A 72089-nucleotide genomic window follows, 5' to 3' on the forward strand; every position below is an offset into this window, starting at 1 on the left:
TACAGTCATAAAATCACTACTAGTAATATTTTTGCTGTCGTATTTGAAGTTTTAGTGACTCTACCACCTATTTCATAGGATGGGGACATGCAAGTGTACACTTTTGTGTAACTTTACACTAGTAAATGGTGAATAACCAAAGACAGTAAAGATGCTAAAATATAAGAGTACATTTATTTTTACTAAATCTACACATTAGGAATTAACTTTGTGAATAGGCCCTGACATATCTATTATTTTTGAGCAGTTCTTGTCATTGTGCTTTGCTTCTCAATCTTTTTTTGTGTGGTTTTTTTAATTATGTTTTGTAGTTTCTTGCCATGATTTGTAGAGAAGTGATGTAGTTATTTAAAAGGGATTATTTCGTTCTTATCACAATTGACCCTACATTAGCGCTCCTTTGACACTTTAATGTAAGATCTGCCTGACATTCTAGATTACTCTGTGATGGATTTATTTCATTGTAGTTGTTAAATGTCACTTTATTAGGTTTAACCAGAGGAAACAGCACTATTCTTGGCAAAATATTGCCTACAGTATACAACAAGAAGGGACTAGGCAGATGGTTTAAAGAATGAATGTTCCATTGCTTAAGATAGAAAAGGGTGCAAGCATCATGGTTCAGGTATGGAGCAACATTTTATATGTAAAAAAAAACCAGAATGTTTGTAAAGCAAGTACTTGTGGTAAGTGATCCTTGTGGTAACTACCTGTCCCACACCCTTGCTGGGCTGGCTGTGGGTAGCATCATGCAGACCATACACAAGTCTCTACCTCCTGTAGGAATTGAACCCTACTTCCAGGTGCCCCAGTAGTGAGACCCCCAACAAGTTGCTCTTCAGTTGTTATTCACCTCGCCCTGAACCCCTGAAGCGATACCTTTATCAGCTGAGACCGGGGGCAGCTGATTCCATTGCTCAGGTCATAATGCTGGAGCATTGGGATGATGTGTCCGATGATCCCTGAGTTATTGTTCCTATAACATGCATATAGTGTGTATAGATTGGCACTCTCAAGAGCTATGTTCACACCCATTGTCTCTTCCTGGAATCACATTAAAGTTACCTCTGACTTGAAGTTGAGGAGTACTCATAGCCCTTTGGTGGCCACATTTAATATGGATTGCGCTGAACAATTTCCTCAGATCTTGGGAGAGCCATGAATGGATTTTTGATGTGCAAACGTAAGGCTGGAGAGGGGCTAGCTAGCAGGGGTCAATCTAAAAACAGTAAGCTGGCTCCATCGTCGGTTTTGCCCAAGAAAACAACTCCACCAAAATTTCATGAAATTATTTCCTTAAAAGATGAGGTGGAGGCTCTATTGGGGGGCAAGGAAGGTGGCTCAACCCGGTGACTTAGCTAGACCTTTGGCCATTGCGGTCCCTGCGTTTGCTGCACCGAGACAGCGGCAGGTAAGAGGGGGATGCTGGGGATCCCTGTTTTTACCGCCCCCAAAACCCATGCCGCCAGGGTGGACCACCCCCCATGCTACGCCGCTGGCTCATCCTTGAAAAACTGACCCAAAGTTGCACGATGTTTGTCAAACGGAGATCTAAACAAACAATAGCTGTACCAGGCTAGCCAATAGGAAAGATGCAAACGGGCCCAGTGACTCCTACAATCCAGCTTGGTGGCCCGAATCTGACTGAAGCGCCCGATGGAGATATGCTGCTTAAAACATTTGAGTGTGAAAACAGACATGATAGTCTATCGACTGTGACCTCATTGCTGGATGATGAAGGGGGCAAGGGGCCCCAACTCGGGGATCAGAGTTCATTAACACTGTAGTGTCCCTTGGCGAGAAGCTGGGTAGCGACCCTACTGACACGAGCCCTCCACCTAATCCATTCTATTTTGGTGGGGCTGATTTAGCCTGCAGTGGGATAAAACGAGGGGTGATGGAGCCCAGGGTGATGGGTGCTCTGCTTAAGGAAATGATGAAGAAATAATGAGCGTAAAAGAGCAGATAGCCTCCCTCACAATGTTGAGCTCCTTGAACAGGAAAGACTGACTACCATAGCGGGAGCTAGCAGCCCCAGAGGTACCCCTACAACTTATGTGCAGCTTATCTCGGAGTACAACAGGCACAAGGACATGAGCATGGGAGGTAATAGGAGGTGGAGTAGCATTTTAAGTATAGAATATAAACAGGAAGGGTTAGCCATAATGGATGTCTTCCTGCCCCCTATTTCCACCCCTTAATCACCGGCAAGGTCTGCTCCGGCAGGAGAACCAAGGGTCCCAACTCCCAAGAGCAGTAGCTGGGGCGAAGGAGTCTAGGTCGAGAGCCTTTATTGCCAAAATAAGCCTGGTAAATCAATAAATGAGAGGATGAGGGGAAGGGAGGAAAATTATGGGTCAATTTATTTGGCAGGATTCCCGAAACTGCCCCAAGGCACGAAAGAAGATGAACAATCCCTAATTAATAAAACCATTCATTATATTGGGTTTGTCAGGCACTACTACTCCGTCAAGAGATTAGATATTGTAAATGCAGAATGTCTGAGTGCCGCAAGTAGTGTGGATGGGGATACAGACATAATAAAACTCACACTGGTATCACATTTCCTACTCGAGGGCCTTTACAGCTTAGGGTGAAGAAAGGACCCCACGCTGAACACCTCCATTAGATTAAAAAATAAATCACTTTGAGAATTGTGCCAGCCAGTCTAGCTTAAATGTAGTAACCTCTGCGCCCCTTTAGAAACCTCCATGATTAATTGACTTGTTGGGGAATCTCCCGTATTTACGAAATAGAGATAACATTAGCCCATCCAGAGTTTTTGCCCCAATGGATGTGGCACAACTAGAAGAAGAATGCTCTATGGTTCAGTTAGATCCACTTAAAAAGGCCCAGTACTTCTTCCTGAGGGAAAATTGAGTGACTCTAAAAACGAATCTTTCTTTCCTGGAATGTGGCAGGAGTTTGAATGAAGTTAGATGGCCCAGATTGGGGTAATTTTATAGACTCTCTCAACATGTGTTTGTTGCAGGAGACACAGGCGGTAAATCCAGAGTGTAGACTTTTTATAAGCCAGCACATCTCGTTGCTAGTGGGACAGGTAGGCCCTCAGGTGGCCTCCTTATCTGGACATGTACCTCTCTAAATTTGAAAATGAACCCAGTTGACATTGACTTTCATGACATCTTGAGGATTAAACTTTTTTGGGCAGATTTAATTCCATATTATAAATATAATTGAGGACCAAGGGGTGGTTTGCGAATCAATGACGATTGACTAATTTATTGACCATTGGAACAGATTCGCAACTCACAATAGGCTGATTGTTGCTGGGGACGTCAGTGTAACTTTTGAGTCTTTGAATGTAGGCTGGACTTTGGCCTTTGACAAAGAGGATGAGTTGTGAGAAATTCCACAAATTGAGATGAGCCCAGTAAAAGGAGGGACAATCCTTGCTCACCAAGTTTTGTTTCTTACTGCCACGTTTGGTCGGAGAGCCTGTAATTGACGTAGCTTATCTGACCGAAAAGGAGCCAACACCTTTTACCGAGCAGAATTGTTTATATTATGGTAGCTTTGATTACTTGGTCTGATCTTAAGGTCATAAGAGTGGTAGATAGATCCAGTAGCAATCAAAATGCCCTCCATGGCTCTTTAAATATTTTTATGGAGCCTTCTAAAAATATCCCCACCTCGAGAACCCAAGAGTTAACACACACTTAACGATGGGAGGAGACTAAAGCGGCCTAAAGTAGTATTACAACAGGGACCACATGATTACAGAGTTGATGAAGTCTATTCAGGTCTTAAAAAATTTGCTGTCCAGCGCCTATGACCTAAAGGCTGTTGCTGAGGCATACCACGCCCTTTTTGAAATATTGGGTGGGTGCCTTGTGTCAAGACCCAGTACCAGAGCGAAGTCCCTTAAATCATCTTGCACCTGGTATAATAAAGAGTGTGGCAGGGTCAATGAAGAAGGGAAGGCCTTGAAAAAAGGTGATATTCCATCTATTAGAAAATGTAGGAATTCCAATAAATCTACTCTGGAAAAGGCATAGAGGGAGGGGGAATATAGCTTTGGGGAGGATTTATATGAGACTTGGAGAATAGGGATTGTAAGAGGCTCTGGAAACTAAAAGCAAATAAAGGGTCAAAGCCTAGTGGTAGACTCATTGTTTGCATTAAAGTGAAACATGGCATAATCTTCAGGCAAGCTTCAGACAGCAAATTAGCGCTATCAACCAGGTTTTTAGGCTGTAAGTGGTTTATTGGAAAACAGTGGTACTGGAAAAGGCCCACCTATACCTGGTCTTTATTGATCTGAAAACTGCTTTTCATCTGTACTCCGTCCTAAAATGTGTGATGTGTTGCGAGATATGGGTTTACCACTTGATCTTTTAGATGTTATTATCCGCCTCCACTATGAAACTTGTGCACAGGTTCGATGGAGTCCAAAGGGAGAAGTCATAGACAAAAAATTATATTTCATTATACCTGAATGGGATTGTATTACTGATGCATCTAAAATGGCAGGCAGGAGTATTTCTGTTTGCCGACGATACACTCCTAATTTCTAAGACGTCTCAAGGGCTGCAGACAGATAGATTTGCTGAGTCCTGCAAACAAAGAGGACTAATGATCAATATTGCGAAATCTAAGTTTATGACGATCAACCTGCCCAAATCAATTACAGGAATGGAATGGAATTGAATATACACTTATATTGCGCATGGTTACCCGTAGGCATCCCAGCGCATTAGAATAACTAGAACGCCAAACCACTCAAGGGAAAAGGAAGGTCTTCAGCTGTTTCCTGAATTGTAAATAGTTGGATTCAAAACAAATCGATTCAGGGAGTTGATTCCAGAGTCTTGCTGCGTGAAGTGCAAATCTGCGTCCGCCAGAGCGGGCCCGGCAAAACCTCGGAACTCTCAGCAACATTTTGTGATTGGATCTAAGAGTCCGTAATACCGGAAGGCGTTGAAACATCGGGAGAAGAAGCGATGGATCTGTTTGATTAGAAGGTGTACCCTTAGAAACGGTCTGCGTTTTTAATTATTTGGGTATTATGCTGATGAAAAATATGTCTTGCATGAACCAGATCAGAAAGGGTACTCGTAGCTTGTCTCACCATGCAGCAGCCATTCTTATACCCTTAAGATCCACCAGAACTAAATGGGTCTCACCGGTCCTAAAGGTCCTAAAGGTTTAACAGACTAACACCTGTTTGCTCCAGTGCTCATGAGTCCCTTGCTCATGTTATGTTCTTTTGTCCTGGGTATATCCAGCCAAGGAAAAAATGGATACTTCCACTATATAGGCTGTTGGGGTGCAGACAGTATAGAGTGTCTCTTAGGTTGTTGAGCACTGGAACCAATTAAGTTATGTTGTGTGCAGTGGCAAAAAATATGTAGGATGGAGTTGGGCTAAACAGGCAAGAGCTACAGGCCACTGTTGGGTATAATATGAATGAGCAAGGGTGAGCGAGGCCAAATTGTAGCGGACTCTGAGGTTTTCTTGCCCAATAACAATGGAGATTTATGAAATATTGTGCAATACGGGTGAGGGTTTTGGCAACCATTTCAGAAAGATGAAGTTTTGTGCGATAGTGATGATGGCTTCATGACAAATTGCTAAGGACCAGTTAGTTGTGGCAAAACCTTGGAGGAGTCTTACTGTCTTGGTTTTATTCTATAGATTTTACTTAGGCTGGAAATAATGATGCTCTGATAAATTTTAAATTGTTTAGAAAAATATATATTTTACTTATTTAAAGATGTATGTGTACTTTTACAGTCATTTTATGTGTACCGAATGAAGGAAGTGAAATGGAAATGAAATGTATTTTTGATATTTTCTCCTTTGAAAGTTTGAGTCTTCACCACCATTCTTTTGCCTCTTTTTCCCTCTGTTTGAGCCCATATACAAATGAGAATAATTTCACCAAACTCCGGTGTGTATATGAGATGGAGCTACAAATTACTTTGATTGTGGAATCAGAGTCACACACTGCCTCGATACAAGTATGCTTAAAAGGGTTTCTCTGTCAGGATGGACTTCTCCATTGCAGTCGCGCTCAACGCCAGCACATTGCAGTTGCTCCGTCTCACCTCTTCTGAGCATCTGAGTCCCACCTACAATGTGAACACCAGCTTTCTACAATATTGTTCTACAGCACTATTGCTCCAGTCAATCGCGGCCCTTCTTAATAGGCTCCTATGGTCTCCCCAAAGCTCAATGGATCCCCTGTGTACCTTACTCCTCTTGCAAGGTATAACTATCCTCACCAGAGACCATGATCGCGTTCAGGGTCTTGACGGGACTTTGCTGCTACCTTGGCTACATTGTATTCCTGTGGTGCAGTCAGAGGACGGAGGCTTCCCAGAAGACCAAAGAATTTTCTTGGACAAGTTCTCCAAAGTGAACACCACAGCTCACACTTTAATACTTCAACTTCTCTGACACCCTGAGGACCCATGTTGTGTTCAGAGCTTCTAAACAAGGATGTTGTGTGCAGTGGCGGTCAGACTTGCGGGTGACGAATCATGCCGGCCACATCTCTAGGGTGGGCAATCTGGACTGTACAGCCGAAGATGGATAGTGCCATCTTGAAAAGTCCCAAAAGTGGTGGATTCTGGGTAGAAAAGTATTTTACACCCACCAGATGTAGTCACTTCAGGTGCATATTAGCCGCAGGGCTAGTAGAACCTTGGCTACTAGCATTCACACCTTTAAACACCCCTAAATCCCTGATTTAAGGGGCACCCCTGACACCAGGACTCCAGATCTGCTCTGTAGTAGAAAAGGACAAAGAAGAGACCCGTGTCAGCACAAGGCAGGACTCTACAAAGAAGAGGCACGAAGTACTGCACCCATGGCAGCCCCCTGCACCTATTAGACTATGACTTGTCTTGGACCAGAGACCAGTTCCGAAAGGAAGGGAAATCCCTCCGCGACCCAAAGACTTCAACAGCACTCCCTAGGAGAAGAGGTAAAGTCACCTGCTGTTGGCAGACACAAACAGCACTTCCAAGATCCAAAGAAAGTCTGTCCAGCGACCTCTGTCAAGAACCAGCTCAAAGTAACTGGCCAGTGCCTTCTGGGAAGCGTAGTCCTGATCCCCAGTGAGTCTCAGCCCTCTACAGCCTTCCCAAGACTTGTGGATGAAAATTTCCTACATCAGTGCAATTGAATGGCCAAGGTTTGTTAATGGTCTTGCTGACTACTGACTACTTCACGCACCACTCCAAGAAGCTCTGTCAACCTTCTCCTTCTGTGTTGTAGTTCCCAAGTACTTGCATTCCAAACTTGTCTGCGTTGGCACGCCTGGTAAAGTTAGCTCCTGCAGACCCATTCAGCAACAAGATGCTTAAGCTAGGCCGAGCTGCTCCGCCTGGTGATTCCTGGTCCAGGGGCCCCTCCAAGCTTCACCTCCAAGGGGCCCCCATGAATTCGGCCTGCAAGTATAGTTTTTCTAAGCACTCCTTTTTCAGCAACTGCAGCTCCCATTCAGCTAAATACCTTCTTCACCCGGACTCCCTGGGCAAGGTCAAATTGTACTGATTGTCGAAGCTTGGTCTGGGACCCGCAAGACCTTTACTCCAAGTGGGCTCCATGGAACTCATCCCGCAAGTGGCCAAGTGTCATCTTGTGTTTATCCCTTTGAACATAATAATAAAGTTTAACAGCTTTGCAAAGTTTTGATTCTATTATCGCTGTAAATTCCATAACTCTGGTTATACGAACTGTACATACTTCATTCTGGTGTCTAAAAGTATGTTAATAAAAGTCTACATTTTTTTAAATTGGTGTTGGATTGTCTTTGAGTTGTGTCAATTACTTATTGTCAATATTGGTACTGTAATATTCTTTACATGTGCTTCTCTAAGTAAGCCTGTCTGCTCTTTGCCACTCTACCAGGAGTGAGAGAAGAATTACTAGTGTGAATCCAAGGTCCACTTTTGAGTATTGTGTTAATATTACATGGTAAGGCCCCCCAGTCATATCACATAATTTACAGCCTGATTCATGAAGTAAAATTGCGCCCGCAATCGCTGCGAAAATGCAAATGCGGGCGCAATTTCCGTAATCGGCATTCAACATCAAAATAGCGAATTCGCAAAGACATATTTGCGAATTCGCTAATATATTCGCAGAATCCCGGCAGGTGAGCATTAGCGAATCGGAAATAGCGACACACCACGGATTCTGTGAAAATAATAGCGAATTCGCAATATAATCGCAATCGGTATTCAAGAAAAATCGCTATTAGCGAAAAAACCCAAAATCGCTATTTGCACCGCGCAAAATAAGGACAACTCAAAGCAGGTGGTAACCATGAAAGCCATGCAAAAAAAACATTCAAAAAACCGTTGTCCTATCACCAACAGGTACTGGCCTGACCAATCACACATAAGGACCATCATCATCAGCAGCATTAGCAGTCCCACAATGCCAGGAATGTACATGGTGGTGAGGCGTCGAAGGCTAGAGCGATTAGCACGGAGGAGACGCAGAATCCAGGACAGGATATTCCGCCAGCGGGTCACCTTGCTGGGCCAAACCAGAGAGCAGATATATGCTAAATACAGGCTGAATGGGGAAATGATAATGCAGCTAATACAGGACCTTGACCCCCTGATGCAGCACCCAACAAGCCGTACCAATGCTGTGCCTACACATGTGCAGGTATTGTGCAGCCTGCACCTCCTGGCCTCCGGGAGTTTCCAGGGGATAGTAGCGGCTGCTGGGGGGATATCCCAGCCCACCATGTCACGCTGCCTCCACACTTTTGTTGACGCCATGCTCACCCAGCTACACCGTCACATCAAATTCCCCGCCAGCCAACATGAATTGGACATGACCAAGCTACAATTCTACAATGTAGCCCATTTTCCACATGTGCTCGGATGCATAGACTGTACCCACGTCGCCATCTGCCCACCAGCTGGCATGGAGTATATGTTCCGCAATAGAAAGTCCTAACACTCCCTCAACATCCAGATGGTCTGCAATGCTAAGACATACATCACTGACATTGTTGCACAGTACCCAGGGAGTACCCATGACTCCTTCATTTTCCCGCACAGCGGCCTCCACACACGACTGGTCAGGGGAGAGTTTGGGGAAGGACACCTACTTGGTAAGTACACTTTGTTGGAAATGTCACATTGCTAAGATGTAACAGCGCAGCACAGGCAATCACCATCTGCTCCTCTCATTCAGGTGACAGTGGCTACGCCCTCCGTGAATACCTCCTGAACCCATACCTCAACCCTGCTACACCCCAGCAACGGCGCTACAATATTGCACACATACGGACAAGGAATTGCATAGAAAGGCCATTTGGCCTGCTCAAGAGCAGGTTCCGCATACTGCACAAGACAGGTGGGGCCATGTATTACAGTCCTGAAAAGTGCTGCCGCATTGTGGCTGTCTGCGCAATACTACATAACATTGCAACCAAGCGCCGGATACCTGTTGACATCTCTGGCAGTGAATCTGAGGGGGACAACCGGCCACCTGCACATGCGCGCCATGCACATGGGGAGAACCCAGCAGAAGGGCACAGACGTCGCAACCACATCACAGTGAACAGTTTCTAGTACAACCACTTCCATCACCCCACAAATCAACAATGCATGCAAAATGTAATGATGACACAACGCTAATGTGTGTAGCAAAATAAATGTATTTGTTCAATTCACAAAAATAAAAATAAGGTTCCAGTCCAAATAACTACAACAAACAGTATTACGCCATACTGCTGTGCATCACTACATGGCAGGCTTAACCTCAGCCTGTGCCATTGATATTCTGAAGTTCTCAGGAGCGCCTAGTGCGCGTTGCGCCATAGCGCCTCTGAGGGGCATCCTCCTCCGGGGCTTCAGGCAATGGCGTGGGCCTGGTGCTGTGGGTGTGTGGTGGGACCTGGGAGGCAGATTGAGAGCTGACGCTGGACGCCCCCTCACTCGCATCATCACCCCCCACAACAGATGGAATAGCTGGAGGGTGAAGTGCAATGACGGCCGTGGTGAGGTGCTCCAGCACCCTAGTCATGTCCTCGCTGCACTGTATTATTTGGTGCTGCTGGGTCAGGGAGCGCCGCGCCAACAGAGAAGTAGCATTTGCTGCTACATAACTTGCCCTGCTGTAAGTGGCCAGCCGGGTCATAAGTCTGCGGTGGCGCCGGCGTGCTCCACTGCGCTGTCTCGACATGGCAGCGGTGTTGGCCTCCATGGCTGCAGCCATGCGGGCCATTCCCTCACCCACACCGGCCATGGCTGCAGTCATGTTGTCCAATCGTTCTCCCACACCTGCCATGGCTGCCCTCATGCCGTCCATGTGGCCTGCAACAGTGGCCACATTGCGCCCTATCATGTGCAGCTGCAGCTGTATAGCTCCTTGCTGCTGTGCCTGGCGCTGGTGAATCCGAAGCATGCGTCTCTCGACGCTGAGCCGCGCCAGTCCCTGATCATTTGCCCGCCTGCTAGCTGGAGTGGAATGCTGGCATGACCTGCCACGCCTGCCCTGCTGGCCTGAGTGTGTGGCTGGCCGCTGTGTGGAAACTGGCGCAGCCCCGGATGTAGAGGCGACAGCTGCTGGGGGTATGACCGCAGGTGTTGCAGGTGCGCCAGATGCAGGGGGTGTGACTGCTGGTGTGGCTGGTGTAGAAGATGCAGGGGGCACAGTGGTGACTGCCCTGGCTGCGGCTCTAGGAGGAGCAGCGGTAGCAGGAGGCACAATGGTGGCTGGCCTGCCAGCGGCTGTGGGTGCTGCACCAGTCGCAGGGGGGACACTGCAGGTGGTTCTTGCTGCTGGTGTTGATGCAGCGGCAGGGGCTGGTGCCTGGGTTGGTGGTGGCACCTCCTCCTCCTGGACCCCCTCATCGATTTGCAGCCTTTCGCTGTCGCTGCTATCGCCACCTGTGGGGGTAAGTGGTGGATCATTAGTTGCATGTATCTGGCAGATGTGCAGTTGCTACATGCATGCTGGGTGACATTCCCTGAATGGCAGTGGCTTTGTGTGCTTTGGGACCTGTCTGGCTGCATTGTGGTACTACAACATTGTGGCCAGACTACATCTCCCACAATGCTTCAGGACATTCCTTGATGTGCAACTATGGCATGCCTATGGGACATTGGGGGAGCCTATTTGGTCATGGACATCCATAGGGGGCAGGGTCGCAGTCGCATGCCACTTACCTTGGGTGTCTTGGGTGGTGCGGGATGAGTCCAGTCTTGTAAATCGACACAGGCCTCCTTCTCCAGGGTGTCCTCCACCTGGTCCTCCATGGCAGTATTGGGTGGTACAGTTGGTCCTCCTCCTCCAGTGCCCGAGGACTCCCCAAGGCGCGCCGCCACCTTCTCCTTGGCACGCCTCGGAGGTCGTACCAGCGCTTCTTTAATTCCTCGAGGGACCTGTCCGCCACTCCCACGGAGTTCACAGTCGAGGCTATCCCCTGCCAAATCCTGCGCTTCTCCTGTTCAGGGACCCTCCTAGAATCTGTGCCAAACAGTCTGTCATGGTTTGCCACCACCCCCTCTATGAGGTGTTCAAGCTCCTGCTCCGAGAATTTTATTTTTCTTTTGCGCCCAGACGAGCTGCTGGTGCCAGGTGCAGGTTCCTCAGCCATTGTACCAGGGTTGTGGTTCTGTGGTTTTCTCCTCAATAGCTGCAGCTCTCCAAATTGCTCCCTCTCTGTCAGCCTCACTGTAGAGAATGGTGGTGGGAACCGGCAGCTTCCTGGTTGTGATGTCATCAATGGGCTCGAAATGCGACTTCCCGTTTTCCCGATCTCGCGAGTTTGCGATCTCGCAAAAAGCGATATCGCAAATAGCGATATCGCTATTTGCGAGCTCGCAGTCCAGGCGCGGGTAGCCGGAAATAGCGATTATTCTGCGATTATCGGTCATCGCTAACGGAATTTGCGATCGCGTGCTAATCGCTTTTTTTAATCGCAATTCTTCATGAATTCGGATTTGCGATTTCTGAATAGCGATTCGCTTTTTTCGCTATTACAGAATCGCAAATGCCGATTTTCATGAATATGGCGGCTAGCCACCGTGCTACAAAGAGCGACACAAAACCTTGAGAAATCTAGCCCTCGGTTTTGTGTCACACTCGGGTTACCTTGCGAGGCACAAGGGTGTAGGAAAACTTTGGTAAATATGCCCCTTAAATTTAGAAGTATAACTGGGAAAAAAAATTCTGTTGTTTGGTAACACCCAGGTGCTTCCAGCATTTGGAAAGGCAGCTTCTGTGTTTTGTTTAAGCCAAATTATAATTTTGCCAGATGGGCAACATACAGATTGTGCGCTTTCTATATAACATTTCTGAAATGTTGCAAGATGTTTAAAAATGGCAAATATACATTTTTTGCTAGCAGCTCCAAATCACTGTAAGGTGGAGGGTCCGATTTATAGATCCACTTGTGCTCAATCTTTAAGTTCTGAATCTTTGGCTGCCTGTTTGGTCACTCTCTGACCACCAGTGTCTTCTTACTTCTCAGTCACAAGGTGGGCTTTCTCATTCTCATGACAGATGCATCATATTTATTCACATCAAACCACTGTTATAGTGCAGTTATGGTTACAAAACAAAACCTAACATCTATTGACATGTCCTAGACATTGTTAGCCTTGCAGTCCATAACTAGCCCAACAGCTATCCAAACCATATCTTGGACACCCTGTACACTTATGGCTCCTTCAATTTTATATTTAGGAAGTGGGGACCAAGCCCTGTGTCATTAACGGCAGCTACAACAGAATTTTCTGTGTTGCAGCCAGCCAATCAGAGGCTTCGGGCCGGTGAACTCAGTTTTATCAGTGGCATAATAGCACCTCGGGTGCGGGGGGCCCCCAGGACTGTGCACGGTTGGTGGGGTCCCTGGCTTGAAAGCTCCTGAATGGGTCCGGAGTGTGGGACGCCCTCTTCATGAACTTTGCAGGGGTCCCCTTCAAGTTTCATTATGCCACTGAGTTTTATACTGGTGGATCTGATTTAACAACAGACAAAAAAGGACCTGTGTCCAATGAAAATCCAATTATCTTTTGAATTTGGGTCTGCAAATGGTACAGATTGCTCTAACTTCATAATACTTTGGGGCATATGTACAAGGAAATGATGGAGCATGGGGCTGCGATAAATTTGGTAGCGCTGCACTCCAAAATGTCCAAAATGCAGGGATGTGCCTTATTTACAAGTGGTGCACCCCTGTGTTTTCCCAAGCACTGATGCTAAAATTAGCTGCCTAGCGCCAACGCAGGCACCCTTGCACCATAGATCAAGGGTGCCTGCATTGCAGAGAATGATTGTTTATGTGCAGGAAGGGACACATTGCTGCGCATAAACAAACAATCAATTGCAATGTGTTACTTCTATTTGTGCTGCAGAATGCAGCAAACATAGAAAAAGCAAAAACGAGGTGAAATAAAAGTTTTTCTGCCTCAGATTTACACATCCTTGTAAATTTGGGGCAGCGCCAAAAAGTAATGGGTGTTGTAGTGAAACGCCCACAACAACACCCAATGCACGTCCCTTTCACGCAGATATCTGAATTAAAGGGTACCATATTTACAAAGTTTAACACCACTTTATGAATATGGGGCAGGGCATTGCCCCACAGGAACGTTTTTCAAAGTGATGTTCCTGTGGCACAATTCCCTTGTAAATACGCCCCTTTAAGCCCACCTCATGCATTTTTGTAATGCTAATTTCTCAAAAACTACTGAATGGATTTAGACCAAACCAAGCAAAGGCATTTCCATGAGTACATTTTATTGACAAATTTGGTGTAATTCCAGTCAGCCAATTGAATGTAGCGAAATTTCCTATGGGAGAACAATGAGAAATGTGACTTTTATGACCTCCTTCCCCTTTTAATCTCTACCCCTCCCACTTGACGGATGTGCACGAAATTTACAGTGCTGAACCAAATTGGATTCACTTTTTAAAAGAAAGTTTCATGCAGATTTGTTGAATGGCACCAAAGTTATTAAGAAATCATAAACAGGTTTCCAATAGAATCTCTGACCTAACCGTAGCCACATCCTACCATCGTCTGTGTAACTAATGTTTCCTAACATTGCTGTTAAACATTTTCCTGGAAATGCACGTTCTTTAAACAAGCTCTTGCTATCTGCCCAAGGTTTCCCGATAAGAGACTGCAGGCCCCCTTCTCACACCTTTTCCACAACCTTGATCTGTTAAGACAGCTAAAAATGGAGCTCTTCGTGGATTGGCCAATTGAAGGTATAAAAGGAGCTGAGGATCCTTGATCAATGCTCAATTGATACTGACCCCAAAGAAACATGGCATTTCTGTGGCTCCTGTCCTGTGTCGCCCTCTTTGGGGCTGCATATGGTAAGTTCCACTGACTTTCCTTGAAAGGGAAAGCTCCACCTAGAAGGTATGGGTATTCTTGTAGTGGCAGTGCTTTCACCAGCAGGCACATTGCCTGTGAGATTCTGATCAGACAGTGCTTGTTACCATGAGATGCTCTTCGCCATCAGGCTAGTATGAGGTGGGAAACATCCTTTACAACGCAACTTTTACCACGCAGTGCTGTTACAACGCAGGTTTTACTACGCATACCACTACAACGCATTACACAGAGGGGCGCTCTAGGATAAGGAATACGTTTAATTTACTATCCAACACCTTCCCTAGTGTCCACGGGGACTGGAGTTGGAATAGTAAATTAAACTTTTCACTATCCAGCCCCCCAAAGTGTAATGCGTTGTAATGGTATGCGTGGTAAAACCTGCGTTGTAACAGCATGCGTGGTAAAAGCATGTGTTGTAACGTCATACAACCGTATGAGGTATCTGTAGGGAGGATCACAGACAGACATTCTGCTTTCAGACCTTGTAGTGATTCCCTTCTTGACACTAGCACTGTCTGGCTGGTGAGCTCATCCAATCAATGTGCTGCTTCCTGCTCATATTTTCAGTCAAGCGCTAGCTGCTGAATGAATGCCTTGCCTTTTGTGAATCGACGTGTATTGATGATGGGAGCCCTCAAAGAATCATGAAGGCAAATTATATTGCGTGGTGGAGGAGCATTAAAACTAGATTTCATTCATTCGCTTCATCGTTGCGTGGTTATGAACGGTGTGTGAGATTTGCGTAATTACTTTTTGTCTGATTCCACAAAATATCTGACACATGATGTAACATTATGCAAAATGCAAGTCTGGCATTTGTGTGCTTTTTTTTAACAAGGAGTGCATCCTCCTGTCCAAAACTGACGTGAGGGCCACTTTGCGCTACAAAAAAAGCGAAAAAACAAAAGGATAGTGAACAACTGTTCTGTCAATTCGTGTAGTTCCCGAGGTCCCTCAATAGGATATTTTTGATCCAAGTAAATCTCAATTATGCCGTGTGGTATAATGGCAGAATTTCATGCAAAAAGTGTAACTTTGGAATGGTGAAAATTACATACATAATGGTAGCGTAATTGAAATATCGCCCAGGCATGTGGTTATCATGACAAGTGGTGCAGCGAATAGTGACTACGTAGTCATCCTGGGGCATAGTTATCAAAACCTCGCACAAAGCAGTGCAGCATGAAACCTTTATGCGTGCATTGCGCGACAGGGAGAGGGCAGGAAGGTGCCATATTTAATGTTAATTTTAAGGCTACTTTTAAAGCGCACGATTACCTAGAGGTGTCTTGGCGCTGGCTCTGCTGAACAGGATAGGAAAAATTACTGATTACAGAAAAGCCAGGGGCCTTATTTATGAAGGCCTTGCATCAGTTTTGCGCCGCCGGTGCGTCACTTTTTGTGACGCACCAGCGGTGTAAAAAATGTGCCTCGTTGCGCCATATTTAAAAAGTGACGCCTCTAGGTAGATGCGTCACTTTTTAAACCCCTGCGCCACATTATACCTTCGTCAGGTATAATGTATGCAGAGGGGGCGTTCCCTCGCAAAAAGCCTCGTAATAGTGACGCAGTGAAATCTAGGAGATTTCACTGCGTCACTTTTAGGACGCTGTTGCGTCAAAATCTTGCGCCTGCCTCACAGCAGGCGTAAGACTGACGCAAGCCCTTTCACATGGAGCTTTCCCCATGTGAAAGGACGCATTGCTGGAGTTGCGCCACTTTTGTGACACACTCCAGCAATGCGTCACTTTTGCGCTTACAGATACGTCAGAAATACTGACGTATCTGTAAGTCCTTGCGACATGATGCGTCATACATTAAATATGACGCATCATTGGTGTCGCAAGGAGTGCGCAGTGAAAAGTGACGCATCGCTGTTTTCACGCAGCGATGCGTCACTTTTCATAAATGAGGCCCCAGGTTTTTAACGCTTTCCTGAAAGATAACAGTCTGGGCAGGGATTTATTGTGAATTGCTTGGAGGTTCCAAGCATTGGCTGTACATGTGACAAAGCTTCTTCTGTCCCAAGTACAAGTTCGAACCTTGGGACTGTAGGATTTGTAGCCCCCAATTCTTTATTCACATAAATCGACACACAGCCAGAGCCATGGCCGCCTGCCTGTGAAGCTGGTGCTGGAGCTTTGTAAACTATGGAGTCTGATTAGGGAGACGAGTGGAGAGCCCAGGTTTCCTGCAGGGCAATGACGTCTGTTTTCTTTAGCTCGTTGATGGGAGCCTTCTTGGCTTCAGAGTTGATTAAACCTCTTATGGGGTGAATACCTTGGTACCAGTGTGACGCGCTGCACTCTTCCAGTAACAATGCTTAAGGGTGGTCCATTACCAGTGGTACGGGTGGTTACCTGAGCAGTGGGCTTGAAAGTGTCAGTATCTGTCACTGTGTGCAAGCCTGCTCGAAGACCAGAGTGTAGATCAGGCGCGGCCCATGCAGGTAAGAGCGGTAGGTTGGCGGGTGCTGTGGGAGGAGAAGTTTCTCACCATTGTCAGTTTTTCTAATGCATGCGTATTGGTTCTAGTATCTGGCTATGACTGGGCATAACGTTTTCTTTTTCCTTTCCACTGCGGAGAAAGACTATTTATGAGGTGCGCAATACAACACTGTGTGCCTAGAGAGATATCATTTGGGGGAGAGCTTGCTCACTGGCAAAGTGTTTATTTTGCCAAGTCACACTTTGCTTCTGCATGATTGTCTTTCATGATGAACAAAGTTTATTTTTTCCTTTGGATGGTTTCTGCTGCAACTTATGGAGTGCTTTTATAGTGTCCGCAAGTTTATTTCTGCTCAAAAGTGTCGCTACTGTGGTGATGCAGCGACTTAGATGTGGTTGGTCTGGTAAAATTCTTCATTGTTGGTCTAGATAAACTTCAAGATTTTTACAGGAGAAACTATTTTTGGTGGTTTGGCTATGTTTGTATGGCTGCATGTTCTCTTTTACGCATGGTTGTACATTTCATGGTACGCTGCTTCATTTGACCATACATATCCCTTACTCTTGGGATTGTGTTATGGGCCGGAGTGGCCCATTTTCTTTGGTTAGTCTAGGTACTCTTACATGAGAGTGGTCTTAATGTTTTAGTGGGTGGCGGTCACCCATCCCTAGGTTTGTAGTTATACACCTTTCCTGGAGGGATTGTCATATGGGTGAAATTGGCCTGAATTTGCATTGCACGTTACATTCCCTTACATGAGGGATGGGAATGGGTTTTAGTCCTATTTTTAGGCACCACATGACAAACCCTGACATGAGGGAATTCAATGAGTTGTAGTCCATTTCTATTATTTTCTGACCCTTAGAAGAGTGGTGGCTAAATGGGTGTCAGTCCCATTTACACAAGTTACAATAAAACCCCTTAAACAAGGGATGCCTTTATGGGTAATTGTCCCATTTCTGCAATGAATTGACCCTTGCATGAGGGGTGTCAAGATAGGTTTTAGTCCCATTTTCACATATACTTTTCAATTCCTTACATGAGGGATCTCTGTATGGGGTGCAGTACACCCATGTCTATTTTTTACCCTTTTGTGTCCCTAACATTAGGGATAGGGTTCTGGGGGTGCGTGTCACCCATGGCTACTCGTTACATGTCTTTGCCCTGTATTGAGATGTAAGGCGGGTGCTTCACACCCATGTCTGCTGTGTTTTCATGAGCCTGGATGTGTATCAGTTTATCATTTAGTGCTTTTCAGTACTTCCTGGTCAACTGGCTAGTTTCCTGTGACATTTTATATGACATTGTTTCTTCTTTTTAATATGTTTTATAATGGGGGAATGGGTGACAATTCTTGTGTATCTATTTAATCATCCTCGCTGCGATCTTTACTGTTCAGTTTCTCCAGAGATGTTTGGTTTTACCTTACATCCTAGGGTTCTGAACTATTTCTTCATGTGTACATTTTGGTGAACAGTTGTCCCCACTTAGTAACTTCCTTTTAGTTTCTGTTTCAAAGGGGGAGGATATGTTATATACTTCTTAGGCTCTCATGCATCTCCCCTGTTACTTTGGCTCCTAGCTGCTCAGCCAGTGTGAGTGTTCTGAGTGGAATGTTGGTGTGATGGAGAGGATTGGAATGTTTGGGTGCCTGTGTGGCGAGGTGTGACCGTTGAAGATGGGCTGAGCAGCAGGCAGGCTGCTCCTGGTGGGGCTGAAGCACATGATTACCATCCTGTATCTTAGACCAATAAAGAAACGACAAAGATACTCTTTGGCTACTAGTTGTTCATCACAACAAAATAGTAGCATCATAAGAAGCTGGCCGACTTGTGTTAGATTTAATAAATAGGGAACATGTGATGAAGCTAAATCTTGTTGTCGTAGTAAAGGCTGTTTGGAAGGGCTCGTCTAGTAGGGTCTGGGTCAGGTACAGACTGGAAGGTCCCTAACCTTAGGTCCTGAGAACGGCGAGGTGATGTCTGAAGCTAAGCAACCTTATCCCCTGTCATGGAACCTCATGAGAGCATATCCGTAACCATTAATGCTACAAGGAACAAATTCGCCCTAGCGCGGCCGTGTTCAGAAAGGCAGTCAATAGGCAAGCGCTCCAGCGCGGCCAACTGCCAAGGTTCACTGAAGCCGTTTGAATACAGTTTGACAAGCACCTGATCATGTGAAGATGGAGCGTATGTAGTCTCGTGATTGGTGCTGAAAGTGTTAGCTTCTCCCCAGATCTTCTGGGAGATGTTGTCCCTAAGACTCATAACCTCACCTATTCATTCATAACCCGTGCTGTGTCTATGTATAACCTGTATTCTACGTATGGTCATGAAAGTTTCCTACTGCTAGCCATTAGGCCAGTCCTATCACCAGGAAGTAGGGATGGTTTACATGGCGGATTACCAGCACCTAAGCTTTTCCAGCCCAAGTGGTTAGAGGCGCCCCTTTAGGAGTGAGTATCGAGGGGTGGGTCGGACAGCACCTCTGCCAATTGGAATGGTAGGGGGCAGATTTACAAGCCCCTTGCGCCACGTTTACGCCGCTGTTGCGTCACGCAAGGCGGCGTAAACGTGGCGCATCCCTATGAGGCATTTACAACATGACGCATCTATGGAGATGCGTCACGGTGTAAGGCCCTGCGCCACATGAAACCTGCGTCAGGTTTGATGTAGGCGTTCCGGTGCAGGGGGGGCATTCCGTCGCAGGAACACCCCTGAAAAGTGACTCTGTGAAATCTACAAGATTTCACTGAGTCACTTTCCCAACTCTGATGCGTCAAAACCCTGCGCCTGCTTGAAGCAGGTGTAAGGCTTGACGCACCACTTTAAAGATAGGGCAAGTTGGAAAAGTGCTGGAGTTGCGTGCCGCACGCAACACAACTTCAGCACTGCGCCGACTTTACGCCCAAGATGCGACACGCATCTGTTCATTCCTGCGCCTTGGTGCGCCGCATTGTAAATGCGGCGCATCATGGGTGGCGCAAGGATGAACTTGCATGCCGTATCTTTCCTGGCGCATCTCTGCCGATTTGCAGAGATGCGTCAGGCAACGTAAATCTCTTCACAGTGGGCATGTCTGCACCAGCACCAGTCCAGAGGGCTGATCCAGGAGGCATGATGGGGTTGTTTAGCATCATTGAACAAGGCTGCCCCAGGGCAAAATGCACCTTTGTCCAGTGTCACTGGGCAGGCCTTTCAGTATGGTAAGCAGTGTCCATTAAATGCATTGTGGAGTTAGGGCAGACGCTGCATCCCTTCTGAGCCCACAGAGGGTTTCTTTTCTCCTGCATGTACCGCTGCAAGTGTTTGTCATGCATGAAGGCTGCAGCGGATGTCACAGATGTCTTACTTGCTTTTCTCAGGCTGCGGTGTTCCCGCCATCAAGCCTGTGCTCTCCGGCTATGCCAGGATTGTGAACGGTGAGGAGGCCGTGCCCGGATCCTGGCCCTGGCAGGTGTCACTGCAGGTGAGAAGCCGACTTTTTGTCTTGTCTGTGAATCACTAAAGTTTGGCGATGGACCCCTTAGTTACCAGGGCGTAGCTTGGTCAATAAGAGCTTCAGATTTTAGAACAATCATATAATGTGAAAATGCATTTTACGACAAGCAGGGAGCATGGGAGGGGCTGAAAGGACAGTGGAAAGAAAGAGGATTGCAGATTGGAATGAGTCCTAAGTAAGAGAAACCAGAATATTTTGTAAAATAAACATTTTTGAAGACTTCCAAAACAGAGAGAGGGATAGAGTGTGTGCATTTTTCTCTGTGTATATTCCTGGTGAAATCCAACAGACATCTCACCATACCTGACTGAAAGCACCCATACCCGAATATTTACCAGAAAATACATTTATTAGAGGGTGGAACACCCCAACCGCACCCCAAGCCACACCCCTGCTTGGGACAGCCCTCTGATAGGCGTACATAGGCATTTGTTGAATTGCCCCATCTGAGGGTGCAAAAATTACCTTCTGAGAGGAGCGAGACAAAAACTCATTCAGTGTGCTTCAACTGGTAAAAGCAAATGGAAACTGACATTTGACTAATTATTATTACATTGTTCACACGTGTTGCTAGCAGAGGGGTCGCATTGCACGGAGCCCATTGTTAGCAGCCTTGGGGCAAATTTAGCATAGTGGTGTGATGCCCTTGCGCCACACAATGGGGTGCAAGAGTGACGTAACTACTAAGTAAGATTTATCAAGCCAAACAAGGCCACCTTGCCCGGCCCGGAGTGGCCTGATGATTCCAGAGTAATGTAATGTAGCGCAACTCAGTGTGTGTTATTCGTCCCCAGGGAGGCGTTCCATGGGTGGAGCGTGGGGCTTCCTACACATCTGCTCATGGATTCTGAAGCATTTTCAGATTTGCCATTAATGCTAGACCTGGGAAAGTGTCAAAATGCTGTGCCTCCCCAAGTGAGGCGTAACAATGAGAAATATCTTTACTTCTACTAATTCTTTCCTCTTTCTATGACATAGAAAGAGGAAAATGCCTCAGAGGATTGTTTTGTGCAGAAAGGTGTCCCTTCCTGCACAAAAACAATGCTGTCTGCAACGAAGGAACCCTTGCACCATAGGGTCCCTGTGTTGGCACAAGGCAGCACATTGTGCACCAGCACAAGGAAAGGACAGGAATGCATAGTATGATGTTAAATATGGCGCATTCCTGCCCTTTCCCTTTCACACATCGCCGCAAGGTGACTTGCTGGGCTGCATGAAATATTGATAAAGGTGCCCCGAAGTGTTGTGTTGGAGAAATCAGGGAAAACTTGATGAAATAGTCTAAAACAGATGAGACAAGAAGAATGTCCTGAAATGTCCCCCATGAGGAAACTCCCAGAGGGATGATTATTTCAGGTTTTGTGTCGCCCTGAGCCACAAAGGGCAGTGAAAAACCTACAATGAGGTTTATTAGGCCATGCAAGGCCACCCTGCGTGGCTTGGTAAATCTAGTGTAACGCAAGGCAGCGCAAGTCACTGCCTTGCGGTACAATGCGTGGTGAGGGCATTACATGGGTAGAGCATGGGTGTTCCCAAGCATCTAACAATGTATTCTGGCGAATTCCCAGATTTACTAAGAGTGATAGAACTGGGAATGCGTCAGAACTGTAGACTTTCCCCCAAACGGCCCAATGGGGGGGGGGGGATATCCTTATTTCTCCTTGTTGTTTCCTCTTCGTATTCTGCAGCACACATAGCAAGAGGAAAAGGCCTCTGAGGATTGTTTATGTTCAGGAAGAGGTGCCTTCCTGCACAAAAGCAATCCTGCGTCCAACGGAGGTACCCTTGCACCATGGTGCAAGGGTGTCTGTGTTGGCACTAGGCAGCACATAGTGCAACAACGTAGGGAAAAGGCAGGAATGTTCCATACAGTGTTAAGTACGGCACATTCCTGCTCTTTCCCTATCCTGCAGTGAAGCAAGGAGAGTTGCTGCCCTGCATGATTTGTTAAGAAATATGACCCCCCCTCAGTGTGTGGATGATATTAGACATGTTACTTCCGAAGATGAAACCCTGCTTTGATGTCTGTCTTTAGAAGTAACATATGAGCCGACCGCAGAACTCACATCTCAGTTTTCCCTGAAAACCTTTAAATGGGGTAACACTGCTCTAAGTGGTAATGGAGCGATGTGGTGGAGGCGTATCTTCGGACACTCAGGGGCAGACTTACCAAATTTTTACGCAACGCAGCTCAGTAGGTAAAAAAGTTGTGCTGGTTTGCGCGAGAAGAAGAGAGCAGGAGAGTACCATATTTACAGAAATATGGCACCCTCCTACCCTCTCCCTAGCTCTGGTGTTGAAATTAGCTGCCGTGCACCACAATCACCCCTTTGCACCATAGTGCAAGGGTACCTGCGTGAATACTGTGCTCAGACTAACTTTAAACTATTTCCCACGTTGTATGTGTGCTTTACAGTGCAGCACACATGCGGAGTCAGAAAGGGAAGGAGAAGTGAAAGCATTGCTCCTTCTACTTTTTTAAGAAAATAGGGCTTAGCGTCATAACGCTTGGGTGGTTGCATGGGGATGCCCATGCACCACCCATGGAATGCCCCCTTGGTGCTAAGTAATGCAAAGCAGCGCATAGTGCTGCTTTGCGTCACTTTCAAGTGATTTTCCAGCGATAAACAGGTTTAACCGTGGAAGGTAATAGGTAAAAAAGATTTTTCTCCAATTTGCATCACTTTTGTGATGCAAACATTGCTTTAAATCTTATTAGAACATTGGAATGTTGGGAGCTCCATTGAAAACAATGGAGTGCTCTGGGTTATAATGGCTGGTATAAGCCTGGAGCTTCAACATTCCAATGTTTCTTTGTTCACAGCTCCCATAAGGCTGTGTTCTTTTTTGTTAGAATATTCTGTCCTCTAGTGGCAGAATGTTCTAATAGCCTTATAGCCCTTCATAGCTGGGCTATACCAGCTATTAAAGTTCCTCTCCCTTGTTAAAGGCCCTCGCCTTCGGCTCGGGCCTTTAACGCTGGAGAGGGCCTTTAATAGTTGGTATAGCCCTCTGCGGCGGGCTATAAGGCTATAGTAAATAGACCCCTCAGACTCTAAGAATGCTAAAACACCTTTCACTCAATGACTTCTTATGTGCGCACAGAAAAAAGAAAAGTGTTGAGAGTTGATACAGAGCTTAACATAGGAGAGTGGAGAGTACAGAAAACTGAAAACTTCTGGTCTCTCTCTTCACCATAACTAACAAAGTCCCACTAACAGTCAGATTTATAAGAGGGCAGTCTGCGTGTTGTAGGCGAGTCTGTTCTAATATTCTGCTATGACCCTCAGAAGGTGTAATATTCAGTGTAGAAATTTGGGGGTTTGCAGTGCTATACGAGAAAATGCATGCACTGTACAAGTTCTCTAAGGCACCCTACACTGTGGTAACAACACCACTGAGTCAAGGTGAGCAACTGGCATCGTCAATCATTGAGATCTGTAGCTAACAATCCCTTCTATTTTTCAGGACAGCACTGGATTCCACTTCTGCGGTGGCTCTCTTGTTAACGAGAATTGGGTGGTGACTGCAGCCCACTGCAACGTCAGGTATTATATGATGTGATTGTAAGGTTTCACCTGTAAGGCACTTGTGCCATTCATCGAGCACGTACTGCATTCTATGCTTACTTTAAGGGGCTTCGTCAGCCACCTTCAACCAGTGGGTATTTTTTGCCTTGAGACCGTGGACACTTGCTATGCAACATAGTCAATCACATCTTGGCTCAGCCACCAGAGTATATTGATGGGGTCATTTTAATATTGGCTGGTCAGTCCTTCAGCTGCACTGGAAATTATGAAAGACTAGTTTAAGTCTGTTAGCAGCCCAGTAGAATGGGGGAGTAAAAGGTGATAAAGGAGTCTGAAAAATAGATGCTGCAGAAAAGAAGCATGGCAATGCCAATGGGTCTAGCTTAAGAAAAAAGGTGCTTTTTATGTCACTGATAGGTTTAAGCGCTCAATAAGTCATCATAGATGGATAATGTCAGTCACCTTGTCCATCATGCATCCATTCATCTGTCGGCTGGCTCATTAATGTATTCAACCTCTGAAGCAATCATTATAAATCACACACAAACTTAACATTACAATATAATCATGCTGTTATTAAAAGAGGTGGGCATATGCTTGGAATACCTCATCTAAAACAGCAGTAGGTGCCCAGCTTGCAGTGGTACTGTACACAGCCTATTTTTGGTATTAAAGTACCAGCATGGCCGCCACATTCAAAACCAACATGCTGGCCATCTTGGAATGATAAACGAATGATACCCTATGGACAGCAGTATTCCATAACGGCTGCCTGGTTTAGAGGAAGTAGCAACATGGATGAAATGAATGACAAAAAACGGTTCATTAACACTGCCCGGGGAGCTGTAGCATCCACTTAAGAAAATGTTACATGAAAAGAGAGATGAAAACAAATTCGAGGGGAACAATAGAAGGAACAAAATAAAAAATAGAGAACTGGCGAACCAGCCCTGACATAAAAAACGCTGATTTTCAAGAAAATTTGCACACGTGATCAGAAAATGCCGTCATTCACAGGGTAAGATAGCAAATGACTAATATGGACTGAAACATTACCACATGTGTGTTAAAAAATTGCCCTTTCTGAAGAGTCACCCCAAACTTTTTGCCTTCCTCCTCCACTTTTTGCTGAATTTGCTTTTGCTGGTCTTAAGGCTCTGAGCACTTTACCACTGCTAACTAGTGCTAATATGCATGTGCTCTCTCTAAACGTAGTAATTTTGGCTTATACCTAATTGGCATATTTAATTTACTTATAAGTCCATAGTATTGGGGCAATACATGTGCCAGGGGCCTGTAATGCTACTAGTGGACCTGTGGCACTGATTGTGTCACACACTTAAGTAGCCCTTTAAACATACCTCAGGCCTGCCATTGCAGAGCCTGTGTGTGCAGTTTAAACTTCCATTTTGACCTGGCAAAATAAACCTTTTGCCAGGTCAAAATCTTCCTTTTAAATACATATAAGTCACCCCTAGGGTATTTCTGAACAATCCAGAGGGCATGGTGCAATGTATTTAAAAAGCAGGACATGTACTTTTAAGTTTTACATGTCCTGGTAGTGAAAAACTCTTGAATTCATTTTTCATTATTGCAAGACCTCTCTCTATCATAAGATAACATTGGGATTAACGTATTATATTTTAAAAGTGTAATTCCCAATTTGAAAGAGATAAACCCTTCCAGTCTGTTGTCTTTGATATCATAATTTAAAATTCAAAATAATGTTGAAGTCAGATTTTAAACTGCAATTCTGAAAATGCCACATTTAGAATTTTTTATAAGAGAAAGGGGTTGGACACTTAATGACAACTATAGTAGGCCTCTTAACAATATAATGTAAGCAAAAGATCTAGCTCCCTGATGTGTGTACTGGCTCAACAAAAAAACACCAATACGTTCATGGTCATTAGCCCTTGTGATTTATTCACATATTCTTCATAAATCACTTAAGTGAATAGCAATATTTTCTAGACAAGTCTTCAGAAGGGCAAACTTTTTTTGAACGTAAAAACTTGCACACAAATACTGTTAGACACATTTCATGAACAGAACATGACTTTCTTTTTTCTGTGGGAAATTCCTCAAGTTTATGTGCATTGCAGATTCAAAATTAACAAAGAAAGTGTTAAAAAAGGAGTATGCTGTATTAAGTTCCTGGTTGCTTTGTCTTTTGACAAATAGATATCTTCTTTTTCGTCCCCATGATGGAGGACCCAATTTCAAAGCAGTAAGAACTTTCTCCCAGAAGTATCACATAAGGACAGCCATTACGCTTTAGTCTTAGCAGTTTTTATCTTTAGTGTTTTAGTTTGATGCCTTGCTAACCAATGTATGCACTAAGCACCTTTCCTTCAGCATTTGGCCCACAATGATTTTTTAAACTAATGATAAAGAAGAATTGCATCAGGACAGCTATGTTTTACACTTTGTAGTTTTTACTCCTTGTGTTCTTGATGATTTGCTAACCAATTCAAGCACTAAGCAGCTTTCCTTGAGTATTTGACCTATTATGATTTTTCATTTGTAAGCCTATTATGTGATTCCTGCCCTCTGTATGACGACAGGGTACTCATGTTAAGCACTACGCAATTTTTTGGCATTAACAAAGCTATTATGTAGCATGTCTGCTGATTCTTCTGATTCTCCGATTTAGTCTTGCACTTGTTGTGTGAAGAATCTTGCTTGTTTTATATTGTAAATTCATTATTAATCCTTTTAATCTGGTACTTGTTTAGGGGATTAGGAGTGTTACATTTGTATAACAAATGAAGGCTAACTGTACAAATATATGTAAAGATGGATTTTATGGCACAATGTTTTAACTTTTGATCTCTTGAGTAAATTGTGAGCTTTAATAAACTGAACAATAATGTTTTTTATGGTTATGTATTGCTCCAAGACAGCCACCCACAATGGAAGCATAAGTGTGTCTCAGTGGGCCGTCTCTGACAGGATGGGAGGAAGGAGCTAGGTACAGCCTCAGTTACACTCAAATAGTCTGTGTCCAGTCCACACACAAAGGGCTTCATACCTTCTTTAGTGAGTCTGTTGCCAGGGCAGATAGGGAAGCCTATGTGCACTTCAAAGGCATGTCTTTGGAGTCTCCCCCACTTCAAAGGCACCACTTGGTATAAGTACTGGACCTCAGACATCACCAATTCAGTACACTTCTGGCCCTGTGGATACTCTGCCTGGAAGAAGGACTACTGCACTGCTGAAGGACTGCCACTCTGCTGGACTACTACTCTGCTGGACTCCTGCTTTGCTGTGCCGGCCAGCTGGTCTGCTGCCCTCCTGCCTGGGTGAAAAGGATTGGAACTGCATCACTCGACCCCAGAATCCAGAGTGACTCCAAGCGCTAGAGGCTGGCCTTCTGATCTGAAGCCTCAGGAACATACAAGGCTTCCAACCCCTGTACCTGGACTCTGACATCTGTGAGTCTACCCTGCCTAGTGGTGCCTCCCCAGACCTAGACCCTTGGAAGCAGGCCTATGGTGCTTGCCAGTGGAACTGATGCATCTTATCTGCTGAGTGATACATCCACGAGCAGAACCAACGCAACTTCTCGGCTGAGTGGCGCATTCCCGAGCAGAACTGATGCATTGTAGCTGCTGCGTGGATTGAACCCATCGCAAAAGACTTGCATCACCGCTGCAACCCACATCTTGAGACCATCACATCATCTTTGGAAGGGCTGCTGCACAACGTTGTTCCCAGGGCAAGCTTCTTGAATCCATCGTCGGCAGCAGCTTTGATGAAGATGATGAAACTTTGCATCCCAGATTCACCGCTCATCAGAACGGACGCAGCCCCTCAGCTGCGCCTTTCATCCTTGACACCAGACTTCACATCACAAGCCCCATCAACAGGATCCTTGACTTTGACACATCAAGACCTCGCACCACAGCCTCATCGCATCTCAGAACCAACTCATCGCCTCGGCAACGCATGGCCTACGTGGATCCACACAACCCTCCGAGATCAAGATTTAAGTTACTTTGTTCAGCAGGCCTAACTGCAACAAAGGTAAGTAGGAAATCTCAGCTGGTGATTATTCTCTCATCTACGTTCTAACTACCAGCGGTGGTGCCGGGTCTGTCCGGTCAGGTCCCTTGTGGCAGTTGTGCTCACTCATGGTGTTGTGATGGCTGCAGCTGTTATACCGTGCCTCCCTCTGTACCTTCGCCACATGAGGTTCTTGGTCCACTTTTCGGAGTACTGATATATACTTATATTTTGTGATGCCATATCCATACTACGACGATATGCACCCCATAAACATCGGTTGAGACATGCAATTTGGGTAATCCTAGTCTTGCTTCGTCCTGAAGAGGCCGCAATTTTGATGCCGAAACGCATCGCCCTTACAATCTAGGACCAGAACCATTGATTACTTTATTAGTCATGAGACAAAGACAATTACCCAGACTGGGCGAAGACCACATAATTTTTGTTTCAACAAATTATCTGTAGAAATGCACTAGACTGTCTTACAAGGAATATATACTGGTACCTAGAGACGGTGTTTTCTTTTGTGCCCTCAAATAAGGGCTGGCTCACCGTCTTTTGTGGATACCTTTTTCACCTTGTACATTCTATGTTTTGTAAATAGTTTTGTGCGTATATATTTTTTATTGATTGTGAGCCACAATGTTGCATATGTCCTATATTTTTTGAGATTATATGATATAATACATTTTGAAAAAGAGTGTTAGTCTAAATTCTGTACATCCCTAGATTCAGTTCAGCAATTCTTGTTAGTGCCTATTTCAAATTAGAACCCCCCCCACCTTTTTGTTTTTGCTGAAAGAAATTGAACACTTACAGTAGGCGGGTTACCACGCCATCAGCCACAAAGACAAAGGGAGCTAAGATAATCACTGTATATAGCTGTACCACTAGAAACACCCCCTCTCTTTTTTAATTTTTTTCAAAGCAAGCAGGTCAGAGCTACTGGCTTTCCCATAATGTTTCCCAATAATATGGTCAAATCGATAGAATCTGGCATACCTGTTCGCAGTGAATCTATAAAGCCTACAGCCATTAACATTGGCGTGACACCATAACCAACAGAGACCTATCCAAGTGAACATAAACTAGCAACCATCATGAGTACAGTTATAAAATTACAAATATGTAGAAAAATACAGTTTGCCAGGCAATATAAATCCCCTTTCAATAGGGCCTAGCAAGAATCATCACAGTGAAAAACCTCAAGGCTTGTTAGAACGGGTGGTCAACATGAAAAATTCCAGACTATTGTGGTAATCTGGGAGTTTTCAATTAACAATACAAGCACTCTTTTTAGTGGAAGCACACAACTTCTGGCCAATCAAATCAAGTACTCAGGGTAGCCAAAATGTGGGGAAAGTCTAATCCCTTCTCCGAGTAGATCTCAAAGATATTTTTGGTTGATAACATGGGGTAACCTTCAGCTGTGCTGTCAAGCCAGACCTAAAAATGTTGGGGCCTCATTTATGAAAAGTGACGCATCGCTGCGTGAAAACAGCGATGCATCACTTTTCACTGCGCACTCCTTGCGACATTCCTGATGCGTCATATTTAATGTATGACGCATCATGTCGCAAGGAGTTACAGATACGTCAGTATTTCTGACGTATCTGTAAGCGCAAAAGTGACGCATTGCTGGAGTGTGTCACAAAAGTGACGCAACTACAGCAATGCATCCTTTCACATGGGGAAAGCCCCATGTGAAAGGGCTTGCGTCAGTCTTACGCCTGCTGTAAGGCAGGCGCAAGATTTTGACGCAACAGGGTCCTAAAAGTGACGCAGCGAAATCTCATAGATTTCACACCGTCACTATTACGAGGCTTTTTGCGGGGGAACGCCCACTCTGCATACATTATACCTGACGCTGGTATAATGTGGCGCAGGGGTTTAAAAAGTGACGCATCTACCTAGATGCGTCACTTTTTAAATATGGCGCAACAAGGCGCATATTTTACACCGCTGGTGCGTCACAAAAAGTGACGCACCGGCGGCGCAAAACTGACGCAAGGCCTTCATAAATATGGCCCTTGCTTTCTTTCCTGCTGCCATGTTGCAGGTGTTTTTGCCATTGCTTGCTCCCAAGTGTTACTGTACGCTCACCAATGGTTGTAGAAATTGTGGCCATCGTTCAATAGAATACTACATACTCATCGGTTTATTGTTACAAAATGGCCACCATAATTATGATCAGTCAGCAAGCAGCTCAGCAACCCAGACCAAGTGAGTACTGACAAAAAGCATCTGAAAATGCATGCAAAAGAAAAAATAAATCCCTTTTTCTGTTGCATCAATTTTTTAGACGCTATCTGCGCTCACTCCCCAGTACACAAACTAACATTGGCTGGACTAATAGCACGGTGTACAAACGTCATACCTAAGGATGCTGCTAAGGCTTTGTATTATGTGAATGCTGTTTACTCACTTACCCCAGATAACCAGCTGACCAGCTTCACCCACTTATCAAGTTCAGGAGCACCCATATCCGTAGGGTGCCTTGCTAGGGTCTCCCAACACACAGGACTGGCCAACGCCTCCCAGGGAGCATCTCCTGGTGATTGTTGAACGTCTTCCAGGTGTTTTAATAGGATGTGGCACTGTGGCTAAGAGTGTATTCAAAATCACCCATCTCAGCTACAATGACTGTTCATAACTATGCAGCCCACTGCAAGGTCAACCAGCCAGGGCACAGTGCAGCAAGTGCAGTGGCACCGTGACCAAAGTGCATGAGAGACCCACTTTGTTTTTATTTCTGACTGTCTTTTAGTATCAAGTCGGGCAACAGTCTTTCAAAAGAGCTCATGGCCTACTTGCTACACACTCCAATGCCCGCCCTTCTGATCGTCTGCCATTACACGGCAGAGGTTCGCGTTACATCTTTGGCATAGTCCGTTGCACTCAGAATTGTATCGATGGGGCTCCCGCAAATTGTGTGTATCCTTTTAACCCCTTGTGTGCTTCGGACGGCCCCCAGCCATCCAACGTCACGGTGGGCATGTGCGGAGGACGACCGGGGCCATACGAACTCTGCCCACTCAATAAAACGTTCGCACAGTGCGAAAATACGCGCAGCGCGGAACGGGTTAAACTCAGATAAATTCCAACCACAAGTGGCAGTATGTTGCAGGACATTACACCAGACGTTTGGCTAAAGGGTTTCTTCCGAATGTCTGTAAAGCTCCCATTAGAAGCAGGCCAACTGCATTTATACGATCCTGAGGCAGTTTCCGCATAGCTAGGGATTTGCAGCACTTGTCACATAATCCATCACCAACTGCATAATTTACAGAATGTAATAAAAAATTATAGTTTTGTTCCCAGCTCAAACAGATCAAAACTTAGTAAAATACGCTACCACATGTGTTGTTGAGCGTGGGAAGCCCTTCTGTCGCACAGATGCAGATTGTTGTATTTAGATGTTAACCTGATATTAATGTGGTGAAACCTTTGTCCATGCAGTACTAATGTGTAAAAATTATAAAGTAGTGAACACTACTTCAAAAATATGCAGGCACTACACTGCATGATTCGCACTTTCTTGCCACATAATTTAGTCATACCTGCCGCATAATTTGGACCTCCCCGCTACATAACTCCTGTAGCCCTGCATGAAGGTTTTTGATTGTATTGAATTCAACTCAACGCCTATAGTCCCCTAATCTGGATAAGAACGAGGTGCATATTTACAACAAAATGGCGGTAAGGGGGTTAGCTCCAAAATAGCTAACGGTGTGCATCGTCACTTTAGAAACGCAGGGATGCATCATATTTACAATAATATGGAGCACCCCTTCGTTTCCCCCTGCGCTGGTGCTAAATTCAGCTGCCTAGCACCCACACAGGCACTCTTGCACCATAGTGCAAAGGTCCCTGTGTTGAGGGAATTATTGTTTATGTGCAGGAAGGTCTCCCTTATTGTACATAGGAATTTGAAATCTCCATTCTGGATTGTTTATGTGCAAAAAGTAATTTTTTTAAACATGAATTCATGGAGATTTGCTGTTTCTATGTGTTCTGCACAATGCAGCTCACAGAGAAACAGCAAAATAACGAGAAATAAAGCACTTCTCCTCATTTCACCAGGTTAAGACCAGGTTTTCCCTGATCTTAATTTTGGAGCTGCCTCCTATTTATGCCACTCTTATAAATAGGGGGCAGCATCAAAATTAATGGGTGTTGTGGTGGAACGCCAACCACAACACCCATTGCCCACCTCTTTCAAGCTAAGTATAGAGTGAAAGGGGGCCTTATTTACAAAGCTGCCTTGTAAAATAAGGTGAAGCCCCTATAGCCACCACAACGTCACTAAAAGTGACGTTCTGGTGGCGATAAGGGCTTGTAAATATGCCCCTGGATGTTTTGGACCTATACAGCTCAGAGCAGTGACAGAATATTGCGTTCAAAATATTGAGGACAAAAATATTGAGAAGGTAAGTGCAAATAGGTAAGTATAGATTTACTGTCCTTAACTCCACATCTACGTACCTTGAAGAGATATATACATCGTCAAGGTACATATATGTAGAGTTATGTATAGTAAATCTTTGCTTATCTATGGAAACGTACCTTGGCGATATTTTTGTCCTTTATATTCTTGATACAATATTTTGTCCACTCAAGATTTGTTCTCCAATATTTTGTCTACACACCCACAGCTCTCCAGTAAAGCCCCTTCCCTCCTATTAATAGTGATGACCCCCCCCCCCCCACACCCCTCCACCTGGTCCACCGCGAAGTGGCTGAATTCACGCAAGAAGACCAACTCAATACTCAATGGACAGGGGTCACTGATTTTACAACCATCTTTTTGCTCCTAAACCACCTCTTCAGCTTCAGGACTGTGTGTTAAAGAAAAGCAGAGGCGTGGCCAGGACCCCAGGAATAAGGACAGTAGGGCACTCAGGGGCGGGGTAACAATTTACCATACACAAGCTGTTGCCACTGAAGTAAAGAACATCTCTAGATGCTGCTTCTGGCCAGTGGCTCATCTCTAACTCACCTCATCCTCTGTTAATCCTGCAGAACCAGCCATCGAGTGATTCTGGGAGAATTCGACCACGCCTCTCCGAGCGAGGACATACAGGTCATGACTATTGCCAAGGTAAGGGGTGTGCTGATCCCTGGTCCTCCTCTCGCTAAACTCCACTTGCCGCCCCTGAGGCAGGTAGAAGCAGGCCTTTAAGTGGGGTGAAAAAACTGGCGGGGGATCTCTAAAAGTGGGGTCTCTAAAAGTGGCGTGGTCGATGTAATTAAGGGTGTGGCTCAAAATCGCAAACTAAAAATCTGTCCTTAGCATAGTGTTCTGCCTGACTGGTATTTTGCTGCTTCTGTCATTGCATCCAGATATATGATACAACAAGTAACATTACACTTACAACAAGCCAAGGCTACTGGCTTTTCAACGGACATTTGTTGCTTTAACTATGGCTTCATTGTATATAGCATTGAAAATGCTTCCATTCTGAAACGACGAGACTGTGAAAGAACAAGGAGGCATATTAGCAAGGGCACTATCACCGCTTTAGCAGGACTTTTTCCCTCTAAAGCGGCAATAATTTCATCGCCCAATTAGCAAGTTGTCGCTAACAGCAGTTAGCGACAGCTTTTAGGTGATAGCGACCGATTTGGGGCACACTTTGCATGTCACCGATATTTATCGCTAATGACGTGCAAAGTGGGCGTACCCAACCTGTTAGCAACTGAAAGCAGTCGCTAACACAGCTATCGCCTTTTAGCAAGGCAGGCTGTGCGATTAAAAAAGTCGCGCTAAGCGCGATTATCGCCAGAACCTAACGCCTGCTCAGACCATGACTTAACCTGTGTATCCAATAGGAGGTGGATATTTAGGTTAAGTCCCCATTAGCGTTAATGCCTGAATATCGCTGGATTTCCAGCAATATTCACGCATTGAGCCGCTATCGCCGGATATTTTACCGCATTAAAGATAAAAGTTGCTAATAGAATGTTATCTCTGCGATAATATCCGGCGATAGACAGCGATAAAAAAAATGCGCTAAGCGCATTTAGCGATAAATATCGCTATTTGTTGCTAATATGCCCCAAGGTATCTCTTTGTAGTTACATCAAAGGCAGTGAAGGGTGGCACTGCTGCAGTGTTAACATGTGTTCCTCACCCTGGGGGTGAGCGCAAAAGCGGAGGGCCCGATAGGGTTCCGTCTCAGCACCTGGGGGCATATTATCAAGACTTACGATAAAATTATCGCTGCTTTAGTGGCAGAAAACTGCCGCTAAAACGGCGATAATGGGATTGATAATATGCTCTATGGAATTCCAATTGAAGCTCATGTTAGATGTCCTTCACATCTAACATGGGCTTCAATTGGAATCCCATAGAGCATATTATCAAGCCCATTATCACCGTTTTTAGCAGCAGTATTCTGCCGCTAAAGCGGCGATAATTGTATCACCTGTCTTGATAATATGCCCCCTGTTTTTTTTTAGGACTGCCGGTGATCAGTACCGGCAAGACCTGGCTGACTTAAAGCCCTGGGTGAAAGAGCTGGTCACTGCGCATTGAGCCACACGCGCAATTCTCTATGTCCTCCACTATGTACTTTGTATGTGTGAGGTCTTTGTTTCCTCTCTCTTCCTCCGTTTTAGGTCTTCAAGCACCCCCAGTTCAGCATGTTCACCATCAAGAACGACATCACCCTCTTGAAGCTGGCATCTCCCGCTCAGCTGACTGCCCGAGTGTCCCCCGTTTGCCTGGCGGACTCAACTGACAGCTTCAGCGGTGGCTTGAGGTGTGTCACCACCGGATGGGGCCTGACTGATTCCAGCGGTACGTACGGTGGAGTATTGTCCATGTGGACCTGGCGCCAGACTTCATGTATGAAGGGATGGTTTCTAGTCTCAAGGGCAAGGGCGCAGCCTTTAGCAGACCCTTCACTTCTTTATTACACAGGGCAGTGACCGGCCCAGCCAGTCAGTGATTGTTGAACATGTTTGAGAGGTCTTGATGTGACTGACAAGTCACATATAAAGTTCGAACCAACTATTCATTCTCGGCTTCTGATTGACACCACGAAGAGTAGAACAGTGGAGCCCCTACTGACAGCTGCTGCTCGTTTCATTACTGTGCAGACAACTCCTTCAGTAGGGGGCGGGGGCTTGGTGCAGCCTAGCGTTTCCCCCTGCGACTGCGATAAGTTTTACAACTAAACACCAGCGCAGGCAGGGAAGGTTTGTTTATGTACAGGAAGGTGTTCCTTCCTGCACATAAACAATGCTTAAATGCCATTTTGTAACTTACATGTTGCTGCTTCATGCAGCACACATGTAAGTTACAAATTGGCATTTTTAAAAAAAGGTTGGGTTATGTACAGGGAGGGACACCTTCCTGTACATAAACAAACCTTGGCATTTTGCTTTTTTCATGTGTGCTGCACAAGGCAGCACAAATGGTAAAAGCAAAAACAAGGAGAAATTAAGCATTTCTTCTCGTTTCGCCACCTTAAGAACTGGTCTTTCCTGTTCTTAAATTCGGCGCTGCCACCTATTATCGCCTCTCTTGATAATAGGTGGCAGCGTCGAAGTGAATAGGTGTTGCGGTGGAACGCCCACCGCAACACCCACTGCACGCCCCCTTTCACGAGGAGTTTATCGTGAAAGGGGTCCTATTACCAAGGCAGCGTTAAGTCAATTAACGTGGCTTTAAGCCACGTTAATTGACTTAACGCTGCCTTGATAATAGGGCGATGCAAATATCGCCGCATTATCGGCAGAAAAGTGCTGATGACGCTGTGATAAGGGGCTTGATAATATGCCCCATAGTTTTACACTTGTTACACGAAATACCTTAAAATATGATAATACGAATGTGGTTTAAACGAGAACACTTTGGCATAGGAGCATGCGAAAAACACAGAATGCTAGTGAATATTGTTTACAGCGCTTGTGTGTTTGCAATTGTTAATAAAACGTAGCGCTGTGCGCTAGTTTGCACAATTTCAACGAATGTTGTGGAATTACGAAAAAAATGATTCTACAAATTTCAAACATCCCTAGTTTATTGTTGCTGCTTGACTCTTACCTGTGAGTGGGCAGATTTGTGATACGCCAAAATATCGAGTTCATGCATTTGTACCTACATATACATCCACTCTACAGTATTGACTATAAACATCGTCAAGGTAATCAAAGATGCAGAATTATGACCTTATTCTTGTAAATCCACATCTCCTGAACTCGATGATGTTAGGAGTTGATATTGTAGAATCAATGGGGCTTAATTATAAAAACAGATGCATCGCTGCGTGAAAACAGCAATGGGACCATTTTCACTGCGCCCTCCTTGCGACACGATGGATGCGCTGTATTTACTGTATGGTGCTCCATGTTGCAAGGAGTGACAGGTGCATCAGGAACCGGACGTGTCCGTCTGCACAAAAGTTATGCATTGCTGGAGTTGTGTCGCAAGCAAGACGCAACTCCAGCAATGCATGAGGCAGGCCCACACGCATAGCACTGCGTCACCCTTATGCCTGCTATGAGGCAGGCGTAAGGTTTTGACGCAGTGGCGTTCTAGAAGTAGTGCAGATAAATCTAATACATTTCACCATGCCACACTTACGAGGCTGTGTTGTATAATGTGGTGCAGGGCTTTATAAGGTCACGCATCTGCCTAGATGCGCCACCTTGTAAATATGGCACAATGTGGTGCATTGTTTACGCCGTTGCTGCATAACAAAATGTGACGCAGCAGCGGTGCAAAAGTGTGTTGTAGATCGATATAAAAATGTCGGCTATGGTAGGAAGCCATTGTGGTTAATTGGAGAAAGAGTTCTCTTGGCTTCTTTTAGGGGCAACCTTAAGAGACCTGCATTCGTTGAACATGCCTAACAAACCCGCCTTCATTTAGCAGCCATGTCATGTTTCTTTGGAGTGCTGGGCACTTTACAACTGCTGGGGGTCGTAGGATGTATTTATAGATCAATGGCAGCTGTAATTGTCTTTTATTTTGCAGCGAGCAAAACCCCCGAGAAGCTGCAGCAAGTAGCCCTGCCACTCTTGACCAACCCTGAGTGCAAGCAGTACTGGGGCAACAAGATCGCCGACGTCATGATCTGCGCCGGAGCTGATGGGGCTTCCTCCTGCATGGTAACACATCTAGCACTTTCACTGGTTGTCTGTGTACCCAGCCTCCTCTTGTCACCTGTCCATCAACTCCTGCTTTGTCCACTGTATCTGTTCAGCATCTCTGTCTGTCGTTTTCACCTCTTGGAATGGTAACTCTCAGGGATTTATTTATGAGGCCCTTAACGTCCCTTTTTTGACGTTCAGGTGGTGCAATGTGCCACTGGCATTTTTATAAGCGTTACATGGCTTTTCGTGGCCCTATAAATATGTGTCCTTTTCATGCATGAAAGGGGCCTTCCATGGGGGCGTTCCCAGCAACATCCATTGCTTTTTGATACTTCCCCAGATTTACGAGAATCGTAAGTCTGAGGCAGCGCCAACAACTTAATCCTCCCCAAGGGATGTCTAAGGGACACATTCTGCAGCACACAGAAAGAGGAAAAAGCCTCTTGTGATTGTTTTGGCGCAGGAAGGTTTCCCTTCCTGCACAAAAATAGTCATCACCGCAACACAGACACTCTTGCACGATGGTGCAAAGGTGCCTGCGTCGGCGCATGGCAGCCCATTGTGGGCCAGCGTAGGGGAAAAGCACAGGAATGCACTGTATCTAATAGATACAGCACATTCCTGCCTATTTCTTTTGCCTTGCAGCGCAGCAGCAAGGCCCGCTTCCCTGCTCTACGGCACAAAATCTCTAAATGAGGCCCTCAGTATTTACTTACATGTCAAAGTTACTGATCCATCAATCAAATGACCCATCCATGTCATTCAGAAATGTGCAGATTCCCCAACTCGAAATGCCCCATTAACTCATATATCCTCTCATTTAATCATCTGACCCTATGCTCAGTAAGATTCCATAGGACTACCTACCCCCGCCTCATGCCCATCCATCTGCCTGCCAGCCAGTATAACCAACTGCATACCTCTATCTGGAATACAGTGTTTTATATCAAATCTCAGTTCCATATTCCTGTGGCATAATGTTTCTCGCTCATTTAGGATTCTGCAGAGAAAAGCTGTGGCCTCCTTCTGGTAAGTTCCCATCACGTGCCACCAAAGGCAGCATTTAGAGGCATAGTTTGCATGAATTAGGCGGTGTGATCCACGGCCAATCAGGGGCCTGACAAACTTGTGCCATTGGAAATGTGGAGGAGGTACTCACTAACCAATTCTCGCATGGCCAGATAGCAAGACAAGATGGTGGGATATGTAATAGAGGTGCTTAGTTAGAGACAGACTGAGAGGCCATTAAAACCGGATGTATGACGGTACAACGCGTACCGTTACAACAAGTACCTTTACGACGCAGGTTTAACAACGCAAGTCGTTACAACGACTTGCGTTGGGGGTCGGTGGATAGTGAATAGTTTAATTTACTATTCCAACTCCAGTCCCCGTGGATAGTAGGTAAGGTGTTGGATAGTAAATTAAACTATCCCCTATCCTAGAGCGCCCTCCAGCGAAAGTCGTTGTAACGACTATCGTTGTGAATCCTGCGTGGTAACGGTACCGGGTTGTAACGGTTCCGTTGTAAAGGATGTTTCCCATTAAAACCCTAGGTACGCCTGAGTACCAGGAGAGCAACATCAGGTGCTTTCACCCTGGAACTCTGGGTCAGCACCCTGTGTTCCTCTCCTTGTGGTCAGGGAGTGACTTATTTATGAGAGCCCTGCATCACTTTTGCACCACGTAAACATGTAAATGCATGACACAGGGCTCTCATAAAGATTTATGAAGCCAAGGAAAGCCACAGTGTGTGGCTTTGAGTGGCCTCATGAATCATGAGTAAGGTGATGCAGCACAAATCACTGCGTCGTCTTATTCTTCGCCCGGGAGACGTTCCATGGTCATTGAGGTGGGTTTTCCCCTGCAAGTCCCATGGAATTTGTCGCTGCCCTAGATTTACAATGCAATGTAAACCAGGGGAAGCTCCAAATTCGGGGGCCTCCCGAGGCGAGGTGTAAGGAGTTCCTCTTTCCATGTGTGCTGCAGAGAAAAACGCCTTGTAGGGTTGTATTTTTGCAGGATAGAGCCGCTTCCTGCACAAAACCAATCCTGCCTGCAATGGAGGCACGCTTCCACCATGGCGCAAGGGTGCCTTCTTTTGCGCTAGGCTGCCAAAATGGCACCAGCACCATGCGTAAAGACAGGAATGGATCGTATTGCCTAAATACAGTGCAGTCCATCCCTTTCACTTTGGCCTAGATCAATGCAACTAGGTGCCTTGTTGCACTGTCCTACTGCAAAATGCCATAAATGAGGCCTGGAGTGTATTTTTCCTTGCATGTAGTGTGCAAGTAACCCAGATAAAATAAAAATTCTGGGGAGTCTCACAGGAAACATGCATGGATGTGGTACTGCCAGGGGATCTATGGAGTTCCCCTTGTGATGGAGGGTGCATGCATGCCCCAAAAACAGTCCAAATGGTAAAAATGCCCCCACATTCTGCGCAGTCTCAGGGTTTCTCCACCACATCATGTTTGTGCAAAAAGGAAACTTGGGGACCCCTCCAGGTTCAGGGGTGCAATGGTCCTGATACGGTTCATTTTGCCTCTTGGTTCTTCGAGGCATCCCTACAGTGCTGCTAGATTGAACAGGGACATGAGTAGGGCACATGTAGCATCTTGGCAGATTTCAATCCAGATTTCCTTTTCATTTGTAAATGAATACGTCAAGCGGCCCAAAGTTTTGTTCAGAAGGTCGGGGTTGATGTTAGAAAGGTTGAGGAGCCCAATACCAAGACTGCGTAGTTTTTATTCGACCTAATGCTGCTTCAATCCGCCACAAGACACTACGGGCCCGATTCACAGAACTAACTTAAGACAAAATCCTAAACTTACTACTTTTGGTATTCACAGAAGTTAGGAGTTTGTCTTAAGACAGACTTAAAACAGACTTAAGTTAGGATTTTGTCTTAAGTCTGTCTTAAGTCTGTCTTAAGACAAATTTGAGACAAAAGCCTAACTTCTTTGAATACCAAAAGTAGTAAGTTTAGGATTTTGTCTTAAGTTAGTTCTGTGAATCGGGCCCTCCTTGCCTCTTTATCTCACTCTTGCGGGTTATTTTTCATCCCTGCTTTCTCCCTTTGTCAATATTTTGTCATCTTTCTCTTGCTCTTTCTGTCCCCCTTTGCTGTTTGTTTTTTCTTGCTCTGGAACATAGTTTGTTGAGGAATAATATGTGCTGGTCCCCCCAAAACGAGTGCCAATGAGCTCCTCCTGCACCCCATGGTCAAATTAGGCACTGGTCAATACTGTAACTAAGGGTTGAAATGGGTGGTGGCAATGTTTAGACCTTGTTGAAGAGGACCACATGGTCCAGTCTAATGGTGGTCAAATTTAATTGGGTCCGAAACTTGCTGCGGCTCATCCTCCAAGCGTCAGTGTCCACAGGCTAAACATTGCATACATTTTGGGATGAAAGTCGCATTTCTCCTTTTAAAAATAATAGTAATATTTAGATTAAAAGTGTTTTCCTTCTTTTTATTGCATCACCCTAATATACAATGAAATCTGCAAAGGTTATGAAAAGGTACGAGCAGTCATGAGGGGAATACTAATCAGAAGAAGTGTATCTTATGGCTCTAAGGACCAAATTTGCTGATATTTCAGGTTACCCTGCTCTTTGCATGATTGGACGAGAGCAAGACTGCAATACATGTACTAAGATAGATGCTGCTACTCTCTTCCCATGCACTGGCACACATACAGGCTGCCTAGGGCCATGCACACACCTTTGCACCATAGTACAAAGGTGTGTTTGTGAGTCTTTCAGAGGATGTGTACAGAAAGGGACCCTTCAAGTAGAAATGCTATGCCTAGATAACGTTAAAACTATTCCCACACAGAACATGTGCAAAGTCTGAAAAGTTTGAAGGAGTAAAAGCATTCCTCCAATTTTGTGTCTGCCCTGAGGAGAAGTCCGGTTTAGCGCACAATCCCAATTTCCATCGTTAGCAGATAGGGTGTTGTGCCAAAAACCAAAGGTGACAGAGTGGGCGTGCCCATGCACTTCCCCTGGGTACGGCCTTTGATGAAAAGTAATGCAAAAAGTTTTGCACTGGATAGTAAATCCCAAATCAACACTTTGCACCAGTTTGTGTCGCTTTCGTTGACTTTGCACCCCTGCAAAGTGTTGCTAAATCTGGCCCCTAACTATGTCAGACATGGAAGTTATTTCACCAACTCCAGCACCGATATGGGAATGATTGATCCTCAAACCCTAAGCTTGGGTGTAAAATACTCTAGGGTTTGGTCAAATGCCATCTGTGGGCATCGGCTCCCTGGCACTCAGCTGAGAGTACATACACAGAGGAACTATGCCCTGCAAATCTTCCACCCTAAAGAAGGTCATACAAATTATTCACATAGGTATGTCTGCTACGTTACTAAGTTAGCATGAAATTAAGTAAAAGAACAAGGGGAATTTTAATGTCCCTGGTCATGGTTTAATGGCATTACTGCTTGCAAGATAGCTTGGAAATCATTGAGTATATGTTAGAGGAGATGATAGTTCCCTGGATCTTTTCATACATTTATCCCTAGTAGAGAATTGATACTCTCAGATTTGTATCAATTGGGTATCCCAGCTGGGATTACGCGCAACGTTGCATATTTGCCGACCCCACTGATTTCGGAGGTAGGCTACTACTTGTTTGGTAGTGAGGACCCTGCAAGGAACCTAGAGCTGAACATAAGCCCACAAACCGGGTTCAACCATTATGCAATCCTTTATCCGAACACAGGTGTAAAACTCCTATTAATAACCAATGGTCAAGTCATTCAAAACCAGGATCACCTAAAGGTCAATATCCCTTTGAAATGTATCAAAGGAATTGAAAAACATTTTCAGATATTTTGATTTATTGGCAAATAGGAGTGTATATAAGAGCGTGAATTGGAAACTCGTACATCAAAATACAGCCCACTTAAGAACCCTGGTTAATTTGCCAAATTTCTGCATTCTGTCAGATGATCCAACAGGCGCTCCTTTATATTATTTAAACCTGAGGCAAATCAACGAATCCACTAAATATTAAGTTGTTCAAGCGATTCGAGCCCAAAAACTGCGTAAAGCAGCTGGCCCAGAAAAATTCCTAACAGATGTTTTCTGAAAACCACTTACATTTATGGTCAACTGCACTGACTAGGTGATTTAAAAACATCTGGCTTCATGAAGACATTACATCTTCTTGGAAAAAAAATCAGCAATTGTCCCATTATATGACAAGGGGCCGAGAGACAACTGGAAAACTATTAGGCAATCTCACTGCTTGATGGAGTCAGAAAAATCTTTGGAAAATTGTTGATATCTCTCCTAGACCAGTGGTTGACTGAAAAAGATCTACTACTTCCATATCAAGCAGGCTTCAGGATGAGCCAGAGCACAGTGGACCAAATAATGAGATGAAATCTCATTTGCTCAAAATCCATTTCCCATTTAAAATCTTCCTTATACTTGGTATTTATTGATCTTCAAATGGCATTTGACAGCGTTAACTATTCCATTGTATGGCAAATTCTAAAACAACAGGGTGTCCCCCATAAGTCACTAAGGGGCATATTATCAAGAACGGTGTTAAAAATTATTGCCGCTTCAGCGGCAGGAACTGTCGCTAAAGCGGCGATAATGGGCTTGATAATATGCCCGTGGAAATTCCAATAGAAGTCCGTGTTCTAGTGTGAACATGGGTTTCTATTGGAATTCTCCAGGGCATATTATCAAGCCCATTATCGCCGCTTTAGGAGCAGTTTTCTGCCGCTAAACCAGCAATAATTTTAACACCGTCCTTGATAACATGCCCCTTGATCTGCTAGTTATAATACATTTTGAGATTACCACTCAGGAAAAATACAGCACAAGGGGTGCATTCACTGCAGAGATCCCAATAGAACAGGGCATTAAGCAAGGTTGCAGGTTAGCACCAACTTTATTTAACTGCTATATAAATGATGTTGTAAAAGCGTTAACGAACCTTGATCTAGACATAACAAAAATAAACAAAGAGCCAATACTGCTCTTTGCGTACGACGTGGTACTACTAACCCAAACAGAACCAGCAATGCATCGTCTTCTTGCAGGTTTTGAGTCATTTTGTGCCTCTAGAAGTCACACTATCCATGTTGGAAAAATCAAGGGTCAGCATGGCAGAGAAAGCGCAGAAATGCGTGTTATTTAAGTAAATACGGCGCATTCCTGCCTTTTCCCTCGCGCTGGTGCCCTTTTGGCTTCCTAGCGCCAAAGCAGTCACCCTTACATAATGGTGCAGAACATTCAATTCTCCTGATGACATTAGGTCAGAAGTCCTGTGGCACTTTTCTCCGATGTGGGTCACTCAACACATAACGTTGAATCCTGTGATGTCATCATCTTGCCAAAGGTCATGAGATGTAATGTCCAGTTCTGTCATCATTATACTTATTAGTGGTTCTCAAACTTAAAAACTCAACCTCTTTTTCCTCAAACAATGTTTATAAGTATGCTAGTGCCATAATAAAAGCACTAAAAGCACAAAGTAAAATGACGTCACTTGAGAGCTCGTCTTCTGCTTCTTTTGTCCTTCTAGATATATGTCCCTTTCCCTCCCACTGCCCATGCGTAGAACTGTAATAAGAGCCCAACTGTCCACTGGAGCAACCACCCTTTAACCACAGGTGAACGACTCCTGCCCGTAGGAGCGCCGCGATGCCAGGTGCTGGATGCCCTTAGGAAGTTTAAACGTATAGCCCAGCAGCACCATGGGAGGAGCTTTTTTGCTAGGGGACTCACATTCCAGTTGCTGAGATCCATGTTACACAGACTTCCTATGTTTCACGATTTAGTTTTGGTGGGTACAATACATCTGTAGGTAAAAGAGCATCATGGCCTAGGGCTTCCACTCTCTTACAGTAATGAGTTAAAATGAGAAATCGTGACAGATTCAAGGTACCATCACTGCACTACACATCCGCGACCCTTCATTCATTACAGTGCTACGCATGGGCCCTAGCCTTGCTGTTCTCTTACCTATAGATGTCCACCGATAGCCCCAATCTCTTTTTTGTAAGTTCCCATCAAAACAAAATCATGAAACAAGGAAGTCTGAATGACATACATCTCAGTAACTCGAAAGGAGTTCTGACAACTTTTTGACCTAGAGCCACTGCATCTGCTGCACCATTCAAATCATGCCCCTAGTGCCTGCAAGATAACTGCATTTTGACTGGCTGTTTAGTCGTAAAATATAGCAAGATCTGGTGTTTACAGGAGTCTTGACAGCTTTTGGCTCTGGTGCCCCTGCACCTGCTGCACCATTCAAATCATGACCCTGTTGCCTGCAAGGTAGCTGCACTTGTGACTGCCTGTTTAGTAGTAAAATATAGCAATGTTAGGTGTTTAGTGGCGTGCCTAGAACTTTTTTTTCCTAGTGCTACTGCACCGGCTGCACCATTCAAATCGTGACCTTAGTGCCTCAAAGATAACTGCACTTGTGACTGCCTGTATAGTTGTAAAATATATTAATATTTAGTGTTTAGTGGAGTTATGACAACTTTGGTCCCTGCTCCCGGTGCCACTTCACCTGCTGCACTATTGAAATCATGACACTTGCTAGATAACTGTATTTGTGACTGCCTGCTTAAAATTGCAATATTAGGGGCCTCAAGAAAGTGCCACAGCACAGGGGCTAACCCATTATCCAGCCTTTTCTGGCCACAAGAGCGTGGCACCACTCCGATACCAGTGCCAGTTGTGAAGAGCCTGGGCATCGGTTAGATACCAAGCTAACAATGAATTATCAGGAAGCAGCATTTGTAGGGAGCTGGGCGAATCTGCTGAGACAACTAAGGAAATTGGTTCCCCTGCTGTCAGTTTCCACCATGCGTACCATTGTGTCCGCATTAATTCTATCACGTCTGGATTATTACAACTCAGTCTACATTGGACTCCCAGAGAAACTCCTGGGGAAACTCCAGGTGACACTAAATGATGTGGCAAGACTGATTTTTAAGATGCCAAGTAAAACTAGCGCCTCACCCCTGCTACAACAACTACATTGGCTCCCAATTAAGCAGAGGGTCAGGTTAAATGGCCTGTGTATTGCACACAAAGCTCAGTACGGAGCAGCTCCCAGCTATATAAAAGATCGACTGAAGCCGTACACTCCTAGTCGGTGTCTCCGCTCATCCGGGAGAAATTTGCTGACTTGTCCGCGCTTTAATAGAACTACGCTGGGAGGGCGGTCTTACTCCATAGTAATTTCCCAGCTCTGGAATAAGCTACCGGAGAGCCTACATGGAGAATCAACGCTACTTCCTTTCAGGAGGGAGCTGAAGACCATTCTGTTTATTGAGGCATTTGGATAACCTTCCCCACCTTTGTCTGATCGTTTGGCAGTAGGGGGCGTTTGGGTTCTGGGTCAATGTGTTAGCGCTTAGAGAGCGTTGGTGATTTGGTGCTTTATAAATATATATTAACATTAACAACACCACAAGCCCTTTGGCTGCGCCATGCTGCAGTACATTCAAAACACAGGGATAGGTCATATTTACAACAATATGACGCATCCCTGTGCGCTCCCCAGCGCTGGCGCACCATCAGCGGCCATGCACCATGCAGGTTCCTTGCGCTATGGTGCAAGGGTGCCTGTGTTGTGGGGAGATTGTTGCTGTGCAGGAAGGGGTACCGTTCTGCACAAAAACAATAACAAAAACCATTAAAAGAGGTGATTTCCTCTTCCTATGTGTGCTGCATATTACAGCACCCCTGGAAATAAGAAAAATCGAGGATACAATTAAACATATCTCCTAGCTACGCCTTCCCTGTGGTTGCGTAGCATTCTGACACATTTCCAGATTGACAAATTCTCGTGAATCTGGAAATGCTGCAGAATACCTTGGTGTTGTATGGGAACACCCACAGCAACACCCATGTCACTCCCCTTTCACACAAAGTGTTGCGTGAGAAGGGACCATATTTACAAGGAAGCAGGGTGGCTTAATGTATCCTTGTAAATATGTGGCAGGAGGTTGTACCAGCGGCCCAGTGGCACAAGGGGCTTGTAAAAAAGCCCCTAGGTGTTTGGAGGAGTTCTGATAACTTGTGGGTCTGGTGCCACTGCTCCTGCTGCACTATTCAAATTAGGTCTGTGTTGCCTGCAAGATAACTGCACTTGTGTCTGCCTGGGTAGTAGTAAAATACTGCAATATTTGGTGTTTAGTGGTGTTATGAGAACTTTTGGCCCCAGTGCCACTGTACCTGCTACACCATTTAAATCAAGCCCCTTTTCACTGAAAGGTAACTGCAATTGTGACTGCCTGTATAGTAGTACAAAATAACAATATTAGGTGTTTAGAGGATTTCTGACAACCTTTCAAGGTAACTGCAATTATGACAATTTTTGGGCCCAGTGCCACTGCAACTGCTGCACCATTCAAATCATGACTCTGTTTTCTCCAAGGTAACTGTAATTGTGGCTGTCTGTTTAGTAGGAAAAGATTGCCTAGTTCTTGTATATTGTCTGTATTGTTAAAGCTCAATGTTTATTATAACATTTAGAATTTGATTGCAATGACCAAATAGTTTAAGTTGAAAAAATCTATCCGATAATGCCTACAAAGTGCAAAGAAAGGCACTGAGGCATGAATAGGAAATGCCACAAATGTTCGAAGGCTAAAGCATCTCCTTTACAACTAAATAAAAACAAGCATTGGTAATGCATCGGTTTCGCCTTTGTAATGAATAAAGATTTGTTTTAATCAATCATTGTCCGGGAGAAGGAAAGAGCTCCCTGACAGATTACACAGTAGTGGAGAGGATGTGGCATAGCAGCTAGAGCTGCTGACTCGAGAGTTAGGGTTACCGGTTCGAGTCTCGGCGGCGCCCTGCACCATCCTGTGATTTTATGCAAATCACAAATCACTTAATCTCTCCGTGTGATAACTTGTTATATAAATATGCTGCAAGAGTAAAAGGCAAAACCTTATGAAACTATAGTTCCATCAAAGCGGATATTACCAGTATTTCAGCGGCAGGAAATTGATGAGAGAAACAGATGACAAACATTGGTAAATACAGGAAAATATGCAACAGCCAATAAAAATGAAGGAAAGGTAATTGGCACACACAGGAAGCAATAAGAAACCAGGAAAGAGAGGAGGTGGAATATATGTCCCTTTTATGTTTATATTAAAAACAATAGATTTCTCAAGCACAGTGAAAGCACTGTGCAGGCAAAACCTAAGAAGCAAGCCTCCCAGCATACTGTGCGAGAATCTGTCTGCCTTTTCTGTGGGAAGAGATCTTATCTTGACAGTAAACGGGGCTCAAACAGTTTGAACAGCTTTAGTAGAAGTATCATAAATGTGTGCAGCCAGGGGACGTAAAAAAAAAAATTCCACTCAAAAACGAATGAACACAATAATTTGGCTATGGGAAATGATAAGACCCCCCTTTTAAGATATAGTAAATACAAGAGATTTCACAAGCACAGTGCAAGCGCTGTGCAGGCGAAACCTATTAAGCTCCTCCCATGGTGCTGCTGGGCTATACATTTAAACTTCCTAAGGGCATCGATGGTGCTCCTACTGGCAGGAGTCGTTCACCTATGGTTAAAAGGTGGTTGCTGGACATGATATATTGCAATGGACTGTTGGGCTCTTATTACTCAATGTCACCTCTTGCCAATCCACTGAAAGATATCCGGGCTCTGCTACAATTTTTCTAAAATACTGTCACGTTGCTTGTGAGCTCGCCAGTGACTTTTTTGCGTTTCGTACTGCGCTGTCCTAATAGAGGCACACAATGTGAGTGTTGTTGGAAACAGCTGACATTTTAGTTGTAGTCTGTTCGATGTAACTGTGTTTTTACACTTTCATCACTGCAGAGACCTGATTGGTTGCTCTTGATGCCCCTATATATTTTGCCAGCCTCTGTCACTGGTAGTATATGTATCAACATTAGCTATAACAGATGTAGATTATTTTTTAAAACTTTTTATGTTAAGGAAACTCAATAATTAAAAAAAGCTCATTCCATCAAGTCTGATTTATAGGACAGACCCGTCCATTCATTCTATCCAGTATCATCCTGTGTGTGGGGGATTGGTGAAATTTTGCCTGAACTATGGACAACGCTTTGTGCCATTGGCTGCCAGTCAGCCAACCGAATCAAAACAAAACACTCCGTACGGTGCAAATCATTCTTGGGTGACTGATTCGTGGTCTGAAAAATACATGCACCTCTAGCAGGGCACCTCAAAAGTCTACACCGGCTGCCTGCAAGAGAAAGAATTACAAGGGGCAGATTTACAAGCCCCTTGCGCCAATTTTGCGTCACTTTTTACCTGTGAAAAGTGATGCAAAAGTGGCGCTTGTAAATCTGCCCCAAGATGTTCTAGCCAACACACAAATACATTAAAGGTGCAATCCCCAATTATTTGCAGAAAAAAACGATGCCATAACCTCATCAAGGAACCTTCACTGCGCAGATTCGATCCTCCAGCCCTGATTATATGACTGGGGATTCTGCGCGGCAGATCCTCGCCTCGTGAACACACGCTGTCCGTGAAAACACACTGCTTTTCATCGCCGAGGCAGTTATGAGTTTCAAGACTCACCTTTTCTAAACACTGTGGGACAGATTTTCAAGCCCCCTGCGCCACCACTACGACACTTTTCGTGATGTACTGGTGGCGCAGGGGTCTCCTCCCAATTTACATGGAGAGGAAAAGCCACCCTGCGTGACTTTTCCTCTCCTTGTAAATATGGCCCCTTCACACACAGCACTGTGTGTGGAAGGGGCAATCCATGGTTGTTGCTATGGGTGTTCGCACGCAACACTGATGGAACAAGACACATGCAGATTTATGAGAAATCGTAAATCTGGAGATGCGTGTGAATGCTATGCCACCCTAGAGGTGGTGTAGCGAGGCGTAACGAGGAGAAATGTTTTAATTTCTCCTTCTTTTTTCCTCTTTCAATGCACGCTGCATTCTACAGCACACATTGAAAGAGGAAAAAGCCTCTTGTGATTGTTTTTGTACGGGAAGGTGTCCCTTCCTGCACAAAACCAATCTCCCCACGACGCAGGCATCCTTGCACCATGGTGCAAGTGTTCCTGCGCTGGCTCATGGCTGCAGTTTGTGCGCCAGCGGAGGGGAAGCACAGAGATGTGACATATTCTTGTAAATATATCGCATCTCTGTGCTTTCCAAACTAACGCAGCACGGCTCATCAAAATGACTTGCTGCACCGTGCTGCGTTACTTTGCTGTAAATCTGCCCCTCGATTTATTTTTCACCCTTTTTCCTTTTGATCTTGTTTGCTGTCTCGATACCTCTCCTGACATGTTTTACTGAATAATCTCGTATATGTTTGTGCCTCGTCATTTTAATGTTTATTAGGCCTTGCAACTGTCTCTTCGTCTCAGTCCCATTACTCTACACTGCCCAGCCATAGCACCCGGCCAGGTACATTATATCGTCTATGTATCCTATGCATCCTATGCAACTTTGCAACTTGATCTTTGTATCCTGGGTATCTGGCCTCTATAAGCTGGTGCTAAACTTTATCATGTAAGATCATGTCATACTAAATGCCATCTTCATATGTATTCCATTTCAGTGCCTACGCTCTCCACCATTTGCAGTGTGCACATTGTAATCAAAATAAACTCAAGCAATCATTGGGTCTGAAAGCCCAACTCTATCACAGAATTCAGTGCAGACCTTTGTGAGGGAAGCTGGCTGATCCCTAATGTGTAAGGATATGAACACCGATTATAAACTGTTTCAAAATGGAGCCAGCCAAAGTGAACACGGCAAATAATGATTTGCCAGCAAGAAGGGTAGGCCCTGGTGTGGGAAGTTTACCATAGAGTTGTATGTGAGTCGAATGTGTCAAGTGCGCCTGGCAGGACTAGTTGTTGAGATGGACAGACATGGACCGATGGGAGGCTGACGGTTTCTGGTTCTACAAATGAGGCGATAGGCTTTGCGAGCATTGAGAGCATAACTTGCTAACTCACTCCTGTTTCTTTCCTCATCCAGGGAGACTCTGGCGGCCCTCTTGTGTGCCAGGAGAATGGTGCATGGACCCTGGTGGGCATCGTCTCCTGGGGCAGCAATACCTGCTCCCCATCCTCTCCTGGCGTCTACGCCCGCGTCACCGAGCTCAGGGCCTGGGCTGACCAGATCATCGCGGCCAACTGAGGCCTGAACATCAGAAGGAACCTTGAGGGAAGTGACTGTCAATTTCAAGGAAACATGGCAAAATGTTTAATAAAAAGATTGCCACTGACTGTTGATGTTTACATTTAATGATAACCAATTATAGCAATTTGTATCAGATTATTGTGACAGAATGAGATGGCAGCCTTAAAGACTGAAGCCGGGTTGTCCAAGGAGGTGTGAAGGCGGGAGGGGGGCGGGACAAGAGTTGGAAAGCAACAGTTAAGCACCTATCATCAAGTGTGTAGCAGAGGCCAATGCGACCAAAGAAACTAACCATTTGCAATCATAGTTCACTGTAAGTAAGTACTCTTTTAAAATCATGTAGGACTCCTGCATGAAAGTTGTGATTTGGAATTGGATCCAGTTGTACGCAATCTATCAGGGAGATTTCCAGGCCCAGCCTCTTAGTGAAGTGAATTAAGAGAATACCCTTGGGTGAAGTATACTGGTGAATAAAATAAGCTCCAAGGGGCATATTATCAAGACAGGCGATAAAAATATTGCCACTTTAGCGGCAGAAAACTGCAACTAAAACGGCGATAATGGGCTTGATAATATGCTCTATGGTATTCCAATTGAAGCTCAGGTTAGACATCCTTCACATCTAACATGGGCTTCAATTGGAATACCATAGAGCATATTATCAAGCCCATTATCTCTGTTTTAGCTGCAGTTTTCTGCCGCTAAAGCGGCGATAATTTTATCGCCTGTTTTGATAATATGCCCCCAAGTCACTCCAAATACTTTCAACCGGATAGGAACATTGGGGCATATTATCAACAACCAGCGATATTCATCGCAAAATAAGCTTAGCGACATTTTATCGCCGCGCATCGCCGGATTTTATCGCAGAGATAACGTGCTATTAGCAACGTTTATCTCCAATGCGATAAAATATCCAGCGATAGCGGCGAAATGCGTGAATATCGCTGGAAATCCAGCAATATTCAGGCATTACCGCCAATAGGGTCTTAACCTGAATATCCAACTCCCATTGGATATACAGGTTAAGAAGTGGTCTGAGCAGGCGTTAGTTTTCAGTGATATTCGCACTTAGCTCAAATTATTTAATCGCTACGCCTACGTTGATAATAGGCGATAGCGATGTTAGCGACTGCTTTCAGTTGCTAACAGGTTGGGTACGCCCACTTTGCATGTCATTAGGGATAAATATCGCTGACATGCAAAGTGGGCCCCAAAACCGCTCGCTATCACCTAAAAGCTGTCGCTAACTGTTGTTAGGGACAGCTTGTTAATAGGGCCATGAAATTATCGTTGCTTTGCAGCCCAAAACGGCCGCAAAAGCGGCGATAATTTCATTTCACCTGCCTTGGTAATATGCCCCATTGATTTCTGCAATACATTAGAAGCCAAATTTACAGCGAAATCATGCAACACAGCGTAGCGAGTAAAGTTGCAGCACGGAAGGGAAGAGAACAGAACAGCGTCACATTTACTAAGAGACTTTGCTGTTCTGCTCTCTTCTGGCCCTGCACCACCTTTGGCTGACGTGTACCAACGCAGACACCCTTAAGCCACAATGTAAGGGTGTCTGCGGTATTGCAAATATAGTTTTTGTACAAGAAGGAGTGCCTTCCGGTACAAATACTGGATTGTAAGGTATTTCGCTCTTCATATGTGTGCTGTAGAACAAAGAACACATGCACAGAAGGAACACGCAATGGCAATAGGTCTGGCTCATAAATGAAAGTGGTGCCTTTTGTGTCACTGATAGGTTTAGGCACTCAGTAGGTCATCATAAAAGTACTTTGGCACTCCTTTTTGCACTCAAGTATCCATTCATCTATCCACCGACTATCATTCTTTAAAGTTCTTTTAAATGTCTCTTTATTAACAGTTTTTGTGTACAAGAACCGCAGTAAATAAGCCACATCATCCGATTACCTCAAGGTTGCAACATTCCAGTATGATGTCCCACTGGGGTCACCTGTCACAGTGTAGCCTTTTTACACCCCCATTACTATGACAGAATCACCAAGGGCCAAAAGAGCCTTGCCAGTAATCTAGCTAACGTGCCAGCCTAATGGAGAAAATAAACATTCAACAATACAACCTGGAAAAAAAATAAAAGCACGCTAGTAAAAGGGGAGTTAGCGTACAGGTTAAGACAGTTGTCTGTTTCCAGGGAATATCTCTTGGGGATCCATTCATGGGAGTGCAGGCCAGAGAAAGCAAGGACGGGCAGCGGAAACAAGGCGTTAACATTCAATTGAAGAGCCAGAGGGTCTTAAGCCTAGGGGGCGTGAAGCACGAGTGCCTCAATCTCGATAGATGTAGTACTAGGGGTCGCCTGATGCGAGTGACTCTTTTCCATGTGGGTGATCCTGTGAGACAGGATCTTTATAGCGAGGACCTGCCACATGTGCGTAAGCCATTGAGCCACGTTGGGAGTGTGTGGTTTTTGCCAATGTAACGCTATCAGTTGTTTGGCTGCCCCTCCTAACATGTGGCTGATGAAATGCCTGTCCGCACTTGACATGGCTTGCAAGAGCGGAGGTCGGACGCTTGTAATAATGGTCGAGTAGGACTCTGGGAGGGGGAATATCACTAAGAATGTCTTTCCAAAAGATTGGGGCAGGACCACCATATGTGTATGAAGTGTGAGTGGTGAGGTGGCAGTGTAGATAGAGTGTAGGCGCTCAGGTGTGAGATGCCAGCGTGTCATTATCTTATATGCCGCTTCATGATGTAAAATGCATTTAGGTATTTTAGGAATGTCTCACCAAAGTTGTCCCATTGTTTCGTGTTTATACCTTCACCAAACTCCCCTCACCATTGTGTTCGATAAGGATGTGGGCTGGGGGTAGAATACTGTAGGACCTGGTACGTGCGGGAGTCTCATCTAACGATCAGACCAAGGTCTTGAAAGCAGTTGGCTGACGAGTGGCTTCTTGGGCGTTGGGCGGGGAAAGGGCCCAATGACGACGTTGAATATATTGTAGATTTGTGGATAAGAGGCGACCAAAGTCCTGCGGCATTGGTCGAACGTTTCGAATGAGTCACCCTCAATCAGATCTCAATGTGGAAAAGAGTGTGGTTGTAAGGCTGAGACAAATTCTGGATTCCGTGCAAGAGGGGTATTGGGTGAGGGGAAGGTAGTAAGAACTCGTTTTAAGGCCACCATATCCCATATTTCAGGGACAGTTTTCATAGGGACAGCAATGTAGGCACTCCGTGGCCTCACATGCTTAGGGAGTCATGCCAAATCCCATAGAGGTCGACACGCCACGGCACGGTTCATGGGGAACCAGTGCTTGTTGCTTTCCCTCACCACCCACTCAGAGGTAAATCACAAGTGAGCTGCCCAATAATACTCTAGAAGGTTGGGGCAACCCAAACACACACCCCCGTCCTGGGGTAGCATCAATATGGAATTAGAAAAACAAGAGTGTTTGTTCCCCCAGATGAACGAGCGTTTGTTACACTGAAGGCGTGTAATCCCATCTTGAGGGTTCGGGGTAGGAAGGATCTGGAAGAGGTACAGGAGCTAGGGAAGGAGGGACATCTTTACCACATGTAATTGACTGAGCCAGGAAACCTGAAGTGGCTTTCAACAGCGAAGGTCTTCCATAATGGTTTTACAATACTCTGGCCAGTTGGCCTTCGTCCACATAGCTAGAGAGGGTGTCAGGTTAAGGCCCAAATATCGAATAGAGTGCAGAGGCCCACTGAAAAGGTGTAAGAGGTTGCACCGGAGGTAAGGGTTGGGGGCAATGGTTAGATTCAAGGCTTGGGATGTAGCCTTGTTAATTTTAAAGCCAGAGACCTGTTCAAAGGTGATCAATGCCTGCACCAACGACAGGAGAGAAGACTCAGGCTGGGCAAGGGTCAATATGAGATCATAGGCATATAGGGCTCCCCCCAAAGGATAGACCCACAATGTCTTCCGATTGCCGTATGACAATCACCAGGGGTTCCATTGCAAGGGAAAACAAGAGATGGGACAGCCCTGTTGTGCACCCCTCCTCAACTAGATGGACTGAGACAGACCTCCATTCACCCCGATCCTGGCGCTGGGGGAGACATAAGAAGTCATTATTCTCAAGGTCATCAAAGGCCCCAAGCCTATTCTGTCAAGCACTGCCCTCAGAAATGGCGAACTGACCCTATCAAAAGTATTTTCTGTGTCTAGGGAGAGAAGGCAAGATGCAATAGCGTGGCTGTGTGATTTTTCTACCAGGTGCGCCAGTTGGCGAACATTGTCTGCCCCCTGTCTGTTACGAATAAAGCCAGGCTGGTCTAGCTCAATAAGACCTGAAAGATAGGGTTTCACTCTATTTGCTTACATTTTTGTATAGAGATTGGCATCTGCATTTAACAGTGCGGTGGGGAGGTAAGAAGCACTGGAGGAGGGATCTTTGCCTGGCTTCGGTATCAAGGTGATCTCAGCTTCTGACATGTGGGGGTAAAGTCGGAATTGGCTGTGAATGTGTTAAACAGTGTAAGTAAGTGCACCTGTAGTTGAGGTAAGAATGTACAGTAAATGATTACTGGGAGGCCGTTGAGGCAGGGGGTCTTGTCCAGAGAGACCGCATTTAGAGGAATTTGAAGCTCTTCAGAAGAGACAGGAACCTCAAGGGCCTCCAAGTATATCCAATCTAAAGCCTCCCATCTGCATCCCACAAGATAGTCTTCTATGGTCTCCTAAAAAGTGTCCTCGTCATTATAAAGGGCATGATAAAAGTCATGAAACAGCCACCGTCTGACCTCCTCCGAGTTTGCCCAGGTGCCATCTGCAGACCGAAGCCCAAAAAACCAGGTGCCGGTCTGCTGCTGCTGAAGCTTCTGTGCCAGAAGGATTACCACCTCACCCCCCCCCACATAATATCTTTGTTTAAGTGCCAATAAATGTTGTTCAGCCTTGTTAGTGTGGTGTACCCGTAGCTGGCCCCTCAACAACTCTAAACACCATTTAGTACACCTGGATGGGGAAGAGTGGTCGAGGCATTCCAGTTCCTTAATATCGGCTGTAAAGCCTGTCTCCACCAGCCTGGCCTCTTGAGTCCAGGCAATTGAGATAGTGGTAATGGCTCCCCGAATGGTAGCCTTAAATCCATCCAGATGGATATGTGTTGAGGTATCAGGATGTGAGTTAATTTCGAAGTAGTCAACTATAGCTCCTCGGATGTTCCCCACATCTACTGGGGTACGCAGTAGTGGCAGTGGAAGATGCAACCACGAGTAAGACTGAGTCCTACCCTTTGGTAACGTCCAAAGAAGCTTGAGATTAGCGTCGTCATATATTGAAATGTCCGATATCAGGGCTATGTCTAGATTGCGCAAAAAAGATGGGGTGAGAGAGAGATAATCAATGAGCAAATAAAGTTGTTGAAAGTGCGAAAAAAGGAAAGGTCTCGGCCATCTGGGTGCAGATGTTGCCAAGCATCAACCAGTCCCATGCCGGTGATATCTTGTTTAAGGGCTGCAGACATAGATCCTCTGCCCTGGAAGTACTCTGCGCTGCAATTGAGGCCAGGATCCCACAGTAGAGTAATGTCTCCTCCAAAAAGCACATCCCCCTTCCCAAGATAACTGGACTTTGAGCAAGTCCCTGAGGTATGCGTCCTGGGCCTGATTTGGCACAATCGCTAAGAAGAGTGAGGCTGTGCAAGCCTCGTTGTACCGTTAATTTAAAATAACGACCCTCCCAGTCCTGAAACACCCTCAAGTCCCTAGAACGGAATGTGGACTTGCAAAAAATCGTCAATCCGGCCGTCTTGGTGAAGCATAGGCCCAATAACGGAGGGGGTATGCAGGGTGTGTCATGCGGGATTATCTTGTCTGAGGAGATGGGTCTCCTGGATGAAAATAATATTGACGTTCTGCTGAAGGAGATAACCCCACACTTGGTTTGTCTTGTTGGGCACGTTGAATCATCACACATTGAGGGTAAGGATTTTAACCCCGGTTCCAGTAGTAAAATGCATGGATTGGTAAATATGCTCCCATAACAGATATGAGTGTCTCTAGGGAGGACAGAGACAATAGGCGAAGGGGAGGAGGGGAGAGTCGAGGAGAAGGAAGGGAAGGATAGGCCCTCTGCAGTGAGTCGGAAGAACGTGTCATGCATGTGCTGCAACTGATGCAACTGTACATCTAAAAAGTAGTTCACATGGACAGTCAATAACCTAAGAAGGAAAAAGTGTGCGTGGAAGTGAACATGTATCAAAGGCCAACCGGGCCAGAACAAGTGACCCAGAACTGGGTAGGACATACGCCTAACAGCGCCGGTCATACAGGGGTTGACCCACCCCAGTTGTCTGGGTTTGTGGGACAGGTCAATGGCCACAGCACATTCCAGGGCCTCCAGACCCCAGGACCCAGGAGGACACCAATGTATCCCCTATGGTGGAGCAGCACCTATAATGAGACCGTAAGGGAGGTAGGAGAGCAGTACAGGCCATGCAACACACAGTCCATGCCGATTCCAATCACCTCTACCCATAGGGGACAGGCCCTCAAAGACAAAAGTCTGTCCAAGAGGGGATAGAGATTTCTAGGCCATCTCTACCCCTGGTGGGCTCATCTAGTGCAGCATTTTAATTCGACTCCGATGTCAAAGGAGGGGGCGCAGTTGATTCCTCTATGTTGGGAAGGTGCTGAACAATGTCTCTTTTGATTTCACAAGACATAAAATCCCTGTTCTGCTTGGAAGCATCTAAGGAGCGAGAGTAGACCAGGCTGGGTGTAGCGCTCGGCAAGTTGGAGAACTAGGGGAGGAAAGGGTGTCCCCTCTGGATTCAGCAGTATGTTCAAAAGACAGGAGGCTTCCCACAACAATCTATAAGTCTTGTATTTGTCCTCCCACTATTTTCTCGCTTTTTTCAGAGAAGCCTGTAGCATTGCTTCTTTCTCTACAAAGTAGTGCACTCATTTAAGAATGTCGGGAGGGAAGTCTGTCTAGCCCGGCGTCATCGCCACTTGATGTGCCCTGTCTAGAACTGGAGGGGAGGCCTCTGGATCCCCCGTATGGCATGGAGCAGATCCACCTTGAAACCTATGATATTTGAGCCCTCCATGCCCTTTGGGATGCCTCTGACATGGACATTGTTTCTCTAACTACGCTTTTTAGTGTCTTCCTACTTTAACTGAAGATCAATTTGCTAGTCTTCCAGGGTAGCCTTCTGACACCAGAGTGCCTCAAGGTCTTCATTGCGAGAGGTCAAAGTTTGTTCCATGTCATTACCCCGTTTACTGAGCCCCTCCACATCTCTTTGAATTTTATGAAGGCATGTCTTGAATTCAGCCTTGAGGGAGCTAATCGCCATCCAAAGCTCCTGAATGGAGTCCTCTCAGTTGAGGATTCCAGCCCTGTTGTCGCTGACTCCACTGGTACTGTATTCCCCTTATTCCAGAGGGAAGCTACTGAGATGTCCTTAGCTACAGAACTGGAAGTGGCCCAACTGGATTTGCCAAGGGCATGGCAAGGAGTAGGGGCAAAACTTATATCACGCAGTTCAAGTATCACCGTGTGGCACCGGGGAGGGGTAGGGAGTAGAAAAGGAACAAGCCAAGGCACTCTGTAGGACAAAGGGCACTCAAGTTCATGACAGAATCCCTCTGCTACGTATATGAGGTGGTCCACTAGCAGGTCCAGTGTCAATGGCCCCCCATTAATTGGACAATTGGAGCCTTCAGCTCAGAGGGCAGGGGTCCCCAAGGAGGGGATGCAGGGGCTACACACTACAATCAAGGGTCCAGGGCAACAGCATCTGTCAGGTAATAGACAAGGCAATAGAGTCCAGGGAACCTACAGCACAGTCCAGCAGCAGGCACCTTTGGCATGGAGGGTGGGGGTTTATCCTCCAGGGGTGGAGATCACTGCAAAGGAAGCAGATCCTATGGTTAGAGTAGGCATAGAGGAGTGCCGCAGAGAAGCAAAAGTCAGGAGAATAAGGTGCAGGGACTCTTCAGCCAAGGCCAAAATCAATCTACCCAGCTCTTTCCTCACCTCTCCCCTGGGTAGCAATGTCCAGCCTCTGGACCCGTCGTAAAGTACTCGTGTCCATCCGGACATCAGGTGGGCAGCAGCTGACGGCCAGCCGGACAGCACGGTGGCCACAAGTAGGTGCTCATGCCCTACCGGGGAACACGGAAAAAACAAAAGGAGTAAGGTCCTTTGGGGGACTGAGGGGGGGCTGGACCTTAATATTATTCAAACAAAGAAGAAGTGCCCGAACCCTCAAATATTTGGATGACAATTATATGATAAAGACCAAGTGCAAATTAATGAAACCTGGTGAGGTACTTTTATTTATACCCATCACTCATATTTTGTACTTTTTTTATAGGATGACTTTTTTAGACAGAAATAGATACACATTTATCCCATCGCAAAACTAGACAATAATAACTACAGATAAATCAAAAAGGACATCGGATTAATGCAGAACATTACACATTAAAATATTCATTTCAGCAATGTTTGCAAATCAATTCCTGTTTCAAGACAAACAAAGCAACGTGAAAAACAAGAGCAAAAACAGTGTGTATTCTTTTAGAAAATAAATCACTCAATGATATGATTGGCTCTTGTAGATATGCCGACGCGTTTCAGGTTCGAGTAACCAGTTTTCGAACCCTCATCAGGGCTTTGTTATTTGTCTGTGAGGAACACAAAAAACAATAAAGTTCTGTTGAGAACCAGGCTCGCGATTTCCAATGGTGGACCTGGGGGACGACGCTTCAGGCTTAACTTCTACAGTAAGTGAAGCAAGGACTATATGAAGCATTTTGGTAATAATGTCTCTTTACAGACAATACGGTGCATGCAATTTAATTCTACCTACCTCTATGTGCACCGTCCGGCGCCTCTTAGAGGGAGAAGGTTGTGATCACTATTCTAGGAATCCTAGTTGGGAAACAAGAGGAAGTTGTTGTACTATCATGTTAGCTTTTCAGCGAGTGGGTAATTATTTATTCAGAAGGCCCCATACCTTGCGTCTTCATCCTGAGTTGGGAAAACGATTCGGGTCTCTATCATTCAATGGCGGATTGTTTATAACCTGACAGGAATTAAAGGACTTGTAAGCAAAGACACTTGTGTATTGGTTGTGAACACCAGCATCATTTTGTTCCATGCGAAATAAAGCGTACCTGGATGTTAGACGAAGTCTGCTTTCCAGGCGTTTTTTCGTGTGACTTTCCTGTGCGTCCCTCTATCGCTCGTGGCGCACTGCATGGGAAAATATTGGAAAGTCAATACGGGGACCGCTGGAAAAGATATCCGCGGGAACTAGTCTTGCCAGAATCGGTATACAAGCGAAAGACGCTCGTTCTTACCTGAATCAATGCACTCAATGCCTTCAATGTCGGGCTCCCAAACGATTGCCTAACAGCTCGCGGGGGCCATCTTGTCTCATTTAAGCAAACGCGAAATTCCCGTCCCGAGGTATTGTGGGACACGTAGTCCCATACCGTGTATTTCATTTTGGGCAATATTAGTTTATGATTTTGAATGACTACAATATCGACGCGGGTGTACTAATTGCTTGTTACCTTTGAATACATTTCATCGACTCAATGGAGGAGCACCATGAATTGGGATCAACTCATACGATTTATGTGGTGATGAAGGCTGGTGGGGGAGGGCATAAACATTTACAACTCCAAATACTTATACTTAAATGACTTTGAGGTCGGAGTCTGATTCAAAGAAAGCTATTGTCGAAAAAAGGATGCATTCAGATCCTGGATAGTTCAGACATACTATTTAGACCTGTGAGTGTGCTATTAAATTTGAGAATTAGGTATGCTTCCTTTTGTAATAACGCCTTGTCAACATCCGCTGGGCGCTGTACTGTACCAATTGTGTAAAGTACTGACCATTTGAAATCATGTTCAGTATGAGATTTCTCCATGAAGTGTTCGACCATGGGAGCAGTTAGGACTTTATTTTTAATTCGAGACCTATGCTGACTGATACGTAGGTTAACTTGCTGATTCGTTTTGCCAATATAGATCTTTTGGCAAGGACAAGTGATGACATATATAACATTTTTGGTCTTACAGTTGGAAAAACCAGAGTGCTTCCACTTGACCCCCTGATGTTCAAATTCGTTTCCTTCAATTGTGCTAGAGCACGCAACACAGCGGCTCTAGCACAGCGGCCGCTGCAGGCATGCGATGCTCTAAGCACTGTGAGCAGGCCCTGTCTGGAACCTCCCACAAGGACGGGACCGCCACTGATGCTCCCCCATCTGTTGCCGAGTCAACAGGCACCAACAAGCAGGGCTGGCACAGCCAGGAACCTACCAGGGTGCACACCGCTGTGGGGGAGGAGGAGCTCCAGGAGAAGCGGTCAGGGCAGCCTTCACTCTTCAGGCTCCAGGAGCTCCGCCGGAGACTCCTGCGATCCACCCCCCCAGGTAGACAGCTCCGCTGCCGGGGCCACTCCCAGGTAGAGTCCCCCCCAGCCCGAGGTACATCAGCAGCCTATTGGTAACTGCCAACCCTACTTAATTGGAGGCCACTGCCTCCCGGGCTTACAATCAAGATGTCAGCGTCCTCGCTGCGCTGTCCACTGCACCCAGGTAAAGCCTCAATGCTTCCACTGCCACCTGGTGTGGAGCGTGTAGCTCCAGGGGCCAAGGTTATATAGGTCGGTGGCCCTGCTGTGGACAATAGCCTGAAGAAGGGCATCTGGGGTCCAGAGATGTCCTAAGCCAAGCTCGGTCAGACCACACCCCTCTATCATTTTTTAAAGTTTCAGCATCACTACCACATTTAGAACCAACATGTTGCCCATCTTTAATGGTCTTTTGCTGCTTCTATGTGTGCTGCAGAATATGGCACACATAGAAAGAGCAAAAAACTAGGAGATATAAAATAATTTCTCCTCATTGCACCACATTAACGCCTCCTATTGAACAACGCTAGTTTCTCGCAACACCTCAGATGTAAAGATCCTTGTAAATATGGAGCAGTGTCAAAAAGGAATGGGTGTTGCCTGGGAATGCCCACAGTAACACCCATCACACACCCCTTTGCTGCACAAAACTGCATTGAGGAGGGCAATATTTACAAGGTGGTGTGAAACCATGCAAAATGGTTTAGAGCAGGGCACTATGCAATCGGAGTGTCGGAAAACGTGACGCTCTGGTGGCGCAATGCCCTAGTAAATATGCCCCTTAGTTGTCAGAACCCCTTTGAAAGGACCAGGGGCACGCAAGCACTACTGGGCCCAACCGTACAGGTTGAGGCCTTTACTCCTGATGACCTGGGGCTCCGCCTACTATGGATCAGAGTAACTGGACCAAGAAATCCTTCTGCACTTGACTCTCAGGATATCATGATCAGATCAGTCCAAGGTTCCCTCGGGAGGGAAGTTGTGGATAAAGAATAGTGAACACAGGTTCACCACCTAAAATGCACGCAGCAGCAGTAATAAATCATTGTACAGCCAAATGCTCACTTTTATTAAAAAAGAGAAGTATTTTTTTCTACCACTAACCACATAAAGGAAAAATACAGAATTCACTGACAACTACACTAACCCCTCTTGAGATAGGAACTCCAGGTTTACAATGGTGTTTCCCTGTCCCACTACCTCTTCGTGTTAGCTATAGTGGTCATTCCCCATTCACTATTATCAACATCCAGGGTATGCTCTACTAGTAGTCCGAGTGTCAAGAGTCCACTTTGACATTTAGTAAAAGTTAACTATGTTCTAGGGCCACAGCGCTATTAGCTGCAAGTTCCCCCAGGGCTGACAGGCCTGGAACCAGTCTTACCCACACCAGCAGGTGTGCAGGGTTGGAGGTCTTTTGTGAGCCCAGCCCCCAGGCGCTCACAGTAGCTGCTGCCAAGTTCAGGTAAGTCAGACTCATGCTGACAGGCGGCTGCAATTAGCGGGTGCAGAATCTCTCACTCGCTGTCGTGCTCCTGAAGTAACTGGAAGCTTCCTCCAGCTCCTTCTGCAAGATAAGTGTTCTTCGGCTCCCGAATGGGCTGAATAAGACAGTCCTGTCTTGGGTCCCTTGCCAAGGTGACAGGGCACCAGTGCTCCCTTGGCATCCTCACTTCTCCACCAGGGCTGAACAAATTGTAGTCTTTGACGCTCCCAGGGACCTCCTCTGCCATACAAGGTCACCACAACTGATAGTCCATGAACTCTGGCCTGATCCTCGTGGTGATACTCTCTATGGTGGCCCCTCCTGGCATTCTGAGTCACCATTTTGCTACGGCCCCTTTCCGTTGGGCAGTCATCCTCTGGCAGCCCTCCTGGCATACATGGTCGCCACTCTGCTACCGCACGGGGATGCAGCCCCTTTCCACATGGCAGTTTTTCTTAGGCAGTCTCTCCTGGCATTTTGGTTTGCAGGCATGCTACCACACACGGGCTCTGGTACTATCGTCGCAGCAAGTCACACAGCTCGATTCACGGCGGCTCTCTGCTGACAATAAGACTGTCCTGTACATGGGTAATGACTCGATTGGTGCAGCAGCTGTTTCCTCACACCTGGCACACAGAGTCCACTCAGCAAGGCTCCCCACTAGACCATGCACCATCCAACGCTCTCCTCTTCCGCACAGGAAACACTGGTCTTGGAAAATGGGTAGGTGCTATTGCTCCGGGCTCCAGGGAAGGTGGGCTTGGATTCCTGGGGTGATGTCCCCTCACAAATCAAGGAAACTAGCAGCCCTTGGTTCCCAGTCCTGGTCACAGGAAGAAGTCTTGCAGAGCTTCCCCTCCTCTCACAACGAGTATGGCAGCTTGGCAGATGACAATTTTTGGTGTGTCAGTCGCCCCTTCTTACCATCTATTTCCAGACACCAAATGTGATTTAAGGTTTGAGTCTTTGATTTCTTTCTGTTGGGGTTCTGCTTCTTTTGAAGTGTCCACTCCTATGCTCCCTCTTCCTCTTGAAAAGAAGTCTATGTGAAAGAGACTGTAGTTATAGATTCCTTACCTTCAGAATTACCCTCAGGTGTCAGATAGGATCCGGAGATTCTTTCTTTAGAAGTATTCCTGTGCATCAGTAGGTGGTGTTGTACGACTCTACGTCCGTCATCAGCGTCGTGTTCTCCGGGATGATGTTGCAGTGTCTATTTAGACACCGCGATACCAAAGGGGATGATGGACGGAGCGCTTGAGCAAATCAAACACTCACCCCCATTCAACTGATCTGGGTTTAATCCATCATCATTCTTTAGCTCACTCCGCCACCCCAGTTCAGACATGGCCATATGCAAATCAGTTTAACCCTGTGCCTCAATGTAACAAACCAGCCCAAACTGCCAAGCCATGTCTTCCCTGGACCGGAAACAAGCATCCTGGGACCGGTTTCGGGTTCATAACCCTCATCAACTAGGCTATCTTGAATCCAGTGGCAAAGTGAGCAAGGGACCCATGTCTGGGCATACCCTGCCAACTTAGGGCGAACAAAGCTATACCAAAGGGGATGATGGACGGAGCGCTCGAGGAAATCAAACACTCACCCCCTACGAACTTACGTCAGTTCTTTCTTTTTCCACACCAGCCTAGCGCAGATCCGGAGAGAGCTTGCCCCTTCTTCAATTTTTGAATAATCTTTTTCGACTTTTTGTCAATGCCTTTTTTGATTATTCGACTACTGGTGCACGAGGGATGTCCATCACGGATCCGCACCTCATGTGCCTCTGGTGCCTGGAGCGCGAACACTACCCAAAGTTGTGCCCTGACTATCGGCCCATGAACCCGAAGCCTTTGCGATACATTGCCATTACAATGCGGTCGTTGTAAATGACCGCCTTGTTACATCGCAAACCATTACAACGCAAGTCATTACACCGACTTGCTGTAGGAGGCACAAGGTTGTAATGGCATGCAATGTATCGCATGTGATATAATATACCACAATCAAGGCAGACTCTGCGCTCAAGTGTTTCAAAGAGTCTAGGGCTACGGCCAGATCCTTGGGTCTCGTGACAACCTCTCGCACCACGCAGTCTGCTGTCTGCCCTTTTTGTGGCTACGGAAGGGGTGCCCCACCACATTTGATGCACTCCAGCCACTGGTCCATGCAAGCTACCAAGCCTCTGCATGACTGCAGATGTGGGACTCAGCCAGTGTGTGGGCCAGTCCATCCATAACCTCCCTTCAGCAGCCTCCAAGCCCTCCTTGTCCGATCTTTCTGGGCCACCAGAGGCCAGTGAGCGGCAGGATTCGCCATCACCTCCCCACTGGCAAACCATCATGTCGGACAGGTGGGTATTGCAGATAGTCCAAAGGGGCTACTCCCTCACTTTTGAGACTACCCATGCCTCCATGCCACCATCCTTCCATTGCATGTCGGAAGATCACTTGGCCTTTCTCCACCAGGAAGTTGCAGCTCTCTTGGCCAAGGGAGCTATTGAAAGGGTCTCTGAGCCAGAAGTAGGTCGTGGTTGCTATTCCCACTACTTCTGGTCCCCAAGAAGGACAAAGGCCTGCGTACTATCTTAGACCTCAGGGCCCTCAACTGCTTCCTCCAGAAGGAGAAGTTCAGGATGCTCATGTTGGCTCAGGTCCTGTCTGCCCTTGACCCCTGAGACTGGATGATAGTATTGCACTTGCAGGACACATACTTCCATATTCCCGTCTTGCCAGCCCACAGGCATTACTATGGTTCATGGTAGGCCAGGAGCATTTTCAGTTCCCCGTGCTCCCCTTTGGGCCCTACCAGCGCCCCTCAGGTTTTCACAAAGGTGATGGCGGTGGTCGCAGATCATCTGCACAGATTAGGGGTTTCAGTCTCCCCTTATCTCAACACTGGCTGTTGAAGGCGGGATCGCCCCAGGCTGTCGTCTCCCACCTCCAGACTACGGCGGACCTCCTGCACTTGCTGGAGTTCACTATAAACGTGCCAAAGTTACACCTGACTCCCTCTCAAAAGCTCCTTTTCACTGGATCAGTTCTGGATACAGCACAGTTTCGGGCTTATCCTCACGAGCAGCGAGCCTGGGATATTCGGGCTAAGATACCGATGTTCCAGCCGTTATCATGGATTTCAGTGAGAATTAACGTGAGGCTTTTGGGCCTCATGGCCTCCTGCATCTTGCTAGTGGATCATGCCTGATGGTATATGCGGGCTCTGCAGTGGGGCCTGAAGTTCCAGTGAGCGCAGCATCAGGGGAATCTTTCCGGCTACCTCCAGATCTCGGAGGGGACTGCTCATCAACTGCGGTGGTGTCTAACAAACCTAGATTGGGCCAAAGACAGATCCCTCTCCCTTCGCCAACCAGACTTTACAGTGGTGACATGCATCACTCCTGGGATGGGGTGGTCATTTGGGAGAGGCAGAAACAAGAGGTTCGTCACAGAAGAGAATGCGCAATTTCAGAAATTCTGCGCTCTGGAATTTCCAAGGCGGCACTCTCTTGACAACGATTTTCATTGCAAGTAGAACTGCGGCCTTCTGTACACCTTTCAACCTGTACCACTTCTATCCAGAGTGCTGAAGAAGATCAAGCGTGACGGGGCAAGCCATTCTGGTGTATCCAAAGCTCTTGAGCATGGCCATCGATCCTCCGATCAGCCTGCCTCTGTGGGAGGATCTTCTGTCGCAGCAGCATGGGAGGGTTTTCCACCCAAACCTGTCCAGCCTCCACCTCCTAACATGCAGAGTGAGCGGCAACAGTTGACAGCTTTTGATTTTCCTCCTGTAGTCTGTAATGTAATGTGCCGCTCGTGTAACGAGTGAGACTGCGGATTTTGCTTGTGGCCATACCTGGGACTTCTTCAGCAACGGAGCCCTCCAACAACCCTTCACTGTGACCTGGGAGTATTTCGGCTCGGTTACCAACCCCGAGGGAGAGAGACAAATGCCACCTGCACAGGGAGCGGGACTTCGAGGACCAGAAGTGCTTGCGCCGTCCACCGCGCGCACCTGGTTCCTCTTCCCGCCCCCTCCTCCCTCTGACCTTCCTGCGGGTAGAAATACTCCTCGCAGCCCCCGCTGGCGCGGGTGCCGCTCGTGTAACGAGTGAGACTGCAGATTTTGCTTGTGGCCATACCTGGGACTTCTTCAGCAACGGAGCCCTCCAACAACCCTTCACTGTGACCTGGGAGCATTTCGGCTCGGTTACCAACCCCGAGGGAGAGAGACAAAGGCCACCTGCACAGGGAGCGGGACTGCGAGGACCAGAAGTGCTTGCGCCGTCCACCGCGCGCACCTGGTTCCTCTTCCCGCCCCCTCCTCCCTCTGACCTTCCTGCGGGTAGAAATACTCCTCGCGGCCCCCGCTGGCGTGGGTGCCGCTCGTGTAATGAGTGAGACTGCGGATTTTGCTTGTGGCCATACCTGGGACTTCTTCAGCAACGGAGCCCTCCAACAACCCTTCACTGTGACCTGGGAGCATTTCGGCTCGGTTACCAACCCCGAGGGAGAGAGACAAAGGCCACCTGCACAGGAAGCGGGACTGCGAGGACCAGAAGTGCTTGCGCCGTCCACCGCGCGCACCTGGTTCCTCTTCCCGCCCCCTCCTTTCCTCCTCTATTTCAGCTCCGCCCAGAACGCGAACGCGGGACGCGCGCGGACGAAGAAGCGGGCGAAGACCGGGCAAAGAGCGGGCCGTTTTAGGCCGTTAGAGGCAGGTAGAGACTGGACTGGGCTACCCCATTTGATTTTACCACTCAACTCCTTACGTTCTCCTTGCAGGCACTTCATTTCCTGCCTACCATGGCAACCCGCGAGTTTAGAGACAGAGCGGCCAAATCCAAATTGAAAAATGGTACCTTGGATGATTTTATCACTAGGACCCACACTGCAATCGATAATGAAATAACTAAGATGCAACACAGGGTCTCTTTAGAACTTGAAGCTGCTAGAACACTGTCAGTTAAGCTAACCGCTGCCAAAAAATCCTCCCTTGGGCCTATTGCATGGGCCAAAACACCAGAGCGCTCGCTTGGAACTGCTCCCACTTTGATCGTCATAAATGCCGATATTCATCAACCACAAGTGGACAGTATATCCTTGCTACAGGGGGGATCTCCATCAAAACCCACTCTTTCCCCACAACTCCACCCGGGTGTAAGCACCGAGAAAAAGAATGAAACCGTGGTGGGTCCTTCCCCTAAAGCTACAACCAACTACGCAACGCTACCAAAAGGTGGCAACTCTCCTATGCCACAAAATGGCCCACACAACAAAAGGAAGCGTAACCACACCTCGGCATATTCAAGGAAAAAGGCTAAAATAGCCAAGGCCCAGCTACTAACTAAGGCACCTCCCCCTGCTCCTCTGCCAAAAACCAAGACCTCTCCCCAGGAAACGTGCCTAGTAAACATTCCCCCGCATACAGTAGTCATCCAAGAAAATAATGATCTCACCATAGAAAGTGACACTGCTGGAACTCCGCTCTGCACTATTAAAGGAAAGAACGTTGAGTTTCTGACTGTCGTCTGGGAAACACTTAAAAAACTTCTTTCCCCTCTAGAAGTGAGATTCACACACATAGAAACACAGCTTCTGGAAATAGAAAAAAGCATTTTAAATCTGGCCACTATCACCATGCAAAATGCTAAATCATCATGCTCACATGGAACTCCGTCTCCCATAGTTCCATCTGTCCCTGTGAGCCAAGCTGCTGTGAACCTGCAGGCGCCTATGAAGGCTAAGTCCCTGGGAACAAACAATGCTACTCTGCCTCCCCCCCTGCTGTAACTTCTTCCTCTGCCAGCCCTATTGTTATCCCCAAGGCCAAACCAATTCCCAAACCTCGAACCAAGGCAATCACTCATAATCCTCCAAATAGGGCAATGACGACCTCTATCCAACCGGCGGCTGAAACTCTTCCGCCACCCCCATCAGTCACACCCGGCCAAAGGGTACCACCCTCGATAGATCAGCCTAATTTCGAGGCAAAGTGGCCAGAATGCTAACCATCTAGCATCGCAGAGAGCTAGCATCAGTTACATACGCTCAAGGGGATATGTAGATCTCCCCCCTGAGGTTAGTTCCTATGTTGTAGTGTTGACCGGGGTAATTGAATTGACATATAACCAGCAGGAAAACTTTGCCTCCTTAAAGAACAAGGTGATCCACTGGTTTGACGTCAACAAACCAATACCCAACCACCTAAGGAGTAAAATTCTTATGGTGCGGAGGGTACCCTGGGTAGGCACCACACAAAAGTCCATCAGTGGCGATTGTGTGATTGTATCCTTCGAGGATCCAAACACTGCACACGCCATTTATTTTTGGATCAATCATAGCACAACCTCAACAATAATAGCCAGACACCTCACTTTTTTCTATCCACCCGCCTTCATTCATCCCAGGGGAGGAATTGGAGAAGGATCCCGGAGAGGAACCATACATGGGGAGGGCAAAGTAACCCTTGGGCAGATGCACTTGGTGGCTGGAACGGGGTACCGATCTCCAATAGATACGGGTGTCTTGAGGAAGTGGATTGACTTCCACACCTGCCAACCATCGCACCTTCATCACCCACCCCAAAAAGCTCTCAATCTTATTTAATGGGGGATCTATCAACACACATTGCATCAAACGCACACATGGGTGGCCAAACTCCTCAATCAACATCAAATCATGCAAAGGTGCACAAATGTAGAGCAGGGCCAGGTTGGCACGATACCCGCCCACCAAAGCCATTAAATACTGATCCCCACATGAGGACTAAAGATAGCCCCCCCAAATCACACAGTCCCAAACGTAACAGCGCTCCATTGGACGTTTTTCCACCTACCTCAGCACATGACAGTTCTCAGACACCAGACATCAATAGTACACTAGAGGCTCCGGGTGTAATCTCCATTCTCTCCTGGAATGTGGCGGGGCTATCCAATAAAGTAGATACGCCTGACTGGGGGGATCTCATTGAGGGCTACGATGTATGTCTCCTACAAGAGACATGGGCAAGAGAAAAACACTCCCGGCAGGGTTTCGCCATCTTTGATATTGAAGCAAAATGGGGAGGAAAGGGCCGACCTTCAGGAGGACTCTCGATCTGGGTTGGGTCCCACTTGGGATGTAGGGCCACACACATGGAGACCAATTCTTGTGATTTCCAGTGTGTCTCCCTTGAATGGCCATGCGGAGGGAAGGTCACTTTGATTAACATATATTCAAGACCAGTGGGGGTTGCAGCAACCTCGGGACCAGTGGAGGATCTAGCTCAGTTCCTTGACACACATAATTTCTGCACCCCTCTAATTGTAGGTGGAGATTTTAATCATCAATACAAACCACTCCCTGACTACCTGGTGGGTATATCCAGTGAAGAGGATGAACTGTGGAATATCCCTACCCTGACAGATCCAGTGACCAGGGCATGTTCCCCACTCGCAACCCAAATAATGTCCCTCACACTCAGTCACTCGCTGAGGGCGTGTAATGGCCGGTTCAAAGGCGACATCCCGCCTAACAATACCTTTAACAGACCAGGCTATCAGTCACGGATTGACTACATAAAGGTTCCAACTAGGGACTGGAGGAAAGTGAAAGACTTTCGAGTTATCCCCAGACTTGATAGTGACCACAACTTGCTCTCACTAAAATTTGAGATCCATGGCCGGCAATTAGATAAGGTCGACACCAATTCTGCATCACAGTCTGACCTTGTGTTATCCAGCAATAGGCGCAGAATCAAATGGGCCAAATTGCTGGAGAACTATAGTAACATTGAGAGACTCTATGCACTAGTCGTCCCCGCTCTGGAAAAAGTAGAGCGTTGTATGCATCACTCAGTCACCGAATCTGAAATCAATCCCACAGGTAGTATAGGGGAAACCACTTCCCCTTCATGCAAGCCGGCACAATTGACTGAACTCGGTAACATCCACTCTGAACTATGTACTAACCTAGCAGAGGTGCTGAACCCAGTGGCCAGGCCTCGCAAGGCCAAGCAGAGAAGAGCCACCTGGTTCAATGCCTCATGTAGGGAAGCAAAAGCTACACTATTGAAATCACTCAAAGCACGAGACACTTCAAACATAATCAGGGAGAGACGATTAGCATACAAATCAGCCCTCCATGCTGCAAAAATAGACTGGGACGAGGGGAACTGGTCAAAAATAACAGCTGCCCTTGCATGCCGAGATTCACGGACTTTCTGGCAGATCGTTAGGCACGGCTTGGCCGAACCACTTGTAGCAGTTGAGGCCAATATAGCACCATCTGTATGGGAGGAACATTTCAAAAATTTATACGAACCACATAGCAGTGACCAGGTGACGAACGAACCTGCAGAAGTGCACTACTCCACTAACAATAGTCTAATTGACATGGATGGTTTTAGTATAAAGGAAATCACTATGGCAATTACATCCCTGCCCGCAGGCAAGGCGGCGGGCCTGGATAGGCTCCCAGGCGACCTTTTTAAACACGAACCTAAAATCTGGGCTCCCTACCTCGGGGTGTTATTCAATTCCATTCTGAAAGGCATGCCAATTCCTTCGACCTGGCCGGGGGCCGAAATAGTCCCAATCTTTAAAAAGGGGTCCCCTCTCCTCCCGGCCAATTACAGGCCAATAAGCTTGATCGATGTATCCCAAAAACTCTTTTCTAAACTACTGCTAAACCGCTTACATGAGTGGATCAGGGATTTTAACATTCTCAGCCCCTTTCAAGCAGGATTCAGGGAGAAGGTCTCCACCATTGACCAGGTCTTTCGTCTAGTCCTCATACATTGGAAAACGGTGCAGTTGGAGGGTGGCAGCCTCTACACTGTTTTCGTGGACCTGAGGGCAGCGTTCGACCTGGTCCCCAGGAACAAGCTGTGGGAGGTACTTGCTAAATTGGGGGTTCCCGAAGGCCTGCTGAAAATGATAATCCGCCTTCACAGCACTAACTTTGCCCAGGTCAGATGTGGCAGGATGGGTGCAATGTCCGAGAGGTTCCCCGTTGGCAGGGGGGTTAGGCAGGGTTGTGTGCTTGCACCAACCCTGTTCTGCCTCTTTGTCAACGGGGTAATCTCCCACTTAGCGGGGGTACCCAACTCTGACGCCCCAAAACTAGCCGCTGAATAGGTGCCAGCCATCATGTTTGCCGACGACACACTGTTACTATCAAAGTCGGCAACGGGCATTCAGCGCACCCTCAACGGCTTTGTGGATTTCTGTGAGGCCCATGGATTAGAAATCAACGCCATCAAAACGAAATTCATGGTCCTCAACCCCCCACAGAAATTCCATTTTAGTCCAAGCATTGCACACATCAGGCTTGAAAGAGTGAAAACCTTCGAATATCTGGGCATTGTGCTAAATGATAAACTTACTTGGAACACTCACCTGGAGAAGGCAGCACTTAAATTGACCCAACACTCGGGCGGCATTATGAAACTCGTGGCAAACAATAAATCCTCAATTAGGCCCATCGCCCCTCCAATACAGATATACAAATCTCAGGCCAAGGGGGCTGTTATCTATGGATCTGAACTTTGGGGCCACGACAAAACATCAATGCTCTTGAAGGTGGAAAATAAATTCATCCGTAATCTTGTTGGGCTACCACCGAGCACTCCCCTTGTCCCCCTCAGGATGGACCTAGGCCTATGCCCGCTAGACGAGGATTTGGCCCTACGCCCACTGGCCTTCTGGCGCAGACTATGGACAACTCCAGAACTGGCCAGCTAGAGAGAAGGACTGCAGGAGGTCCTTGCCATCCCAGGTGCTGGAAAACTTAAATGGCTTAATTTCATCAAACTGGAATTGGAGGCCTTGGGTCTCTCAACAATGTGGTCTGATCCCTTGAATACGTGCCATCTCCTCTCTAAAAAGGAACTAGTCAAGTCTTACCGTGATAGCAAACTGTCCCTGCTACTTAATAATCAAAATCTCGGGACTCTGACAGTTTCCTTTTTGTCCCACAAGGCCAACTATAATATGGAACCAACTCTGGACAAAATGTATCCCTCCATATTGAGGAAACTATATCTACAGTGGAGACATGGGTCCCTCCCCATTAGAACTCTTACATCTAAATGGAGTGACGATG

The 72089-nt window shown here is 46.2% G+C and overlaps 1 protein-coding gene across 1 annotated transcript; it reads left to right on the forward strand.

Moving 5' to 3' along the window:
- Positions 1-14195: 14195 nt before the first annotated feature.
- On the forward strand, positions 14196-50216 carry LOC147677585 (chymotrypsinogen 2-like). Its single transcript, XM_086945244.1, has 7 exons — positions 14196-14328; positions 20163-20266; positions 23768-23847; positions 32863-32941; positions 34462-34642; positions 36827-36960; positions 49967-50216. Exons 1-7 carry the CDS (start codon positions 14277-14279, stop codon positions 50126-50128), a joined length of 792 nt encoding a protein of 263 aa, XP_086801370.1. The 5' UTR covers positions 14196-14276; the 3' UTR covers positions 50129-50216.
- Positions 50217-72089: the final 21873 nt, after the last annotated feature.

Source organism: Lissotriton vulgaris, chromosome 12, assembly GCF_964263255.1.
Source record: "Lissotriton vulgaris chromosome 12, aLisVul1.2, whole genome shotgun sequence".
Lineage (NCBI taxonomy): Eukaryota > Metazoa > Chordata > Amphibia > Caudata > Salamandridae > Lissotriton > Lissotriton vulgaris.

Bases quoted from the DNA above. Each gene is read 5' to 3' on its own strand.
- LOC147677585 (XM_086945244.1), top strand. From the start codon at position 14,277: ATGGCATTTCTGTGGCTCCTGTCCTGTGTCGCCCTCTTTGGGGCTGCA. The intron at 14,329-20,162 runs GTAAGTTCCACT...TGCTTTTCTCAG, and splicing joins CCTCTTTGGGGCTGCATATG to GCTGCGGTGTTCCCGCCATC. The intron at 36,961-49,966 runs GTAACACATCTA...TTCCTCATCCAG, and splicing joins ATGGGGCTTCCTCCTGCATG to GGAGACTCTGGCGGCCCTCT.